The 60,948-nt window shown below is 40.0% G+C and overlaps 1 protein-coding gene across 2 annotated transcripts; it reads right to left on the reverse strand.

Moving 5' to 3' along the window:
- Positions 1-22,261: 22,261 nt before the first annotated feature.
- Positions 22,262-60,735, reverse strand: sfswap (splicing factor SWAP). 2 transcript variants are annotated; one of them, XM_061801351.1, is made up of 19 exons: positions 60,297-60,735; positions 58,990-59,153; positions 57,251-57,382; positions 56,744-56,820; positions 54,040-54,265; positions 53,845-53,945; positions 51,933-52,083; positions 49,291-49,549; positions 48,989-49,147; positions 48,751-48,844; positions 46,718-46,778; positions 45,483-45,586; positions 45,259-45,391; positions 41,762-41,958; positions 35,216-35,577; positions 33,421-33,552; positions 28,863-29,000; positions 26,788-26,860; positions 22,262-22,727 (listed from the first exon to the last, which is right to left on the reverse strand). In XM_061801351.1, exons 1-19 carry the CDS (start codon positions 60,491-60,493, stop codon positions 22,662-22,664), a joined length of 2,826 nt encoding a protein of 941 aa, XP_061657335.1. In that variant the 5' UTR covers positions 60,494-60,735; the 3' UTR covers positions 22,262-22,661. The 2 variants fall into 2 exon arrangements, with proteins under 2 accessions (XP_061657335.1, XP_061657336.1); XM_061801352.1 differs by having other exon boundaries at positions 59,481-60,439.
- Positions 60,736-60,948: the final 213 nt, after the last annotated feature.

A 60,948-nucleotide genomic window follows, 5' to 3' on the forward strand; every position in this document is an offset into this window, starting at 1 on the left:
TTGTTGTAACGTTTCTTTCAAAGCAAGGTTTGTGTGAAACTTGCAAGCAACTATCGAGCTCGTGCATGTGACGTCACAGATTTCCCGGCGCCATACTGCAGGTCAAACAGCTGCTCGACATTGTGAGAGACATTGAACTGGAGCAGAATATTCACAATGCCCGAGACTTGTTGTGCTGTTGGTCGTCACAACAGACGAGACAGATATTCAAAGACCTCCTTCTATTGAATACCAGCTGAAAAGAGGAGAAAAGATCAATGGATTTCGGCAATTAAACGTGATGGATGGTGTCCAACCAAATACACATGACTGTGTCGCGATCACTTAATTTCAGGTAGGAATTATTATCAATCTCAAATTCTCAAGAAGTATTTATAATGCCAAGTTGGCTCATTTGAGAACAATACATATTTAATAAATAAATAAATAAAGTTTTGTTTTTTAAATGCCGGTCCCAGAGAGGTTTATAGAGGTGTGTGTGCGTGTGGCTGCAATACGCTTCAGTGTACGGAGGAGACGACTCCCTGTCCTAAATTTTTTCCCCCAATCATAGTTAATGAATGTGAGTTGGTGTAAAACGTGGGGTCATTTATTTAAATATTGGTATTTGTATTGAAAAAATGAGAAGTGTATAGAGATCGTGCAGATGATAGATGGTGCCCAACGAAATACACACGCCTGTGTAGTGATCATTTCAGGGAGGAATGATTCTTTTCATTCTCCAATTATCAAGAAGAATTAGTAAGAACTAAATAATGCCAAACTGACTCGATTTGAGAACAATGCATTTAAAAAAAATAAACTGGTCACAAAGGTAAGCGTGTGGCAGCAATGCGCTTCCGTGTACGGAGGCTAAATTTTGTTCCCCCACTTTTAATTAATGCTAGTTTGTGTAAAACCAGGGGTCATTTATTTAAGTATTGGTATTTGTATTAAAAAAATCTAAGTGGGTACATCACGATGTGGGATTGATTGAGAACAGATCCAGCAACGAAGTATTTGTATGCGTCCTGACTTTAATACGCTTTCAAACTTTTCCGTGTAAATCTCGACGACTTACTCACCAGATCCATCTGTAAATCCAGTTGTCCAAGACAAGCAGAAGGGAATTAACAGTACAATTTCCTATCAGCGAAAACATCGACTTTGGCATTAAATATAGGTCCTCTATGCCAAGTGTCTCTCATTTTTCCACGTACCTTCGTTTATTATCACCTTCTAAGTGTTTAACGGTATTGGACAAAACTCTGGGTGTCGTCCTATAAGACGTATTTTCGCGTCGTCTCCAACCGACTTAGCATTGAAAAATGGTTTGCTTGACAGGCACTTCCGGCCAGTGAAGTGATTTGATGACATAGGTGCACAAGTTCTATGAAAACAACATCTCCACAAACACAAGTTACCGTTAGTCAACTGGTACAGTGCACAATACAGAATATTCTCAACTATTCAGGATGACAACCCATTTTCACATGCTGCAGGTCAATGCTTAGATGTAAAATCGAATAAAAGCAAAACTAACAAACGGTACAAAAAGGCTTTGAAACCCAATTGCAAAAATTGGTCGGCTGATTCCTTCCTAAGCTATTCCACAACGCTGCCTCGTGCTTGGGCCGTAATAAAGTGTTTGGCTCGCTGACACAACGCATGAATCCGAGCAAAGGCACCATCCCGCTTTCCTGTGAGTAAGTGCACTATCATTAATAAACGGGAGCATTTCATTTGACCTCAGCAGTAAACAGAATAAGCATCTATTCATTTCCGAAAAGGCATCGATGTGTTCGCTCCCACGAGTATTATACCCTGATCAATAAAGTCATCCTGGGTTATTGCCTCTAACGTGATCCTTTAAAAGATGACTGCAGGACACTATGAAGTAAAAGGCATCATTTCCAGCTCGGTGGGAGCTGCTTAAGTGAGCGATAGAAGAGCGGGTTGGGGGGGGGATCGGGAGATGGGGTGGGGACCAGGGCATCTGAACACGTCGTTAATTAGGGTTAAATTCAAACACAGATGGGATCAACAAAAAAAGGATTGGGCCACTCCTCCATTTCCCATGTCCGTTAGGGAGGATCTGGTCGCAGCTGACTTGCGCAGACTGCCCGCCCCCCACCCCCCTTTACAAAGAGGATAAGAACCATTGTCATACGCGCTATTAAACAGTCTCATTTGCAAGGGCATCCTAAGGACGACGCATGAAAAGAGCCACATTAAAACCAATGTAGTCATCTCTGCCCTGGGGTCCGAAAGGAAAAAAAAAAAAAAAAAATTTAATGCTCAGTTCCCTGAGCTTCCTTTTGTCATAAAACTGTTTGTCATTTCAAATGAAGCCGCAGTTAAAGCAATTCACCTTGAACACAACATTTGCAGTGTGTTCATCATGGTTTGATTGTATTTGCATTTAAAAGTGAAAACGATAACCTTTTTCCTTGCTAACGACTGAAGCCAACTTGGTGAACTTTCGATGGAAGTCATCTTGCGATCCCTGCCGATAAGATAAACATTTGGAGTTCCTGTTAGAGGAGATTAAGACGTGCAGTTCAGATAGTGGTTATTTATCATCGGTAAACTTGAAAACGTAGTTTAACCAACATTAATTCAGATTTTTACCTTAGGTTTTGGACATCAAACATTGAAACAAAATTATCACAATTTTGTGCATGGGAAACCAAACCAAAACATGGTGACCTTAGTAAAACTTTATATCCGAGCTCTGTTCAAGACTTAAACAGACTTGAAGACGACCGACAATTGTGTTGCTTTTCTTTTTTTAGGAGCATAATACTTTGAGGCAGGCGACTGTGAGGACTAACTGGGGAGTTTCTGACTTCTCATCAGTTTCAAGTGTATCATATAACCAAGATTATTGAGCCAATGCAAGCAACACCTGTTTTCTGGTTAACGACAGCTTAGGGAGTCCTGACTTCCCCCAGGAATGGACTTAAATCCCATTGTGAGTCAGATGTGAGTTTCAATCATTTCAACAAGGCTGGCAGTGACAAAGTTTGTTTTGGGCAAAACGAGGACAAAGCTCTGATAAAAAGAATCTATGATGTGTGTGATCCTTGACCTCTAAATTTAGAACCAAAATTATGTTTTATTTCTACCAAAACAGTGAATAGTGAAATCTGAGATTGGTATCTCATGACACTATACATGTTTGAAGATCATTCCTGAAAATGTGCAAAGACTGAGAATTATATTTTCACCTTTCAGTTTTTCAAGTTTTTGTTGGTTAAGACGGCACTCGGTCATGTTTTTAGTATCTGACACGAGTCACTGCTCCCCCACTAGAAAGCATTGAGCACTTTCGCTGGCATCAGAAATTCAACGCCGATGTGACATGGAGTTAGCTAGCTGGCTATGTCTACACCCTGAAAATGCATCTTCCCTTTTGGTAGTCCGCCACTATGGACAAGCATTTGGGGCTGGCGTGGCCCCTTTAGTGCGCCTCATTGTTGCACCGTGAAAAAGCCTTGCAACGACCAAGTGGGATAGATTCCAGCCACCAGAGGCTTGAGATATATTTTCATGCCTCAATATAAATGCATAAGAAATATGCTGAACAATGTAGCCAGAAGATAGAAGTCGTATTTTATTGACAGTTAACAGCAGAGTAGTAGTCATAGTTTTCGTGCTTTCTACGGACAACTCCACATTGTATCCCACAGTGTTCAATATTGGAGAGAATGGATTGATTTTTCAGTTTTGATGCTTCATTTTATGCTTTCATAGAGTCATAGCTAAAAATTTGGCATCCCAAGCGCCCCGTGACTCTCAACTGGGTATGCAGCGGATGGATGAAAGGGATTGGAGACTCAATCAATATCCTGAATTCCATGGCACTGTATTCAGAATAGTCCTACCCTTAGCTGACATCATGCTGTCCTTCAGACAGAAAAGGAGTTCCGACTGAATTAACAGCACCTCTGCTGGGTGCATCCAAGTATTGCACTTAATTTGCCCATATTGCTTCAAAACGCCATTAAGCAATGATCAATTACACACAACCGACTAAATTCAAGACAAATTCAGAACGTCTGCCGTTGCTAGAAGCACGCTAGTTGACTCTCACTTTACCCAGAACGGCTTACATAGGGCTCATTTTCCTTCGCGTAACTTTCTCTAGGTTGGTTGACTCCAACTTAGAGTGATTTTAGGCAGGTCTTTGTGATCTCAAACTTGCTTAAGAAACAAGCTCAATGAAATGTCGATCCGCGTGTGACAATGGGGTGCTATCGAGTCTTCATCCCACAAAATTATCTCAAAGAGATTGTCGTCCATTTGTATGAAATGTGCAATACAAATCAATTTGCTCTGCTTATGTTTTTCTGTGCAACTGAGCCAGTTGCAAAAGGATGGACTTTCGTCTGATGGGCACCAAATTTCAGACACTTTGATGGTTTCCTTCAAGTGTTACTGCACCTGAAGATTTCCGTCACAATCAGATGAGCTCCTACAAAAGTTACACACCGTGTTCTCGATTACAACAAAACTTTTACTCGAAAGGGACAGTGCTCCCATTTCCCCTCGGAGATATTTTGCACATCCTCTCCAATCTTATCACTTCAACTCCTGACACTTCCTCAAAAACCCTTGTACTATTTCAGTCTAATGGTTCACAGGCTCAGCCGTTCTTCGCTGGCCTCTTGTGTCAAGTTGAGACTTTCGCTGCTGACATGCATTCACAATCACAGCCGATGGAAATTTCATCCACAGACTTGTGATTGGCCACTTGTCTCTGCTCTATGGGTGATGAACTGATCAGTCAGCTTCCCTTCATACTCCTAAGCGGAGATGCCACTCGCCACTCAAATCACAGAACCTCCTCATCGTAGAGTGTAATTTGGGAATAATTGAATTTTGATACTCGTGGAAAAGACTTCCAAAAAAACCTTTATATCTTAACCTTTTAAACTATGGCTGACATATTTGCAACTGCTGCGATTGGCTGTCGACCAGTGCAGGGTGTATCCTGCCTCTTGGCCAAAGTCAGCTGGCCTAGAAGAGCGCTATAGAAAATTCATAGATTATTTTAAACTAATAGCTACTATTACTACTATTGTTCTAATGTTAATATTTTGGGTAGTCTGCCATTTGACTGATTCAAAACATCTCACAGCATTAAATGCAAATATATGATCTATGCTGTAACTTCATTGCACATTCATCATGAAAGGAAACGTTGGTAATAATAAAAACGCTAGCAAGATTTGAAAAATAAAGATAAAGAAAACAAAGTATAAAGTCATGCAGTTTTGTTAAATAGTCAAGAACATTTCAAGCTTACATTAAATTGCACCGCTAGCAACACAAAGCTAGCATTGACTTACTCGTAATAGATTGTTAAGATGATGGTAATTGTTATCTGCTTGAAGGTGTGATTTTTGGAAAGTACAATCAATTAAAAATTAAAAAAGAGGTGATAAACTTACCAATCAAGCAGAAATCATGCTAATTCCGTGTTGCTTCAGAATCCGTTCAGCAAGATGATTTCCTTTTGCTCTCCTTCTGCTCGCGAGTAGTAAGACCTAGCAGTTGGCAGACTTCTTTCACGTCATATTGACAGTTTTAACAAATATGACCAAAAAAAGTCCTGCTTCTAAAAATTCCAAAGTCCCCTTTAATGTTAAGAATATCTTTATTTGTACATGTGCATGAAAGTTTATAGTTAATTTTACTGAAACCTAGCATTTACAGTCAATCATAGTTCATAATGGTGACCGTAATTTATTACTTCAATCACATCAAACTGACATTTTGGAGAAACATTTCACTTTACTGCAGCGAGTGGTTATAAAAAGAGATTAAATAAGAGCAGGAAAAGCGGAAGAAAAAAAGTCCAAACAAATCTCGAGGAAATATTAATGTTGTAATGTTATAGGTCAGCAGAAAAATGAGTCATAATTCAATTAGGAGCAGACTAAAAAGACTCTTAAGGAACAGGAAATAAAACATCCTTGCTTATACATCCTTCAGGAGAAGCAAGAATTTATTTCCAAATGGTTTTCTTGGTTTGGTCGATTCACCTGACCGCACTGTGCGAACACGGCCTGAATAAGACGGAAATGGTTGAGTCAGGACCGAGGCCCCGTGACTCATCACACGCAATATTAGTCTTGCAGACAATGAGGTTGCGGTACAGGAGTGCCATTTAAATAATGAGCTACTCCATTTATGATTTATGGTTTTGAGTCAAACGCTTGTGCCCACTAAATGAGACACAAAAGTCAAATATTAACACAGCTCTGCATGTATTTGGTCAATTTATTCTCGCTTCACGCCACCACGACGTGACACGTTGGCGGAATAGCCAGAACCGTACCACGGACAATATATAGAAAATACACATACACACACACACACACACACACACACACACACACACAGAACATACATACACTTTGTGATGAAGTGTTCCTAATGAAAATCCCAGTAATTACATGTGCCATGCACTCCTATATTGCAGTTTTGTGTATTGTTCCAATGCTAAATCATACAGTATCTTCAGGCAGTGTTTTGGCATTTGTGATAGTTTTGTTTTTAGAGTGCATGACAATGCAGCCTGCAATGATGTAAGTTTTTCACTAACACATTAAGCAGACACGTCTCCAGGAAGCTTCACCGGCCAGCCAGGGAAACCTTCGACCCCCAGACGCGCTGTACGTATGGCCTTCGGCATGTTTAACAAGGAATACGAGACGCTTCTTTTTGGTCTGGCGCTCTAATTAAGCGCCACCATGGCGGTTCAAGTCTCAGCGGTCCTGCTTGTGTAAAAAAACTGCTCTTGCTGTGGGGCACTGATAATACCTCGCTACACTCTGAGGACGTCTTGTGACAACAATATTTGGACTGCAGACATCGTCATCTCTTTGGGGCCACAAGATGACGTATTCCAAGTACTTTCAAGCCACCTAAATGGTGGTTTCAAAAAAATATCCGTCAATGTGAAAATATAGTTGGTGTCATGCCCCAAGTACTTGAAAGTAATTTAAATTAGATTTTCCAACATTTGTTCTTTAGGAAAATATTTAGTTTCTTGACAGATTTTTTTTGTTACTTTCCACATGAAAACAGATACTGCATCTGTACATTCTAGTTCATTTTGCTTGGCGAAAATGGCCTCGCGGATGATGCCACGACATGACAATTGACATGAGAAAGGCAAAGTAGACCTCGTATGCGCTCTTACAGTAAAAAAAAAAAAAAAGTTTGGCACTTACTGTACAAGGTTGAAAAAAAAAAACCAGACAACCACCCACATGGAGACATTCTCTGAGCTGTTAAAAAAAAAAAAAAGGTGTCAACATCACAATAGAATGTCTCAGTCATCACAAAATATAACAGACAATGAAACTGAGGTCTAATCATATGTTGCCCAACATTTGCACACATGGCAGTACAATGCTACATCTCTTTACGTATGTTTCCTTTATGTCATACCGTTTTGGATATACATACAGTATATATGCGATTTTAGCATGTCCCACACAGTGTGTGTAGTAAGTGGCTAAATGCTACTAATTTTCATCATATTATGCTAGTAGTTGGATGTCACTGTTAAGCGTGACATTTCTACTCTGTTATATTGAAAAAAAAAATGGGGGTGGGAGGGTAGAGGATTTGAAATACATTTTTCAAACAGTACACAGTCAGTCAAGTGACTTATATCGGTGTGTGAAGGTCCACCAGGAGCTCGTAAAATATTAACATTATCCAAAAATGTGCCTTGGGATCATCTGGTGACCAGTTCAGGACTGATGATGTCCACCCTGTCAGCAGGTTCAGACTTTTTGTTGTTTTGCAGTTAACATCTACTTAATACAGTGAATATGAATTTCAATTAAGGAGGTGAAATTAGGAAGTCTTAAAGGCACCGTATGGTCAAAGTACATTTTTTCAACTGGTATCGTTAGCTAATTTGTTCTCATTGTTAGCAAAGCTATGGGAGCACATTCTGATCGTATCGAAGTTTAAACCATTGCTACCTAGTTCCTAAGCAATAACTCGGGAGATGTAATGGATGTTTTTCTTTTTTTCCTCAGTATAAGTGCTATGATGACAACATTTATTATTTTTTTTTAAGTGTCGTTACTCTACATCATACTTGAAATAAAAGGGAAGAAACACCTGATGCGACCCAACCTGCAAAGGGACAGCAGGTGGTGGAGAAGAGTGACAGCTATCAACAGAGAAAGAAGTTTTTAAAGTAAAAAAAAAAAAAATCATAACGCTCTTTGGGTATTGAGCACACACAGAGGGGGGTCATGTCACAGCTTTCTGTTTACTTTGCTGCCACACAGATAAGGCTGCCATTTACTCATGACACCTACAAAGGCTTTTTAAAACCCAACAGGAACGTAAAAGACACCTGTTTGAAACGAAGTACAAATGAGGCAATTTCCTTCATTTTCGGTAAACGCAAAGACGCTGGACGGCAACAGGAAACGGCGCCGGTGTGCTGAGATTTGCTTTACCTTCACTCGGAATTGTATTTTCTCCCACTGACTTCCCAGAGAGAAGCGGCGGTTCCCTTTTGACCAATCAACACTGGGTACGTGCGGCAAACCTCACGGACCGAAGCGCATCTAATGGCGATGGGCTACATTTAGGCCAGTTATATCAATTACGATGATGGAAATGCTAATTCAAAAAAACATTAACCACGTACTAAATGGACGTGAACTAAACTGTAGTACTTGTTGGCAATGATGTTATAGACGATTTGGTCACGATCACATCTTTTTAGAATCGATACTCCTATTAATTATTGATATAATCATCAAATAATAACTAACTATTAACATGCATTTTATTCTCATTTCTGAGCCGTGGCCTTCAATACTTAAACTGCATATGTTGCTACTGAGTATATAGTATAAATTATGTGTCGCAATTTATTCAAATGTATAAAATAACGCATTAAATATTAAGGCATTGTTTAAAGTCACATTTAAACAATCCTGTTTTGTAAAAATGTATATTTACAGTAAAATAGTAAAGTTGAAATGAAAAGAATTACATGTGGATTTAGTCAAAATTAAATATTTGCAATGCCCAGTGAATTAAATTAAGAAAAGCTGGTGATGTCTATTTGTTTTTTAAGGTGGAGCAGATAATTGGGATTTCATTAACGGGATCTTCATTTACCCTATTTTCCGCATTATAAGGCGCACCTTCAATGACTGGCCTATTAAAAAAAAAAATCATATACAAGGCGCACCGCATTATAAGGCGCGTAGTACAGACGCTACAGTAGAGGCTGGGGTTAAGTTATGCATCCATTATATGGGCTGTGCTAAAGGCTCAATATTGATCCATATATAAGGCGCACCAGATTACTGTCAGCTTTTGAGAAAATTAAAGGCTCTTGGTTGCGCCTCAGTGCGGAAAATCCGGTAATTGGAAAAGACTCAGGCATTGTCATGGAATTAATTAAACTCGCAAGATCAACATCTCAACAAGTCACTCGCATTCCGAGAACCGTTGCTTGTGCTCCAGATGAGCGGTTCCGTGAAAGTCAAGGTAGCCGTTAATGTTAATGCAAACCAGGCAAGACCAAAGGATTGGATGGCCACTGCGGGAAAGGACTGCTAGCGAAATAAATATCCTCGCACGACAGGAGATGTGCACAGACAATGGCAGCCTGGTCCAATCCAAAGCCTCTAGAGGAGAAGGACAATGCCAGGCTTCCAGGCTTTAGGCTCCGAGGCCCATGGTCAGCCATTCAGTCTCGCTCAATAGAGGCTTTCCCAATTACAGTGGAGACTGTTTATTTCCCAATGTCGCAGTTATTCCAGAGGCTTTTGTTTTGAGAGCTGTGTTCCAGAGTTTCGAGCAAAAGAGGATGCATATGAACGATTTCACGCTGTCGGGGAAGAATGGATGTCCTTCCCAGAGCGGCGACCAGGAGGGAGATAGGGAAGGCTGCTTGTGAGAAGAAGCCAAGAGAGGCAGGACGCAGGATGGACGTGGGCTTCAAACCACTACAGCTGTTTATCTTGCACGTGTACACTCACTTTGGCAAAAAAACAAGTGTTCCTTCTGTATTCTCCTACAGTGGCCATCTCTGGGAAAGGTGGGGGGGGGGAGAGAAGATAAGGAGAATGACAACAAAAAAATTCACAGCAGGTTGGTATCGGGCTGAGACTGTAACAAGAAACTAAGATAAAGAAACCGCCGCAGCCATAAATCACAGCAAGATGGATTGGAATGTGTCCGCTCTTGGAATACCAAAGGAGCGAGACTAAGGGAGTGAATGATGCGACGGTACAAGAAAGTCAAAGTTCCACATAGAAACAAATAATCAGAAAAGGAGAGGGGGGGGGGTGCCACCAAATAGAAAAAGGAGCCAAAAGTCAGAAGAGCTACAGCGCATGATAAGACAGAGCGGTTCATTAATAAGAGCTCCACGAACGCTGAACATAAAAGGATGGAAACTTGTTTTTGTCGCGGAAAGAAGTTCCTGCAGTGTCGTGCAACCAAATAAACCCGCTGAAGCACTTTACTTTTTGTACATTTGCGTTATTAAAAATAAATAGGCATATACTAGAACGGGACAAGCCGAAAGAAATACATACATACAATACTGTATACAGGTGCATCTCAAATTAGAACATTGTGGCATGGAAGATCTCATGTATTTCTTTAGCTTTATACAAAAGGTAAAAGTCAGGTCGAGTCGCTAAACTAAATTTTCATTTTGAAAAATTGTTTTGGCTGTAGTTTACAGTAAAAACAAAAAAACACTCACCATCAAGAAATTTGAATTTTACATACATAATCAAAATGAAGTGTGCCATGGTGGAGCAGCTGGAAAGCGTTGGCTTCACAGTTCTGAGGTCCCAGGTTCAATCCCGGACCCGTCTGTATGGAGTTTGCATGTTCTCCCGTGCCTGTGTGGGTTTCCTCCGGGCACTCCGTTTTCCTCCCACATCTGAAAAACATGCAACATTAATAGGACACTCTAAATTGTCAGTAGGTGTGATTGTGAGTGTGGCTGTTTGTCTCTATGTCCCCTGCGATTGGCTGGCAAACAGTTGAGGGTGTACCTCGCCTCCTGCCCGATGACACATGGGATTGGCTCCAGCAATTCCGGGACCCTCGTGAGGATAAGCGGTTAAGGAAATAAAATGACAAGTATACTGTGAAGGCAAAGCAGGTAAGGTTCACAAAGGCCACACAAAGATAACCAAGGTAATCCTTACCGATCAAGAACGACAATCACCAGACACTAATAATTAACCAAAAAAAAATTTGTAGAACGCTATTTATCAGTGAGGGCACAGACAAGACAGCCAAGAGTCATACTAACAATCACATCCAGGGGCAATAAAAAAATCTCAAATTAATGCATGTTTTTGGGATGTGGGAGGAAACCGGATTGCTTGGAGAAAACCAAACAGCCACTGGGACAACATGCAAACTGCACAAGGCGAGGCTGGGATCTGAACCACGGTCCTCAGAACTGTGAGGGCAATGCTCTAGCCAGTTGCTCCATCATGCTGCATGTATTTGATATTTTATAAGGAACTGACTTTTTCCATTTGAATAATGTGACTATAAGCTACTGTTCTGTACCTCCGTGGTCCTGGACTGATTGTTCTGTAGCCTCCTGCCTGAAGAGAGGACAAAAGAGATGGCTTGCAGGGTGAGTTGAGTTTTTGATGAGGAAGAGAGGCTGCTTTCGCTCATAAAGTAATAAAATGTTAATAAATGAGACACCACTGAAACACAGACACCCCCCACAGGCTAAATCAATTAAAAAAAAAAAAAAGGTGCCAGTATGCACTCAAGATTCTACGAGTGTGCTCAGTAAGCCCTGTTAAAATTCAGGTGCACTTTGGTGAATAATCGGCGAAAACTATAAAATCAGCCGGCAACCAAAAACAAAGTTACCCTGCACCTCTCCCAAAAGAAAGTGACTTTGGTGCATCACGCAAGGACACCCACATTACTAATCCGCACCTCAAGAAGTGACGTCTGCATCCTCGCAGCAGGGAGGAAGAATCCCGCTTTGGTGCCAAATAAAAGCATCGGCGGCATAGTGGATTGCTTCATGCTTCAGGTAAGCAAAGCCGCCAGCTTTCCACCTCCTTTATCTGTAAGGGGCTTTGGGGAAGTGAAAAGCTCTGTGGGAGGGAAGGACGGCAATCATTGCCTCTATGAGGATTCTTTTTCTTTTTTTTTTTACGAGTCCAGAAATCCTCGCTGAGTGGTAATGATGTCACCTCACAGGAGACGCTCCACGGGCCGGCACCTGGGCAGCGACCGCGACTTGGATTTCGCAGCTTGAGCCGTGTTTGCTTATAAGAACCTGAAGGGCCTACGTACGAGTATGTTGGTCGAAAATGGCCTCAGGAAAGTAGTTGGCTCCACAGCAAACAAAAAACACACGGGAATACATTTTTTGTACGGTCTTGTCTTTATTCTTCCTTTTGGAACCTGCAATATAAAAAAAAACCATGAAATATGGGCGATCCAAAGGAGTACAGTACACTCTGCCAGTACCACCAGTTTTCTCCAGCACAATATGCGGACCCCTCATTATTGAAACATGTAATTTTCAAAGTATATTTTAAGTCTGTATTTTTTTAGCTGTGACTGAACATTAAATATATATATATATACATATATATACATATATATATATATATACATACATATACATATATATATATAGATACATAGACACATAGAAGTGGTGAGGGGCACTACTAAGTACATAATTTTAGTCTAAGATGGATTCAAAAAAATCATAAAGAGGGCTCCGAGCACTTCAAAAGGAAGGTAAAAATGCAAGCATGTTAAATCTTAATCACAGAGTTTTTTTCTGATGGCTTTCAAAGGAAAAAAAAAAAAGAACCTTTTGCATTTTAAGGATCCATGCAGTCATATTAATAAATGCCAGTAAATAACAAAGCGGTTTGAAGTTAACTTATGGAGAGCTTGCCAATAGTGGGCTGCCATGACAGCATCGGATGCCTCCGGGCGGGTACTGAGAAGCATCTGTCAAACCCATTTAAATGGTTATTTGGCCGAAGTAAAAGCTGTTCCCGACCCGGTCCTTCCTTTTCAATTCAGCTCTCCAAAAGTCTCATTCTGTCTTCGACATTAACTAGCAACAATGCCTAAGGGGCAACCGATTTTATAAGACCGACACCGCCCGGGATATTGAGCGGCTCAGCGGAGGGACCCGAGGACAACCGTGTCGCCTGGGGGACCACAAGTGTCATTATTTCAGCCGTTGCCAGCAATGTAATATGAGGATATTTGATTTGAATCACACTTTGCTTTGGTCAGAGGAAGCAGGCTAAAAAACAAAACAGTCACATTCTCCTTATTTATCCGGAACACACCCAAAAAAATATTGTTGTTGAGCACGATCTGTGCTAGTCCGAGAGCTGCGTTTGTTGTGTCGAATCGCTGTAATTTGATTTAAATGGGAAAACAAGTACCGCACAATTTGATCATTTGAAACAGATTTCTTTTTTTTTTTAACTAGTCAGTGACAAAATCATGTGTCATTATCCGGGTCATACAGTCAATTTCAACCCAAAAAGGCAGGAGGAGGATGCTGGAGTACTAGGAAAAAACCTTCACATCTAAAATACAAATAAAATTAAAAAAACAATTAAGACAGTGCACAGTTCAAGAACTATTACTTTAAAATGGAAATACTCTTAAAATAATGAGAAAAATATATATTTTTTTTAACCTGGATTTACAAACATTCACAGTTGGGCCTGACGTCAACTTATTTCATTTGTGTGCAGCATAAAAGCTAAATGCTACTTGACATGTTTGCTTTGGCCTCTGTGGTCCATTATTTAACCCACCAAGTCTCTCGATCAATCTTTGCTATGAAATGGAGATTTGAGACTGGTCTATAGCTCGCTGTTTGTTTTGTTTTTTTTTTTTTTTTAGAAGAGGCTTAACGTCAGCTATTTTAAGAGCTTCAGGAAACTGTCCAGATTGGAGCGAGCAATTTATTATTTGGTGCAAATCAGCGAGAAGAACAAAAACTCCACACAGAAATGGCTCAACTGAATTTTGAAGGAAAAACTTCACAATTGCGAGGCAGATGTGCTAATTGATCTACTTGTTCTAAAACGTGTGCAACCCTGCTATGTAACATTTAAGTTACATTTAACCTGGCTTGTATTGCCTCAGTTCCTCACATCAGTTTTATATGATAGATCCAATGTGATGCTACATACGCAACTTAGTTTTGTCTATGTGTTCCTGTTATGACAAAGCACTTTTGTGAACACGTGTTTTTACACGTGCAATATGCCTTTTAAAACAATTACAGGTCAGGAGTTCAGCTGTTAAGTGCTTTAAAGCATGACGTACGACTTAATATGGCTGGCTGCATTTTGATCTTGTTACAAGTGAACTTTACCCTAAGCGCATGGTTGAAGGGACATTCCATCAGCATCACATTCGACTTGGAATTACATAGGAAACTAAAGGACTCCGAGTAAGAGACGACTGGGCAGACAAACCAATAAAACAGATGACCAAGTTTCATCTATCAAGTTTTCTTTCAATAGACATACACCTTAGTATAGAATTGATTTTGCTAACGATTGTGGAAACTGGGCACTCCACCCCCCCACCCAAGATGAAATGGCCTGCAATCTTCCTGTGGACTGTCGTGAAAAGGTCAAACATGCGCTGAATGTTGAAGCCAGTGTTTTCATAAAGATTACCTGCTGCTGAAGCCCAAACAAGACACTGAGCTTGCTAAAAAGCAAAAAAACTGGAACGCTTTACACACATCATGGTAGCCCATGAAAATTGTCCAAGCATGACTTGCAGCACAATTATGTATCGGTGAGCGTTTTGATGTCATTGACCGCGCTAAGGATGCTGCACAATCTACATGAACACAAGCGACTTACTGTCAGTTTTATCATTTTAAGATGGCAAAAACCTTGGCAACGACTCCCAGCTGGGGACATTTCCAGCCGACCGATGAGTCAGACAAGTGAGCTGTAAGAGTTGACACGTTTAACAATAGCTGCTAAATCCACATCCCCAACGGAGCCAAGATTAGATGTAAGGGTTTGAGACACAAGTCATCTTAAGGTAATAAATACTTTACAATCCAGTGATGAAAGCCCTCCAAATCCCTGACTCAAAGATAAGAATGAGGACTTGGCACACATTGTATTTTGCTGACTATTTTCAGACTTCCGTCCAAATAAGATCGGTTTGACCCAAGGGATTGTCACACTGCTGAGACGATTAAAATATATACCATACATGTCATCAAAACTCAGGCTTTTAAAGCACAATTTCCATTGAATTCTTCATGCTGATTTTCTCTAGCATACCGCCAAGCCCTGGACATAACTCAGATCTGCGTTTCAAATGTCGAAATTGCCTAACATGAGATGTATGACAGTGAGGTCATGAATGAGAGGATAAAGTATGCAAATAGCTGATATTGCCTGAGTCTGCGGTAGCCATGAAGCGCAAGCATCACGCCCGGGTGAAAGAAAGCAACTATTGGAGGACGATGGCGCTCAGACATTGACGGAGTGCAGCAATCAAAAGCAGCGCTTTCATGACAAAAGATGAATGTTTGCTCGTTTTGTGGTGAGATGACCAAGGATTAACAGTCCGAACCCAAATTGGTTTAGTTCGCGCTGAGGTGTTTGGTTGAAGACGACTGGTCAGCGAGGTTTGGTTGCCGTGCTGCATGGGTGGTCAGAGTAAAAGCCACTCTATACTCCCGCGGTCGAAAACGCCCGCATTGCATCACGTGACCTGCGCTTTGTCCCACGGAGTCACATGTTGTGATGCCGCACTGATCGTTCCTCCTGGCTTCCCATACTACTTAAGTCGACGATGTCGCTCTCACGTCGTATGCTGACGACATCTCGATCTACGCATCCGACAGCAACATTAAGGCGTCTGTGAGCGTGTGGACAACTAACTTGACATCGTACATCAATTCCTGGTCGAACGTGAACTCCGTCTGTCAGTCGAAAAAAGTACGGCCACTCCGTTCACCACGTTTTCAGGCAAATTTCGGACGAATCTACCAATCAAAATCAATAACCTGCCAACTGTCAACCGCCCAAAATCCTAAGCATTGTACTGGACACCATGTTCACCTTTGGTCCTCACGCTGAGTACACAGCCCAACGGATCAACCAACGAATCATCGTGCTCAAACTGGGGCCCGAGTGGTGAGACGCTCACCATGACGTACGAAGCCATCGGAAGGTCCGTCCTCAACTACGGAACACCAGTGTGGTCTCGCTCGCTCAAGCCATGGACTAAGTGGACAAAACCGAAACCGATCTCCGCGAGCCACAAGATCCAAACTGTCGCAACTCCACTCCGGACGAAGCCGCATGCTCGATGACTATACGGCTCGTATCGGCAATACAATCGTCAACATCTACCTGAAATGCGGAAATGGCCATCACGATGCACAACACATCAACTGCGCAGCGGCTCCCACTACACGGACCGTAATGGACCTGTGGAAACGCCCGAAGAAACTGGCTACGTTCCTGGAAATAGAAATCGACTGATCAATGCGATTGTCTGGCTACAACAACAACAACTAGCGCTGCATTGATCAATTTTGCGGCATAATTAAACATATCCTCCAGTCATTTACGGGCATCTTTTTCAAGCAGACCCTGTTCTACGGTCGTCATTGTCATTCCTTTGTTCCTTGTTACGGAAAGGAAAGTAAAAACTGCCACGCGTGGGGGAGTCGCGGTGACGTCAGTGTGGTCACTGCACGCATGTATAAAGAGGCCTTAAGCGTCCTTCACCGTGAGCTGAGTCACTTCCCTTTGCACGACCAATTCATCCACCCCAACTCCAATGACTTACTTGCACATGATCTCTCTCTGTACGCTTGTGCAAGTTAATGAAGTTGCAAATGTCAGGCACAATTGCATCGTGAGGCCCTTAGTGCAGATGCGATGGGATTGCTTTCATTACAAATAAAAATGTGAATGAATACTTGGCCCGCGCTTTCAGTCAATGAGCAGTATTAACAGGCAAGGTAGACAGTGACTATATCCAGGGTTTATTACTGAGGGATTATAACGTTGTAAAACGTCAGACATGCAGTAAACACACTACAGTACTGTGCCCCTGAAGTTTCTTGAAAAGGGTTGCAATTGCAAGGAAGTTTTCATTTATATATTTCAAAGAATGCAGCCCTATGGGGGGCACAAACCAGTGCAATCTGTAGGCCGGTCCCAAGCCCGGATAAATGCAGAGGGTTGCGTCAGGAAGGGCATCCGGCGTAAAAACTGTGCCAAACAAATATGAGCGTTCATCTAAAGAATCCCACACCGGATCGGTCGTGGCCCGGGTTAACAACGCCCGCCCCCGGCACTGCTAACCTGCAGGGCGTCGGTGGAAATTCAGCTACTGTGGGTCGAAGACAAAGAAGAGGAGGAAACCGGATCCAGCGTCAGAAGAAAAAGAGGAATGCACAGAGCCTACAACTGAGTGTAGGGACTTTGAATGTTGGGACTAAGACAGGAAAAGCACAGGAGTTGGTTGACATGATGATTAGGAGAAAGGTTGATATTCTGTGCATCCAAGAGAGCAGGTGGAAAGGTAGTAAGGCTAGAAGTTTGGGAGCAGGGTTTAAATTATTCTACCACGGAGTAGATGGGAAGAGAAATGGAGTAGGTTATTTTAAAGGAAGAGCTGGCTAAGAATGTCTTGGAGGTGAAAAGAGTATCAGATCGAGTGATGAGACTAAATTTGAAATTGAGGGTGTTTGTATAATGTGGTTAGCCGCTATGCCCCACAGGTAGGATGTGACCTAGAGTTGAAAGAGAAATTCTGGAAGGAACTAGATGAAGTAGTTCTGAGCATCCCAGACAGGAGAGTTGTGATTGGTGCAGATTGTAATGGACATATTGGTAAAGGAAACAGGGGCGATGAAGAAGTGATGGGTAGTACGGCATCCAGGAAAGGAACTTTGAAGGGCAGATGGTGGTGGACTTTGCAAAAAGGATGGAGATGGCTGTAGTGAACACTTATTTCCAGAAGAGGGAGGAACATATAGTGACCTACAAGAGCGAAGGTAGAACCACGCAGGTAGATTATATTTTGTGCAGACGATGTAATCTGAAGGAGGTTACTGACTGTAAAGTAGTGGTAGGGGAGAGTGTAGCTCGACAGCATAGGATGGTAGTATGTAGGATGATTCTGGTGGTGGGTAGGAAGATTAAGAAGACAAAGGTAGAGCAGAGAACCATGTGGTGGAAGCTGAGAAAGGAAGAATGTTGTGCGGCCTTCCGGAAAGAGGTGAGAAAGGCTCTCGATGGACAACCGAAGCTCCCGGAAGACTGGACGACGACAGCCAAGGTGATCAGAGAGAGAGGCAGGAGGGTACTTGGTGTGTCATCTGGTAGGAAAGGGGAGAAGGAGACTTGGTGGTGGAACCCCAAAATACAGGGAGTCATACAAGGAAAGAGATTAGCGAAGAAGAAGTGGGATACTGAGAGGACTGAGGAGAGGCGAAAGGAGTACATCGAGATGCGACGTAGGGCAAAGGTAGAGGTGGCAAAGGCTAAACAAGAGGCATATGAAGACATGTACACCAGGTTGGACACGAAAGAAGGAGAAAAGGATCTCTACAGGTTGGCCAGACAGAGGGATAGAGATGGGAAGGATGTGCAGCAGGTTAGGGTGATTAAGGATAGAGATGGAAATGTGTTGACTGGTGCCGGTAGTGTGCTAAATAGATGGAAAGAATACTTTGGGAAGTTGATGAAGAAAATGAGAGAGAAGGAAGAGTTGAAGAGGCAAGAGTGAAGGATCAGGAAGTGGAAATGATTACTAAGGGGGAAGTCAGAAAGGCACTACAAAGGACGAAAACTGGAAAGGCAGTTGGTCCTGATGACATACCGGTAGAGGTATGGAAGCAATTTGGAGAGATGGCTGTGGAGTTTTTGACCAACTTATTCAACAGAATACTAGCGGGCGAAAAGATGCCTGAAGAATGGAGGAAAAGTGTTCTAGTTCCCATTTTTAAGAACAAAGGGGATGTTCAGAGCTGTGGGAACTATAGAGGAATAAGTTGATGAGCCACACAATGAAGTTATGGGAAAGAGTAGTGGAGGCTAGACTCAGGACAGAAGTAAGTATCTGCGAGCAACAGTATGGTTTCATGCCTAGAAAGAGTACCACAGATGCATTATTTGCCTTGAGGATGCTCGTGGAAAAGTACAGAGAAGGTCAGAAGGAGCTACATTGGTGTCTTGTGGATCTAGAGAAAGCCTATGACAGAGTACCAGAGAGGAACTGTGGTACTGCATGCGTAAGTCTGGTGTGGCAGAGAAGTATGTTAAAATAGTACAGGACATGTATGATGGCAGCAGAACAATGGTGAGGTGTGCCTTAGGTGTGACAGAGGAATTTAAGGTGGAGGTGGGACTGCATCAGGGATCAGCTCTGAGCCCCTTCCAGTTTGCAGTGGTAATGGATAGCTGACAGATGAGGTTAGACTGGAATCCCCTTGGACCATGATGTTCGCAGATGATATTGTGATACGCAGTGAAAGCAGGGAGCACGCAGAGGAACAATTAGAAAGATGGAGACATGCACTGGAAAGGAGAGGAATGAAGATTAGCCGAAGTAAAACAGAATATATGTGTGTGAATGAGAAAAGTGGAGGGGGAAGAGTGAGGCTACAGGGAAGAGATAGCGAGGGTGGAGGACGACTTCAAATACTTGGGGTCAACAATACAGTGCAATGGAGAGTGTGGTCAGGAAGTGAAGAAACGGGTCCAAGCAGGTTGGAACAGCTGGCGAAAGGTGTCTGGTGTGTTATGTGACAGAAGAGTGTCTGCTAGGATGAAGGGCAAAGTTTACAAAACAGTGGTGAGGCCGGCCATGATGTACGGATTAGAGACGGTGGCACTGAAGAAACAACAGGAAGCTGAACTGGAGGTGGCAGAAATGAAGATGTTGAGGTTCTCGCTCGGAGTGACCAGGTTGGATAGGATTAGAAATGAGCTCATTAGAGGGACAGCCAAAGTTGGATGTTTTGGAGACAAGATTCGAGAGAGCAGACTTCGATGGTTTGGACATGTTCAGAGGCGAGAGTGAGTATATTGGTAGAAGGATGCTGAGGATGGAGCTCCCAGGCAAAAGAGCGAGAGGAAGACCAAAGAGAAGGTTTATGGATGTGGTGAGGGAATACATGAGGGCAGTTGGGGTTAGAGAGGAAGATGCAGGAGATAGGCTAAGATGGCAAAAGATGACACGCTGTGGCGACCCCTAACGGGACAAGCCGAAAGGAAAAGAAGAAGAATTCAAAGAATTCAGAACCATTCCCCGTGGAACCCCCAGGAGTTTCAAGCATGAACTGCCCATCTGTTGGAGTCCCAAAGTCACGTTCATGGTTTTCTAAGTTTTGAGAAAGCCATGGATTTCAATTCCTAGGAACTGCTAGTCAACCCGGCAAGCCTAGTCAGACTACAGTATATCATTACGGCTACAGACGAGATGCAACGCTTTCATCGGCGGCAAAAATGCAGTCGGCTCGTTTTCGAATCTACGAATCCTTGAGAAGATCGAACTGAAGAGGTGAACAAGTGAAAAATGGACGAGGCTCAATGTGAGCCTAATATTTTAGTTGATAGATCCTTTGCTGGCTGGTCACTGTGCAAAATCAACTCAATCTACTCTGCAGAGTTAAACAGTCAACCTTGGAGGCGTCAATGAGGATCTCTGTTGCTTACGCGCAATCATAAAGTCTGAAAATTGAGTTAAAATCTGAAAGATAACTCGGTATGTTTTTAAAATGGCTCAAGTCTTCACCTTGCCGACAAAACATGACCATGTGTAGGTCATTGCGGCTTTTACAACCGTATATAGAGAACATTTTGTCTGCACATTCATTGTTCCTAGAATGACACGAGAAGACAAGTCCAAGCATTCCCAACTTAGGTAACATTGAAAAGTACGCTTGCCTTAAATGATTCAGTTTCCAAATGTGTAATCTAGTCTTAAAAAAAATAGTAGCCATGTATTATTGAAAATGAAGCCTTTCACTGCTACTGAAGAAAAGGTTTTAATGCTGAAGACCTCTCTTACAATATAGTTGATTACTCCCCCCATACCTGTCTTTTTTTTTTTTTTTTTTTAAAGCTGACCATACTGAACCGATATGAGCTGCGGCTTTTCATTTCTCACAACAGCAATGCTTGTAATTAGGTCAAGAACGCAAACATCTCTGAAGCTTTCTGAGAAACAGCTATAAAATACAACAGGAGTATAAGTTGGCCATTACTCTAACCAAGGTGTATAAAAAAATATCTGAAAATGTTTTTGCTTCATTGTTACAGGATATTTTTCGTAGATTTTGAGATTTGTGTATGTATATTTTTAACCAAACATTCCTTTTACAATCATGACTACATTGCCGACCTTCGCGTCATTTTACCATAAAATATTTCCCGACATGCCTTTGGGAGACTTCATAATGTGGTTTGCAATGTTTAAAATTTTTTTGCTGAAGAACAGTCAATGTGAAGTTTGAGTGCAAGATTGGTCAAAGTTAATCTCATGGTTATCATTTCATTGAATGTCTATTTTAGGAGTAAAAAACAGAAAACGGCAATGTTGTTGTTGGTGGTGGAGGGACAACGTTTGTGTTCGGGTCCCTTTATGACTTGTCTGTAAAAAACATTGCTGATCATCTTATGGCTCTGTGGGGTCTTAAACAAGCTACGTTTTGGGACATTTAGTCTTTTATGAGCTTGTAGGCTGCCTGTGGTTTTCGAGGAAAGTCAAAGATTTCTGCACCCCGCTGTCACAAGTGGCATCTTAAACCAAAATGCCCCGAGGACATCAGACAATATTTGGATTGGCATATGGTGTTTTATCATCATCATAACAGTACAGTTAATTTAAATTTGGAAGGGAAAAAAAAAAAGATCTTCTATCTGATTAGCTTACATACAAATGAAGGTCAGTTCCATCCAGCCATCCATTTTCTGAGGCGCTTATCCTCACAGGAGTCGGGGGTGTGCCGGAGCCGATCCCAGCTATCATCGGGCAGGAGGCGGGGTACACCCTAAACTGGTTGCCATAAATCGCAGTGAAGTTAGTTGTCTGGACTTATTCTAGTTAAGTTAGTTGAAATAAGAACAGGAGTCAACTATTAAAGTGAGTCTGCATTTCAAACACAAGTCACAACATCATCCCAACATTTAGTTTGGGAGCAATAATGAAAACTTAGTTTGGGACAGGACAGTGAAAGATAAGCCACAGCTAGATCATTTATTAAACTTTACCAACAGTTTGGATCAGGAACAAAAATACAAGGCCACACTAGCGCTAAAGGGAAGTACAAAATTAAAATGGATGCAGAAAGGTGCATTCTGGAGGTGAACATTACAGGTGACAGATGTGAATATTGAAAATCCTTCATAGAAGGTGCATCAAAACTTTTGACAAGTTCCAACATTTGGGACTTGTATGAGCAAAAGAGCAAATGTATAAATGCATTTGTGAAAAAAATAACCATCACTTGCTAAGGGGGTAGGCAGTCAAACCAGATATTTCGAGTTTTGTGGGTGATTTAAGTTCATCTGCTGACTCAAATCAAGATGAATCAATGATCAAATATTGGCTAGCAGAAGGTCAAGATGACATCAGGAAGTGGGAGGCTGGAAAGCCTTTGATGAGGCGAGCATGGCACGTACTTTAGCCATCAGATCCTAAAGAGAATGACAGAAAGAAAACAATGTTCAATAAGGGAAAATCTTGAATAGCCATTAGCATCATTTACCATTGCAAAGTACCTGGCGTACTTAAAACACCTTAAAACTGCTCGCACCTATTGATAGTGTACGAATGTTTCAACTAACTGGGCAAGCGGGTGTCCAAGAGTGGCAAAACATTACCATTTCTCATTCAGAAATTTGTTTGCTGACAACATTGTAACATTTCAGGATACACGGCACGAAGTAACAAATATAAACTCATTATGTATACATTATCTTACCCAGTTGGCGTGACACGGTACTATTGTCTTTCACTGCTTTCATTCTGCTACTGCAAACCATTTTCTTTCCATACGTCTTTTTCACCTTGAAAAGGTCTACATCAAGAAGTAAACAAAAATGGTGTGTCTCCCTAATTTGTTAGTTTCTTTTGTACCAGTAAAGTCAATGCAATATACTTTTTTGCATTTTCAAAGGTTCCTTTTTTTAAAGAGAGAAACTATCTTCTGGACGAATGGGAAATAAGGTCAAACAACAGGTGTTATTTTAACAATAAAGGGTCCTGTAGGTACAGTATACATGACATATATAATAGCATGACCCACCCTCCCCGCCAGAAATTAACACCTTTCACAAGGCCCTCATAATTAGCGCCGCAAAGCCGACTAATAATTTATGTATGTGTTCCCCAAAGGAATCTATTTTACGATTATTCCAAACCCAACTCTAACTATTGTGGTGAGCTGCACATACAGTATGTCAACTGCTTTCTCAACAGCATAGCTTGAGTAGACCGGAAGAGATTATTACATTTTTTATAAAGTGTGAAATTGAAAACTTAATTAAAAAGACTTTTTTTTGGCACTACCTGGTAAAACTGCAACAATCAAAGACATCAAAATTATTATTGTTATTGGGATTATCCCGCTAATGCTTGGAGCTATTCCACTTTAATTCATTTAGTTCTATCCAACTCTAGTCAGTATCTCAGGGTTACCTTTTTATTTCTGGCTAATAATTTCAAAACGCTCATTAGTCATGCATGACACCAAGCAAGGTAGCCAGGAAAAGAAAATGTTGGATTTGACTTCAGACATCCTTATAACCAAATTAATAAATAATACACTACTTTTTCCTTTTGCCAGTGATCCTGACTGACCTGAGACACACCCACATGATATCTGAGTTTATACAGTTTCAACTGACCACCTGAGGCCAAGCAAAACTCTCTGGCCCATAATGAAACACTCATGTCCACACCGCTTTGGATGTTCTTGGCTGTTGTTTTCAGACATCCTTCTAGCTCTGCACAGACTCCATCAACAAAAAGCTGAGAGATGTACTTCAGCACAGAGCTTTGCGGAAGCAAACTGGGTTTTAAACAGCATGGATGGAAAGGCCAGAAGCACTCAAATTACAACCGCGTGAGGCACTTTGCACACCGAGGACAGACATGTTTTTACAGCTGCTCCATCGAAAGGCACCCTCGTCTCTTCTTTTGGAATGCTCTTCCTGCCTTGTTAGTCACACTCAAACATACAATATATCTCTGAACCCTTCTACAGATGGGTACCACATCCCCACCAGTCAAAAGAATGCCTTTCGTTTGCACTTTCATTTTCCTTCCTCCAGGGATGTGCTAGCTCACATCCTGGGAGTGATTCATTGACACATGGACAAATATCCACCCCTGAGCTCTGCTGAGAGAAAAGACAAATTAAGAGCTGTAATCACAGAGGGAGTGAAATTGTCATATCACATCACTCAAAAGGCCATTTGATTTCATTTTTGCCCCCCAGTGACTGGAAAGGCACACTAAACACTCACTTGTCAGTGATGGCTCGCATTGACACGGTGCATGCGCAGCGCCTGTAGCCACATTTTCTTCCTCCCAGTGTGAGAACGTAATGTCAAGGTGTGCAAGAGTCAAGCCACCAGGCACCGTTGATCTGGCATACAGAGCCGCTTGCAGGATTTTATATACTACATTTATTATTCTACCTTTGATTATTGTTTTACATGTGCCTGCAACTACTGCCATCCTGGCAGTCATCTTGGGACCTCCATCAAGCTACTTAGTCAGTTTCCGGAAGGTTCGATTTACCTTTCCTTGAAGGAATTGCTTAAAACCAATTGCTGTTTACTCACTTTGAGACAATAAGTGAGACCGATCAAGACTTTATTAGCATATAAGGGAACCAAAACCATTTAGAGACCAAGGAAATTGGTTCCTTAAACTTCAGCGACTCCGATGCAGAAGCATTCAATTTCTAATAAGCCAATTGCCAACAGACGATAAACACAATCAAAAAATAAGAATAAATAAAATGAAGATGTATTTTGCTGGTACTGTAATTATAAAAATTACATTTAAAAACGGCTGATATTCTAATTGTCTCTCTTTTTACTTCATCCTTAAATAAATGTGGAAAAACACCATCATCGTGATTACAACAATTCATTAACGTAAAATGTCCATTAAGTCAGTCCAGCTTTGGTGACTTCTGTCTTCTTCTTCAGTGGAACAGGCGACTGTGATGTTCCAATGCAGTGCAAAGGCAGTGTGTGACAGGCTTTATAGAAGTGAGCTTCTTTTGCCGTATCTTTGCAATATAACAACCCACTCTTACTTTGTGATAGCGATACAAAGTCGGGACACCAGCCAGTTTCATTCTCAACTCATTAAAAACCCCGCACTGCCTCAATAAACCATTTGCCTGTTTTTTCTGGGGTTAACCAGGCGAGCCCTTAAACCTAGCTATGTCAAAATAATAGTCTAAAAAGGACAAAACAAATAAAACTGATGAAGTGCAGGTTATGTATGCAATATAAAATTCTGCATGATGGATGCATAACAATGTATGTGAAAAAAACCAACAACAGCGGATGAGCAGAGAAAGCAACGACAAACATGACGGCGATGAGGCGGGATGAGTTGAATAGCAACAAGGCTATTTATTAGAAGGTGTTGAATTATTCAGGGTGTGTTTGTAAAACGTCACAGGTGGGGGCTTAAGTTTTAACAAGTACATGTGACTAGTCACTCGGCAGAGAACAGCAGGAATTGGGGAGACATGGTGTGATACAAGAAAAAGGAACGGTGAGTTGGCGAAACAAATGTGATTTGCCGCAATCAATGAGCTCCAGATGTGTGGTTTCGGAACGGTGATGAACCTGGACTGTCATCATTGGAAACTCGATTGGAGAAACACGAGTAGTGACATAAAAGTCCTACTATCGGCTTTCCCTTTTGTTCACCAAGAATTCCAATTTAAAGTTTTCTACAAATAATACAACTATTTTTTTCACCTATGAATGATTTGTGCGTGCGCATCAGATTATAGAAAGCAGCGTGATGACTGCCATATATTTGACACAGTAAAGTTAAACAGGGCAGAGCGGAGAGTGTTGACCAAGGTCACAGCATATTTAGGTGAGTGAGAGCACACGTACACTGACTAATGTGTTGGGTTTACAAAGAAGGACTACGGCGCATATTACATGCACTACACCACCAATTGAGTCGACAGTTGTAGTATTTAAAAGATGCCCAGTCTTTTGCTTTTCGTTTGGACTTCTTTGTTCAAGTGATCAAAACTGACACGTCTATCCAAGCTTTCTCCTGATGTTTTCCTGCCATGGCATTCTGTCAATTTAGCGAGTGTCATTCGTGTCACTCTTCCAAATGAGGTTCCGATAAAAGCGATGCACTGGCTTAACACATTCTATAGGTCAGTGATTCCCGACCTTTATTGAGTGAAGGAACATATCTTACGATTGAAAAATCTATCACAAACAAGTGTGGATCCTCTACAAACTATTTCACTCTCTTTCTCAACTCTCACCACACAGAAAAAATACTTAAAAAAATTTACTGAGTCGAACATGTACATTTACACAATATTCAAATTTGGTAAACTGATAATTTTACAATTTTTGAGAAGGAATGAAAATGATGTCAAGCTTTGGTTGTTTTACATCAGTGGAAGTAATTACTTGTTTAGGTTGTGTAGTTCAACAGAAGGCATGAGGATAGAAGAAAGGAGCACAATACCTGAGTAATTTTGGACTGAACAGCAGACACTATGGAAGAGGAGACAGGCTCTTCTTTCTCCTGAGAAGGTCCCCTGCAAACAGATGAGAGGACGTGCAATTCGAAAGCAAAAGCAGAGTAGGGAGGAAGAGAAAGAAAGCGATCTGGCAAACCGAAGGAGTCATACAATATGCATGATCCAAAATGTTCAAAACAAAAAGGGAATCTCAAATAGACGAAGAGAGAGTAGAAAGGTCATCAAGGAATTCATAAACCAGCATCTATATGAGCTATCACATCAAAAAAGGTCAACATTGGTCAGGATACAAAAAAATTCTTGGAATGCAAATGCGTAGTGATACATATGAGTTTGGTGGTTTTATTGTCAGTGCACATTCGCACCACTTACGTGCCCTACTGATGAAATGATTTTACATGAGTAGAATGTACACGTTAACAAGGTAGTTGGAGCAGTTTATTCAACTGCCTATAGTATGAGTATTTATTTGAAGGAAGTGTCCATTTAACAGGATGCTTTAATTTCAAATCGTTGTGAATGTCCAGTGGGGTGAACAAGAGTTTGCACTCTTCCTGATTCACATTATTGCATATGTCACTCTAGCCACACCTGGGGCATCACTTAAATAGGACCTGCCTGACAACGTGAAATAGACTAGAAGATCCTCAAAAGCTAGACATCACACAGACATCCAATTCAGAAAACAAATGAGAAATAAAGTAATTGAGATCTTATCTAAACTTATAAAAACCATTTCTAAAGGTTTGGGACTCCAGCAAACCATAATGCATGGCATTCTGCACAAACGTCGAAAAAAATAGGAGTGAACTTTCCCCAGGAGTAACCGACGAACCAAATATTTCCAAGACCGCATCAATGACTCATCCAACAGGTCACAAAAGGCCCCCAAACAACATTCAATGAACTGCAGGCCTCATTCGCCTCTGTTAAGGTCTGTGAATTGAGAAATTACTCTGTCTGATGAAACAAAAAAACTTTATGGAATGTGTGTGTCCCATTACTTTTGGTATAAAAGTAAAACGAGAACTCCAAAATACAATCATTATACCAACAGTATAATATAGTGGCAGTAGTGTAATGGTCTGGAGCTTTATTTTTTTTTGCTACTTCAGAAACTAAAACACTTGCTTTGATAATGATTGGAACCATGAATTCTGCTGTCCACTGAAAAAAAAAATCCTGAAGCAGAACGTCCGACCCTTTGTTCATGAACTCAAGCTGCAACAAACTTCGGTTCTGCAGCAGGATGATGATGATCTAAAACACACCAGCAAACAAACCTCTGAATGGCTGAAGAAAAACAAAATTAAGATTTTGGAGTGGGATAGTAAAAGTCTTGATCCGAATCCTCTTGCAGTGCTGTGGCTTAACCTTAAAAAATGTAGTTCATGCTTGAAAATGTGGCTTTGATTTTTTTCCCTCACTTAAAAAATTCAATTCGCTTAAAAATTACCTTTTGTTTACTTGTGGTGTCTATGATTAAGATTTAAATTTGTTTGGTGATGCGTATCTAAGTGTAACAAGTATGCAAAAAAACAAAACACGCAGGGTCAAACTTATTGACACTACTGTATTTGCAACTTCGTCTTTCTATTGTTACTTGTTATAACACGTCTTACTTCTTATTAAAAGCAGACAAGAGATAGCACTCCGGCAAAGTTGTCTATTTAATTTTGCTCCTCCTACCACAGTTTGAGAATAAAGGTTAAATTTACTTGAACAAAATCAAAAGATGCAGCTTACTACTTTTAGCACCGATAGTCCACTCCCTGAGAATGGTTGCCTCAGGAAGGGCACCAGGCGTAAAAATTGTGCCAAACTTATATGTGCGTTCATCTGAGATGACACGCTGTGGCGACCCCGAAAGGGACAAGCCGAAAGAAAATTACTGACTAGTCTTGTAATTGAATGTGTTCCTTGTTTTCAACAAGAATCACCAAATGGTATTATGGATGCTAATCCAATTATGTGTTGAATGATAATTGGTTAACTGGATTAGTAAAATAAAAGACTTTTTTAGGATAGTTTAAAGAGGGAAAGCAAACTAACGGCTCACCTGGACTGGGCCAAGCTGGAGGTGGGGCTTGAAGATCGGGACAAAGCTCTGTTGGGTGATTGGTAAGGGGAAACCGAGGAACCTGCCACTTTCTTGGTTCCTAAGGACATGGAGCTCTTCTTTTTTACAAGCGGGGACCTAGGTGAAATAATTGTGACAAATAGAGGGCTCTTGAACATTTTGAATATACACAGCAGTAATTCATCTGGGATGGGAGATGGGTTTTTACGTTCAGCAAAGTGCCACTGTGTAAATTAATGTCTTGTGAGGATGTCTACTAAAACACGTTGCACACTAAAATGTATAATGCACATGCACTAATAACGTTTTTTTTCTTCCCCAAATACTCCCATTGTCTCAATATAACCTTGAGAAAAACCAATATTTAACATCCGCTCCCACTCTCCAGAAAACAGGAAGATGTCTGTCACTGTGCCAAGGGGCATGTGATTTATTAATCATAAAAAGCCCGGTTATTGATTTGATATTTGTAAATACTTAAGATGTTGACATAAGCCAACTGTTCCATTTCCTGGCGCAACAGCGCTGAAGGGGTTTTACAAGTGATTTAATTCAGCCACAATTGTGATTGACAACTGTTTGAATTCACAACCTGAGCATAAAACCATTCCTTCATGAGCACAGAAGGGAACAATAATTAAAAATGAGCAGCGCATCCATCAATAACAGACTAATGGACCCCCCCGAAGACCTTACAAGATGAACTGACTTGTGAAAATGAAGGTTCAGATCTAACATATTCATCTTGTTAAGCTTTAGAGAGAGACTGACCAGAAACTATTTAAAGCAATCACTAACCCTTCCTTTTTGTACAGCACAATTTCAACTGCACAGGCAAAGTAGAATCGCACCAGTCTGATCGGAACTGGCCGTTACTTCATTAGACGATCAGAAGAGGGTTTTCTTGGTGATAAGTATTGAACTCCCGATTTGTCTCTGTTGCTACAATCTGACAACAAACCAACTAGTAGGGAGACACACACACACATAAAACGACATGACTATGCCCTCATAGTCACAGTCATAAATGATAAATATGACAGAGAAGTAGACACTAAAATTGCCTAAAAGAGGTGTGCCATGGTCATTGTTAGCGGGCCAAAACCTATGCTAATTGTGTATGTGACATCAAAAGTGTCACAGTTTTGGTATCCTAAATTGGCCATGTTTTGTCTTTCAATAAACAAGCATTTTTAATTTCCTCATTTTACTATTGTTTAAATTGACATAAACACCACTATGGCAAGTGCTAAATTTCCACTCAGCTATGCAATGTGAACAACTTGGTGTTGAACATAGCACAAAAATGTGCACACTCGTAAAGTAACGTCTGAATAAGACCATTAAAATCACTCAGTTGTAGCCAAGATTCAATGAAGGTTCCACTAAGTGGAAACAGTAATTAATGAATAGGTCATATCATAAACTACAATGATAATTCTGGGAGGTAGACAGGTCTATTGAGACCATAGTGACTCAAATACCACATTTCTTTTGCACAGTTCTGGCTCAGCTTGACTCAGCTTTAATGAGCTCTGTTTGGGGTGGTCGTTTTTCCACTTAAAAAAAAACATGCAACACGAAAGAACTAGTCTATAAAGGCATGCTAACAAAACAAGTACATCACATTCTTATTTTATAAACGGCAGGCAAGGTTACAGCCATACCTATTGTTTTCATTTGTTCCAGACATACAGTCTGGCCTAAATGTGTTTTCTATACAAATAATAAATAGACAAGGACACATTTCGATTCAGAAAATAATTGCTCACTTAGGGAAATTAAATTTCTCTATTTCTCGTTAATAATCTATGTCCCATCTACTGGTGGAAAAAGGCCTTTGCATGCGTTTGCACTCTTTTGTGGTTGTGTTGCACAGTAGTTTGTTGATCTGATTGGCCTGTAATCGGTGTGACAAATAATCTTTGTACTTTCCAAGATTCAATTGCAATTGCTTGCCTTTTACAAGGATTTTTTTTTTTTTTTTTACTGTCCCCGGCTTGGAAAGGAAAAGAACGAAAGGAAACTTAAATGCAGCTTGTCAGATGTCAGTTTAAAATACCCTTTATAAGGGCAAGATGTCTTAAGCAAGAAATTATACACCAGAGCGTCGCTCCACTGATGAAAGCCACAACACAAACTAAAGCTAATTATCAAGCTACCAGGCAGTGACAGAAGTGTATCCATGTTTGTAAATGGGACAGTACCATCACTTGAATATCATAGCAATACAGAAGACACACAGATGGAGTGCCTCCAGGTGACTATAGTTCAATTGAGGTGTTGTGCCACTGCCTAAAGCAGATACCTGGATGAGCCAAATTTTTCTTCAATCAAACCACATCAAAACAGATAATTGTTTTTGGCCATGAAGAAAAAAAATGACTGCTGTTCGTAAATACCTGGACTCACTATCTTTAAAAAGCAGAGACCAAGTTCGAAACCTTGGTGTCGTGACCTGACCTTCAACAGTCATATCAAATCAATAATTACTTATTGCATTTTACCATCTGAAGAACATATCTAGAATGAAGGCTTGCATGAGTCAAGCAGACCAAGGGAAGCCCATGTGTGTTTTTGTATCAAGTAGACTTGACTATTGCTAATAAATAAATAATAAATTGTTGTTGTTGGCTATTGAGGCTACAGGGAGAAGAGATAGCGAGGGTGGAAGACTTCAAATATTTAGGGTCAACAATCCAGAGCAATGGCGAGTGTGGTAAGGAAGTGAAGAAACGGGTTCAAGCAGGTTGGAACAGCTGGCGGAAGGTGTCTGGTGTGTTATATGACAGAAGAGTCTCTACTAGGATGAAGGGCAAAGTTTACAAAACAGTGGTGAGGCTGGCCATGATGTACGGATTAGAGACGGTGGCACTGAAGAAACAACAGGAAGCAGAACTGGAGGTGGCAGAAATGAAGATGTTGAGGTTCTCGCTCGGAGTGAGCAGGTTGGATAGGATTAGAAAGGAGCTCATTAGAGAGATACCCAAAGTTGGATGTTTTGGAGACAAGATTCGAGAGAGCAGACTTCGGTGGTTTGGACATGTTCAGAGGCGAGAGTGTGAGTATATTGGTAGAAGGATGCTGAGGATGGAGCTGCCAGGGAAAAGAGCGAGAGGAAGACCAAAGAGAAGATTTATGGATGTGGTGAGGGAAGACATGAGGGCAGTTGGGGTTAGAGAGGAAGATGCAGAAGATAGGCTAAGACGGAAAAAGATGACACGCTGTGGCGACCCCTAACGGGACAAGCCGAAAGGAAAAGAAGAAGACCTGACTATTGTAATAGTCTTCTGACTGGCCTCCCCAAAAAGAGTATTAAACAGCTGCAGCTTGGGTTCTGACCAAAACAAAGAGGTCAGTACATATAAATCCAATTCAAGTCTTTACACTGGGTTCCAGTCATTTTAAGAATAGATTTTAAAGTTCTGCTCCTCGTTTATAGATCACTAAATGGCTTAGGTAATCAATACAGGATATACATGAAAACAATGAAATACAAACCCAGGAGGGCTCTGAGACGGACTGACTCAGGTCAAACAGTGGAGTGCAGAGTCCAAAGCAAACATAGTGAAGCAGCATGAAGCTATTATGGTGCAAAAACATTGAATACTTTTCCAACAGCGGTGATGTGTGTTTTTAACTTCAGATTAAAAACCTGACATGCGTTTTAGAGTACATCCATTTTTCAGTGTTATTTCTTGCAGTAAAACCCGTTTATTGTACTTTTAATTTCAAATGTGTTTGTTTATTTTTGTATTTGAATGCTTTTAATCATGTTAAAGGCATTGTTATCTTGTGTATGAAATATCCTATACAAATAAATTTCCTTAGCTTACCTAAGGGTACAATTGTTTTGATTGATTATTTCTATCGATTCATTGTTGATTTTAGCATAAAGTTAAATTCCCCTTTCAATAAATTTATGTGACTGTTGCAAAGGTAAGGGATACATCAGGGCAGACCATGACGTGTAACTTACTCTTTAGGTGTCGAACAAATTCAGTTTCTCAAACCAAGGCCCCCTTGAGAATACATGAAGTGAAGTTGCTAAAAGCGTTTCTATCATCCACAATGTAAATACATATTACATAACTGAATCATCTAAAATGAAAAATGAATAAAAATATACAAAATGGAAATTGTGAACAACCATTTCCTTACTGAAGAAAAACTTCAAAATCAATATTAAGGTTTTCCTCCATCTTACAGCAGTGGCAAAATATGTTCGCATACTAATTTATAGTACCTACAGACTGAGTCTGAGACTTATCACATTAAAAGAGACGGTGTTATGAAACAAAGCTGTTTTGCGAAAGAGGGAGAAAAACCAAGGTATGTTTTAATCTAGTGTTTGATGACCATATGTTTGCTCCTTCTAGCAAATTAGTCTTACAGACTTTTGCTCTGAAAAAGAATCAGCACTTTTCAAACCATTAAAGCACAACTTTAAAATTCCAGAACTGGGTATAGTATAAAGGGCCGTATGTAATTGCGAAGGAAGTGCAATGCAGGTGTGAACTTGAGCTAGTAGCTTCACCTGGATGTAGAAAGTTCCCTGGGCAGGCTAGAGCTACTGCTCTGATGATGGTACTCACGATCCTTGACATCATGCCTTCGTGCTGATGACGGGCCCTGGCGGCCCCTTCTACTTGGAGAGCGTGAGCGGGATCTAGTCAAACAGACAAAGACAGATTAAAATAGAGCTCAAGAGACGCACCCAGGACTGACCTCTTTCCCCAGAAGCTGTGATTAGGTAGTAAGAAAGAGTTTACCACCCAGAAGGAAACCAAATAACAGATTTACAAAAAGTTAGTCATTTGTTTTGAGAATCTTATGGCAAATAAAGAGAACATTCCGACAGTGAAAATGAACTATGTAATAAAATATACCATTATCCCTTAAATTGTGGCCATCCCTCTAATAGATACTGTGCCCATATTAGCTGCTATGTGTGTCATTAATACAAATTATTCACTCGGCCCCGGCCCCCCAAAGAGAGTGGTAACAATTACCTCAGTTTGACCTCAGTTCGAAGTAGCTATTTTTCACACACAACAGAATTCAAGCGTCAACTGCAGAGGCCATTTGAACTTTTTTTTTTTTTAACAAATTAAAACCACAGCACCTGCCAATGTAAGATGACTTCACATTATGTCTCAATGGCATCTTCTCCAATAATTAGCATTCCTCTTGATGTGAGCAGTCTGCATTGTTTAGGGCATGTATATTGAAGTTCTGCAGTCAGCTATTCTTGCAGTTTTTCTGCATTTCCACAAAAATGGCATTCTAATTTGTTGTAAAGGGGACACCATGAAAAAAATTAATTGCTTGTATACAAATAGTTGGGTCCCTAGGGTGCCTAACCACCCATCAATTATGAAATTACAGAGTCAAGTACTGTAATGGTCTTCTGACTGGACTCCCCCAAAAGAGCATAAAACAGCTGCAGCTCATTCCGAATGGTGCAGCTTGGATTCTGACCAGAAAAAAGAGGTCAGAACAGATAACTCCAATTCTAAAGTCCTTACAATGGCTTCCAGTCAGCTTTAGAATATATTTTAAAGTTCTGCTATTGGTCTATAAATCACTAAATGGTCTAGGTCCTTGAATATATGAAAGAAATGCTTACGGAAAACAAACCCAATAGGGCTCTGAAATCGACAGACTCAGGTCAAAGTGGTTCGCAGAGTCCAAGGCAAACATGGTGAAGCAGCATTTAGCGATTATGCTACACACAAATGGAATAAGTTTTGCGGTTCACTTTAGTGATTTGAGTCAACGGGAGGATGATGAATAAAAACGAATTTTTCTGTTATGTAACACCGCAGTTTTACTGCGGTGTTACAGTCTCTGTTTGGAAACAAGGTACGTAAATAAAGATACAAAGTCTCTCTGTATGATTAATTTCACAACGTATTGTATATACCTGCGGCGTATGGTCAGGCACGCTTAGTGAAAGAAAAAAAAAGTAGACGTGGCATATCCGGTGTGCACCGTCGTCTGGAAAATATGTAACTTTTAATATGATATGGCTCAGAAGCACCCAACAAAATGTGATCCTGCCTAGCAAGCTGGTGCTACCACAAACTGTTGTATGTAAACATCCCGCCGTTATGTCAAATAATGCTCTTAAGTTTTGGTAGATGTGAAGTAATTTAATTACTTTAAATTAGTAGCTATTTCTGTCATGATTGTTATAACCTGCGTGCTCAGAATACATGATCTGACAATATTTTTGAAGAGGTGGGGGGCAGCAAATGCAGTATCCTTTACTTTCCATGAACTATGGTTGATAAATAAAATACAAACATGACTGAATTTATGACTCTTACCGTGACCTGTGCGACCTCCTATAAGAACTGGAAAGGGAGTGTTTGCTCCTTTGCTTCGATGTGGACCTTGACCGTGACCTCCTCTTGTGTTTTTTCTTCTTTTTGTCTTTTTCTCTTTCCTTGTCTCTATTTCTGTCTTCTCGATCTCGCCGTCTCTCCCGATCACTGTCTCTGTATCTGGCTTTTTTTGAGTTTCTGTCTGTGCCTCGAGATGTAGAGTAGTGCGATGAGGACGGCGCCTCCCTGCTGCGACGGCTTCCTCGGCTCGCCGTGTGAGACCTTTCATTCTGAAGATACGCAGGTGTTGCAGAGGACGTTTGCGACAGCGGTAGATCAGACAGAACAGAGAGCGCCTCTTGCATCTATAAGCAGAATGAGAGCATAGAATATCAGTCAGGGAATCATCTTTTTTGAGTCACAATTATATTGAGGTCTTTCAGTATTTATACCAAAAGACAAAAGAAATATTAATTAATTGAATTCGACAATCGCTTTGTAAATTTGATGTGAAGGAGATCAATGAAATTCCCAAATGCCTTATTTCTCAGAATACAATCAATAACAGGGCCATGAGCAAGGTAAAAGAGACTAAACGGCAGGCTGGGTAGAAAACGTGTATGTGCCATGTACATCGTCCCTTGGCATGATGGTACACTTGTTTTTCTTGTTCAGTGTAACATACACCAGCAGTAAAGTCTGTATAAGTGGGATAGTCAGGATAACAGGGCAGCTCAGTGTAGTGCTATTAGTGGATTATTTGAAGTCAGATGCATGTCTTGGTTATGGCTTTACAAATCCTATTCAAATAAAACACATGCCACACAGACTTTTAATGGGGATGCCATTTTGGGACTTTTAATTATTTACATCATTCTTTATACAGACTGGAATGACTATAGAACACAAATAAGAACTGGGTCAAAGGTTTGAATGTATTTTGTTTTTTTTTTCCCCCCAACAGGGTCTACATTATACACACAGGCTTTAATATATACATGGAGTCACCTAAATATTTTAATAAGGAGACCTGGAAGTGTCTCGAATCTCTTAACTTGGCAGGGCAAAGCCCTTTAAACTTTAGTGATCATGCTTGACTGGAGAACAATTTTAAACTCATTTCAAGTCATTTGGAGCCATTTGCAAACAACGGCACATTCTGAATTTATCGGTTATTATAACGCTCATGCCCATTACGAGTGTACGTCAACTTTTCACCACAACTGTATCAGCACACTGGAAGAATGGCTATTGTTTTCATTTCATCTGTGACAACCAAAGACTGAGCACTTTGAGAAAATAAGCGGTCTTAATAGAGCGTGGACATCAAATGACCTAGTTAAACCAGGAAAAACCCCTCTCTCGGTAATTTCCCACTCAAGGTATTGTCTTCTGTAAAGATTTTATTCTTCTGAATGACAGGCACACCCATGTCCACGGGGAGCCGTGGCCCAGTGGTTAAGATCATCGCCTGCCACCGAGGGGGACCAAGCCCCTGACGAGACCATCCACAGGACTCAAGGCTTTTGAGTCCTTGAACAAAACATTGGTACCATGAAATGCTCCCTGGGCGCTTCATCTGGTCTATGCCCCAGTGGATCATGCTCCCAGGGCGCTTCATCTGGTCTATGCCCCAGTGTGATCCACTAACAAGTGTGTGTGTAGTCACTGTGATGGGTAAATGCTGAGAACAAATTTTATGTGGATGCATGCATGTTCATGAAAATAATGATGATTCCTCGTAAAAAACAACATTGTTTTCAAAACAATATAATGTAGTTTCCTGGCAAGTCTGCAGAGTGCCTCTGTTCGAGTGCCGCTCCATCTGTGAACAACAGTGTGGAGTGCTGGAGGTGGATGCTGAAAAGATGGTTGCCATCCATCAGTGGATTAAACGTGACCCTAAATCTTCCAAGGTCAAATTTGAGCTTTCAGAATTAAAGCTGGAGTTGCTATTGGGGCTATCCCATTTCAGAAGTGCAAGCCGTGGGGCACTAATAGTTTACAAGTTCAATTAAATTTCATGATGACGTTAACATTTGCACATATTAAGTACATTGATGCTTAAGAGTGTACGAGAATTTGTGGAAACTAAATATCTGGGCAAAAAGCTCAATCTTTGCTCGGATTCTTGTGCAGGCCATAACCGCCATTTCATCAACTGAAAAGCAAAGTTCCATGCACACACAGTTGGTTTTACTACTTTGAAAAAGCCAGCAGAGGATCAACTATTTTTCTGCTTTGACATGCTGCTATACAAAATGAAAAATGGAAAGAGACCAGGTGAAAATTAATGAGTCTATAACTTCAAATATGTATGGGTTATTACTGGGTATAGTTTCACAAACATTGTCCTCTCTTTAACCCTTCCTTACACCATTTCCAATCTGGTAAAATATTGTGGGCATGGGCTCAACGTTAAGCAATGGCAAGGGAGGTATGTAGAAAAAAAAAAGAAAGGATAAAGAAAGCAGACAAAACCAGGAGGCAAATGAGATAAAGTGGCTACGTCCGCAAAGTGGAGTGCTGGGTGCATAGGACAATCAATAGCTATTTAAAAACAGACAAGAAAGTCGGGAGAGAAATATTTATCACACCTTATTGTTGCCACGCTATCGGGAGTCGGTGCTCAGGCAGAGATAATGAAATGACATGAAACAAGGTTTGTTTAAAATTAGCTCTGACTTATGCGGAGCTCATCCAAACACCAGGTTGGAAAAATGTCATGTCTCACCTGCTGGATATCGTTTAGTCAAAATACTAGCAACAGGAGTAATAAATGTTGATGGTAGGTACATTATTAAAGATTACAAGTTGAAGAGTGATTCTCATCTAAAATGCCCATTAGTTAGTTATATATAAGATACTGGTATAAATAAGAGATAAGATCATAGCCTAACTATAAAGTGTTGGCATACTGAAGATACTCAGACAAGAACATGTCACATTTATGTAAAATGTGACGTCAAAATACAAATGGATTCACAAAGCCTCAATGGCAGTCTTAACATTTTTTTTTTTTTTTAGATTCAAGTTTAACTGTTATTGGTGGAATTTAATTCATTTATTCGATTTCATTGCAGGTGGCATTTAGCTCACTTTCAAGTGTCCTTTGAGAATAAATCACATTCAAATGTTTGCTTAAAGGGCAAAACAGGCTAGAGTTCACCAAAAAAAATGACAACCACATGGTCTTGAAATAAAAACTAGTTTGCAGATTCCCAAAACGAGCAGGTCACTATCATTAAAATTTTATAATGCACGGTATGCCACTGGGGAAACTAGAGACTCAAAATAAATCTAAAGCCAAAAAATATGACAGAGATATTGGGTTCAAACCTAACTGCTGCTCTTTCAAAAGTAGCGAGCTAAGTAGTCATAGGAAAGCCGAAAGTAAGATGAAAATACTTTAGGACATCACAGTCAACCAAAATCGCGAGAACTTGTTCGGTGTGCTTTGAAGAATGTTTCCCGTTGGTAACATGATATTTTCTTTCAAGATGAATAGCACCAAGCTTTCAATAGATGTATTTCTGGAGGGTTTGGCAGGGACAGACCACAATAACTATTGTACTCATTGAAAAGTATGTCTAACAATATCTAGTAGTTAACATCTTGTTAAGCCTACGACCTTACCGTAGGAACCAAACAAATTTCAGGATGATAGGATGAATGATTTTCTAAATAGATTAATGAGTCTAGGCTCTGTCTGTGATGGTTACAAGCAAACTTAGGCGTTGACAAGTTGTGGTTAAAATAAAGGATGTCAAATTACTGTGTGGTCTGGATTGTAATCTCTTGCATATTGCACTCCAAAGTCATCAAATGAGATTTTCTTTGTGCAACAAAAAGCCTTCCTCAAACCGATCTCACCAATTTGGAAACATTGGGACTACTCCAACACGTCGCTATGCAGACAAAATATGGTTCGAATGGTGGCTACTCTGGCAGATTTTTTACATTGATTTTTAAAATACTGTACCATTAATGGTAGCTAAGAACTCATACATAAATAAAATTGCAGACAGAGATTGTTTCTACACTCTTTGATGGCCGCAGCAGAAATCACTGAATGAACATTTACAGAGGTGAAGAAAATGTCACCATAGTGACAGGTGTCCACATGCGCACGCACACGCGAGCACACGGACTCACACGCATATGCACACGCCTGTTTTACAAGGCACCAAGCCAGTATTACACAAATCAATGTGCCCGCACCAGGATTTGTCATCCATCAAATAATAATCTGCACATCAAAAGACTCCCACAAAGTTGTATTTACAGGGGAGGATTTTCAAATTAAAAATTCTTTTAAATTTCATAACCACTGACGTAGTCCTATGAAATTTACTATCAAGAACAGATCAGTCAATTAACTCCTCACACATCATGTTTTGACCAAAACATTAAAAAAAAAAAAGAAAAAAATGTGGGATAGTTAATTGACACGGGGTTAGGAGACTCCAACAAAATCTTGAGCAAGGTATTATTAACACAGAGCCCCAAACTGTCACCCCGGCTGTTTGCTTCAAGTCAAAAGTAGTAGCATGTACTACGTATGCCTGTCACCATTATATGATTGGTGAAGTTTGCAGATCCAAACGTTCTGATTGAAGCAAACCATCACACCCTAGCTGAAGTTTTTATAATGTGACTAAAACCCAGTACTGCCTCAACTCTTGAACAGGCAGAGCTTTCGATCTTAAATCTGTCATTAATGGAAAACTCTTTGGGAAACCACATCACTTGGACCACAAACCGGGGTTATGTGCGGAGTCAGTTTCCAGATACACGAATGCCTGTACCAGCCTCTCAACAACTTCTGTTGATCTCACTAATCTCAAATATGGCTGACACTTTAACCATATATATAAAAAAAAAAAGATTGCAATAAGACCAAAATATTAATTAATATTGTTTAACTCATTTTTCTCCACTTGCTTGGGGGCACAAACGCACAAAAATTAATATCGCAGGAAATCACATACCCAATAAATGGGCACCTCATATTATTATCCTCTGCGCGCAGGTGGAGCCATAAACACGAGGACTAAGTGACTTCTCGTCTTCCTGCTGTTTGGCCTGCTGTTGTACAGTGCTGTTTGGCATTTAGGTCTATCACCATTGTGTGATGAGTGCCAACTTCTAATGTCCAGTCCAGATGTGTCTCAAATCAAAGACAAGTGAACCACTTTCCATGCAATCACATCAGACCATTAAAATTTGGTTTGCCTTATGTGAATATTTCTTCAGAAATGGGCTTTGTCAGCACCATATATAAATGATTCATGTGTGTCAATGCCTGATGAAATAATTTTTCTGTGATGTTTGACTATCGACAATGATCTATTCAGTCTCTTACTGTTCTTTGTGCACATTCTGTAGGGTACAGTCTTGTGAATGTTTTTGAGAAAACCTGCATGTCTTTGCAGGTTGACTCAAAGAAAAACTTTCAACAGTTAAAAAGAGTACAAGTCTACAGTTTGAACTAAGATTTTTTGCTTTGATGTGTGAGCAAAAATCTGAGATGGGAGTACTGCATTGTTGTTTGGCAGACAGTGTACAATTCTTCAAGGGGAGTTGAGGTTTATTGCCACTCCCATTTAATTTTAACTGTCAAACTTCACACAATAAAACAGTTCTGAGGACCGGGGTTCAAATCCTGGCTCCGCCAGTGTGGAGTTTGTTTTCCTGTACTTGCGTGGGTTTTCTCTGGGCACTCTGGTTTCCTACCACATCCCAAAAACATGCATTAATCGGATACTCTAAATAGCCCTAGGGTGTGATTGTGAGTGTGAATAGTCATTTTTTTTTCTATGTGCCCTGCAATTGGCTGAAGATAGCTGGGATAGGTTTTAGTATTCCTCTGACCCTTGTGAGGAAAAGAGTCTGAGCTAATGGATGGATAAGTCATTTTCATAAAGTAAAAAAATATATATAATACTATTTTGCTTAAGAAAAATCTTTTGTTGGTAATTTTTTTAGGGAAGCTAGAACAGATTAATTGCATTCCCATTCGTTTCAATGAGGAACTGTGATTTGTGTTTATAATCACACGCAATGTCATGGAACACCTCAAACCACCACTATTTGATTTGCAGTTTTCACACAAAGAGGGAGAGATCTTCTAATCTGTAAATTCAGCATTTTTGGGGGCATTCTTTACATTTTATTAAAATTAAGCCCGCAAATTTGCGGATTCCTTAAACTCCCCATCCTGTATTGGTACCTGAAGCAGAGGACAGTGAGATCGGGAAGAAACTGTGGCACTGACAAATTTCACATGGTAAAGAAATGTATGGTGGCACGATGTGCAACAGTATTTTGTTTTCCATGTGCTCATCTCTGTGAGAAGATAGAGGCCTTATGTGAGAAGATAGACAAGCACAGGCTCATTCAGGTGCCAACAATCTGTTATTAAAAAAAAATTCTTAGCTATGATTTCAGCAAAGGTGAATGGGTTAATGGTTAAAGGTCCAATTAATGTATGTATGAACATGAACCCAATGACAATTACAAGAAGTCCTTTATCAAACATTTAGGTACCTCAAGCTGTGTGGATAAGTCTAGTTCAGCTTTCTTGGCCTCTGGCTCCCCTGTTAATGGGTTGCGGAGAGTTTGGAGGAATAGTGCTGCCTTCCTCTTCCTCTCCGCCTGGAGCTGTTTTTCTTTGGACTCTTTGGATGCCTGCGCCAGCTTCTCTCTCGCTGCAGCTGCGAGACGATCCTCAAGTTTCTGTTTGGCTAAGATGAAAAGGGGAACACAACAAAACGTCACATTTTCACTTTTTTTTTTTCTTTACACACAAATACATTTCTGTAAGATGTTGGTGAGGGAGCAAAAAAATAATTGAAATTATTTAATTCTACCTTTCACAACGAAGGATGAATAATGGGCAATGCGAGGATTGTTAGTTGCTTTGACTAAGTAGGTAGCCAGTAGGACCACAATTAAATTGAAAGCAAAAAAAACACCAAGATGTATTTTCCAGACCCAAATAAAGGTAGTTCAGTCTGATCTTTCTTACTCTTATTTATTGAAACTCCATGTTGGTGGCAGATAATCTGAACCAGTTTGCAATGGCATAAAAAATAAATAAATAAAAAATGAAAAAAAAAAAAACACCGGAGGTAGGCATGTGAGAAGAGGCAGAGAAATCTGCATGAGAAAGGGGGGGGGGGATAAATTCACAGCCGGGAGAGATGAAAAAAGGAGACATAGTGACAGAAACGGGTGCAAAAGTATGTGAACAAGCTCACAGAACAGTGAAAATGAGACAAGACAGCAAGGGACAAACTAAGCCTGCGTGGAAAAACAAGCTCGAGTTATAACATTTAGGTAAACTTGAAAAAAGAAGCAAATGGGGAAGTGCATTCAAAACTTGGAAAGACATACAGTTGACATACAGTTGATCTTGGCTATTTGTAATAATGGCTATATGACATCACTGTCAGCCAAATGGAAATTGAAGAAAAAAATGTCTGTTTCAAAGGTCCAGCTTGTTGTTTTACATAAGAAATGAGACAATGTAGATTTAATCCCATCCAGGCATCAAGCTATCATTAAATATCAAATAACTCAGGTCAGATTATAAATTGTTCTACTCTCAATGCATTTGATATCCAAAGGTAGACAGACTATTGACAGACGGAACCAATACAGAGCTATTAACAACACTTAATCATTTAACAGGAAAATATATCCGCATGTACAGAATGTTAAAATGTGCCGTTATTGTAATTTCTGTTGTACCGTCAAACAGCAAAACATGGTACTCTCTGGGAAATATTTGAAGCCTAAGGAATTGAAGTACTTATCACTAGAAAACAATTTAGGGATGTGGCTGTTTTCCAGCACATCGATACAGATGAGCATTCAGCTGTTTGCCACTGATTCTCCTGTTATCTGATCAAATTGGGCCCGCTGATTGACGGCCATTTTGCCATATAGCCATGCAAATGACAATCAGCAATTTATGACGCTTTTTGAGCCCCTTTCTCTGGTTTGGTAAACCAGGGGTTGTGGGTTCGTATCCCACTGGCGCCTCCACTCCCTGGGAAGGGTTGCGTCAGGAAGGGCATCCGACGTAAAAAATTGTGCCAAACATATGTGCGTTCATCTGAGATGACACGCTGTGGCGACCCCGAAAGGGACAAGCCGAAAGAAACTCTCTCTCTGGATGTATGTCAGCTCAAAAAAGTAACATTGAGTCTCATCCACAGAACCTTAAGCGAACCTGTCAGCTGCTGAAAAATAGCACATTTGTCTGAACGTCCTGTCTTTCTCTTTCCAGGCTACAGTTATCAAGTTTTTTGCTCTAGGGCAAGTTGTTATTCTCTTGTCCTGGCCCTTGTTATCTAATAAATCCTAAAAACAGCCTGTTTAAATATGTACACGCTCTTTATCGACACTCAAATCATTCTATTATGGCAAGCAATGTATTCCAAGAAATAATTTTATAGCGCACTGCTGGTAAAAGCATAGCAACATGCATTAAAACCAAGACTTTAAAGGCCAATGTACTGTACATGTCTGTACTTCCATTCTATGTAACTTTTGCTAGTCAGAGCCATTACAAGTATAAAAACTGCTATGGCTATTAGAAATGACAACAGCTACGCAAGCAATCTATAACCTGAGAAGAGAGTTGTGAAATAAAAAACAAATAGTTTTATATAGGTAGATTATATAGGAACATATGACTGATGGCTGTTTCTAGTTGTTCAGGAATTGCCCGTTAAGATACGTTCCTGAAACATAATACTTGATTTTGGCTTTCACCTGTGAAAACCGCATTTGGTGTATAACAAACAAGCAGACTGAAGCGCTGTCTATAGGAGAAAACCAAACCATTTTGAAGCTGAGAGCACAGCAAGAATCGATCAGAGCTTTTTTTTTTTTAAAAAACATTGCACATAACCACCACAACAATTGAGAATGTCGTGGAAAAAAAAATACTGCTGTACTAAGCAATGTACAAAGAGGTCAGCCTAGGGTACAGTGGGGCCAAAAACTAATTTAGTGAATTTTGCTCAAATTGTTCTCCAACATAAAAAGATGAGAGAAGACTGTCATTTGCAAAATAGGTATACCTCACCTAGGAGAGACAAAATTCAGTAAATCACATTGTCTGACTTTGAAAGAATTTTATATGTATTAGCTGCCGTAATTTTTCAGACTCATGGGAATAAGCGGTAAAGAAATTGGAAAGATGGTGAGATGTGACCCCTTAATCTCACAGTGCTGAATAATGATGAAAGTAGCATGACAAAAAAAAAAACCTGGACGTTTATATTTTAGGCACAAGGTGACAATCACTTCTTTCCACCAGTTCTTCTTACCCTGATGTATGATGGGCCTGACTGCAAAATACAACAGCAAATAACTAAATACAAACTCAAATTAAAAACCACAGTAAATAACCACACTGAATAGAAAACTAATCACAACAAAATATAACAAAACCTGCAAATAAAAAAAAAAGAAAAATTAAAAAGAACAGCATGTCAAAAAACAGCAAACAGGTAACGTCGGTATTGGTCAGGAATAAGACCACTGATTGGACCAACCTCCTGGAAGAGGTACGGAAGAGTAGGAGATAAAACTCATCACTGATTGGATGACAAGGACTATTTGATTGAATGATGCATTTTATGCATCTGCAAAAATTCCAACAATTCAAATTTTCTGTCAATATGGGGTGCTGTGTGTAGATAAATAAGGAAAAACTTGAACTTATATGATTTTATGAGTTGATTTCATACCAGTGCCGCACCGACTGCTAAAGAAAAACTGTTTTTACATACTTGGCCAATAAAGCTGATTCTGATTTTAAGCAAAAGGCTGCAATATAACAGTGAAAACTGTAATGGGGTCTGAATACTTTCTGTACCTGCTGTATTTAAATTTCACACGAGAAAAACATTTTTCTCCACATAAGAAATTTAATTTTTCCCATTGGAGCGAGAAATTAATTTCATTCTTTACTTCATTGAGAATTAAAGAGTACAAAAAATAAATATATTTGAAATGATCTATTTTACCTTGTTTTGCCTCCAGTTCTTGCAAACTGAGACACGGTCTCTTTTCCTCTGGTGCACTCACTGGCAGAGGCTCATTTTCAACCAGTTCAGGACCATCAGGTACCATTGCTTGCAGCCTCTCACCTTCAAGCAACTGTAAACACAATAATTTGTTAAATTACATTACAGTATTTCACAACACACGGGATGAAGAGTCCGACTTCTATCCAATGTAGAACAAAAACCTTGTCCTCGTCCGAGTCATCATCCAACCTAACTCTGTTTTTCTCCAGTGGCAGCATTTCATTTTCCTTTGGCTTGATGGCAAAACAAATTGGTGCAAAAGAAGCTGTAAAAGCAAAGCATACGACAAAAAAAGATGAACATAATTCACAAAAAACATGTCCTGCGTGGCTGTGCCAACCAAATGTGAGGCATTCAAATGTTAGATGGTAAACAAACTTTTGCAGCTGATGATTAGTGGTTTTGTTAAATGTTTGGCCAGGTCAGACAATTTATAAATGCACACAGATGCGCACACGCACGCACACATGCACACACACACACACACACACCACACACACACACACACAGTCCCTAAAATTTGAATAATGAAGAAACGTAGCTCATTTTGAGTTTTACAATTTATGAATACATTTAACAAAAAATAAATAAAATTACCAAAATTGTATATTATTCTACAGTATTAAATACCTCCGACACAACATCTAATATGACAAATGAAAACACTTTTTGTTTTACCTAACCAATTTCAGGAAAAGCAGATGCTCCCCCCCAAAAAAAGTTTAGTGAATTTTAATTTAATAAATGATTCCAGCTCATTTTAAATAAAATTATTCAAATTCCTTGAGCATTTTTGACAAATGTTAAATGTAGACTTCAATGAACCAGTGTTGGGAAAATTCATTCATGCATGCATCACATTCTACAGGGCTGAAGATCATGTAAATGCTTGGTCGAAGATGATATTGCTCGAACATGGTCCTGTGTGTTCTGTGGGCTTTAGTTTACTAACTCCTGGGTTAAGTGCTGTGACTGTCGGGAAAACAAGGAGAAGAATAATGCCAAAATGCAGTCATATTGATTTTGGTTTTCAAGAGAGGATGCAAAGCAGCATATATGACTGACAAACGATGGAAACTTCGAAAAAAAAAACACCGAGGGTTCCTGTGGAGAGTTGGCCATTGTCTTTGTATTATTACCTCTCTATGTATTATTACCAGCACTCGTGCAATTCATTTTTGCAGGCCTAGTGCGTGGCCTGTTGCTTGTTGATAGCCTTTGTGAAACACTGTTTTCATTTGGAAACGTGCTGAATTTTGGGCGACTCCAGAAATTTTCAGCTTGATACTACTAACAGAATTAACGTCTATACACAGACTAAATTACAGAAATACAAAACCAGTCGGCACAATCTTATTGACCCAAGAAGACAAGCTGAAAGGGAAATGAGAAATACCTTTATTTGATTTAGAGTCACTGCCTGAGTCATCCAAATGGACTTTTCCACCTTCACCCATCTAAATGAGGGACATTAGACATAAGGCACAGTTACATATTTGTTTAAAAAAAAATACATTCAATTGTTAGAGGAGCTCAAAGGTTTAATCTGCACTGCGTCATCTTTAGTAGTGGCTTGGGTAAAAATGACCCCCCGCAAAAAAGTGACATATGGTCCTGATCAAAGTGGATACAGTGTTCCATTCCAACCAAATGATCAAACCAGAGGCACAATCTAAATGGAATGAGATTATATTATAATCTTTAAAAAGGGTCATTTAACAGCTGCCTGGTAAATCAGATGTTATTTATTTTTTATTTTTAACTGATATAAATCTCTCTTACAAGGTTTCCACCCGCATTTTAGGTTCTAGATATGGACCTACACAGGACCTGATATCCTTAAGTATAAATGCTAGATGAACTACTGTACTACACACACGCACAAGCACACAACTTTTTGAAAAGTTAGTTTTCCCTAAAGTAGGGCAAGATGTTTTTTAGGTTTACTGCCAAATCAGAACAGATTTTAAGGTATTCCGTATCGTATCGTCATAAGAACATGGACTACACACTTGAATAAGCAGGAGTGCAACATACATTTCAAGCAAATTCTATATTTTTTCCTTAAATCAGCAGGAGTGGAAGATACATTTTAAGCTAATTCTATATTTGTTCCTATAAATGTACTTAAAAGCGGCTGCCCGGGTGTAGTGATATCTGCAGCCAATTACTCAAAATGCACACCACTCAATCTTGTTTCCTGACAGAATAACAAAGCAGCTGAATCCTGAATTTGTTATAATGGGTCACACTTCTTTCCACTCTTGACAAGCTAATGAATGAGGTTCACCAAAACCAAATGGCTCCATAGAAAACTGATTCATAATTCTCTCTCTTCACTACCGGAAGATTACCGTACCAAGTGCATAATTAACACTGCAATATATGTGCTCTCAACGAGAAATATAAAATAAACAGCAGGGGTTGGAGGATGTGTAGGTCGTTTAGCTTGAAGGGATGAACTCATCTTGATTGAGGGGTGAAACTTTTGTCTCCAACCAACTACTTGTAAATGTTAAGTGGAAGTCTGTTCCAGTAATTTCCAACAGTCCTAGTTGGAATTAAATATTTTAAGTTATTCTCAAGAATGTAATACAGTTTGGTATGATTCTGCTACATGGTTGAATTAGTACATTTCATTTTGCTCATCTCATGGAAATCTCAAAATTTTAAGTCAATTGATGGATCATTGCGGGTTCAAGAACTAGGAAATACCTTCCTTAGTTCTAAAATATATTCTTTGAAAGCAATCTTACTTACCTAATATCTTAATATTCTTTTACAGTGGCTATTGTCTTTATTAGAGTGGCTCAAACTACGAGAGCGTGATTTCCATTTAAATACAATCCACACCACAAAGCCGTGAGGTACTGTTTTTGATTGTTGGTTGGCTTTTGCTGGAATGGAACAACAAATTTGTTTGGGTTTTGAGATACTATGGTATGAATGGAACTATCCACAGGCAAAAGAAAAATAGAATACCTCCCCTCCTTCAATGTTCTCATTTGCAAACAAAAAGATGGACAAATACATTGTTCTGTACTGGTTTTTTTTTTTTTTAAATACTTGTGAATAGTCAGAACTTGGAGGCCTTCACTTTTGTGCCACTGTTCTTTTCTTTGGATACAATTTTAGTTATTTTAGCAATATTGGGCCTGTGCTTGTTTGATTGAACGGCAATAACCCATTTCCCCCTATACTTCATTTTAACTTTAACCAGTAGTTACCACAACAATATCAATAATGACTTGAGACAGCAATGAGAATTAGAGGGGGAACTTTTGTGACACACAATGAGTTGTGTGTCACGTGGTTAGCTGTGAGGGCAGGATTGTTCAGTCGTTTGACAAAAGGATAAAGGTGAAAAGGGGCTTCCTTGTGCTTAAACACCCAAATGATAAGCAGTCATTCCCATAAAGCTTGTAATACCTGTGGCAAGCCTTTTCCTTCTTTCTGGATGAAGTAATTTTTCTTATAGACATAGTAAGTGTTGTACTGATGCCAAGGCTGTAGAAAGTCAAACCTGCAGTAGACAAAAGGAAGAACCCACACTTGTAGGACAATCAAACAGTCTTGAAAATGAGCCAGAGCCAGATCAAGTGGTTTTATATTATCAAAAGGTAAAAAAGGCAAAACAATAATGCTTACTTGTGGTAAGCACACTCACCGTGGATCATTCTTGGCACGGACACTGGCTTCGAATTTGAGCCCGTTCCTGACGACGTACTCAGCCAGCTTGTCTATGACTGCCTGGATGTCCACTGGTGGGGGGATTATAGCTGTTGCTGCTGCTGCCGTTCCGACTGGCACTTCAGCTTTGAAATTGCTTTTAGTACAAGTGAAAGATAAACCCGTTACCGACATACCTCTCTTGCTGGTTGTCCATGTCCATAAACAAAATTTTGTCATTTATTTATTTATTGCACCATACCGATTGTTACGTTCTAAATGCAATGTAACATGTTCTACCTGATTCCTGCAATGGTGACAGGAGCAACAGAGGCGGTGACCTGAGAAGGGTCAGCACCCGGTGATGCCATAACAATGTTTTCAGACACTGCGGATGTTGCTGAATGTAGAAATGCTCCAGAAGCAGTTGTGGGAGTCATCACAGATGGGGTTACATTGCTGTAGTAGGAGCTGGCATCCACACCCGGTGGTGGTGGGGCTACACAGTACGTTCCATCCGGAAGCATGTAATAGCCATAGTACATGGCAGATGCATTTTCTGTAAGGAAATGTAAACAAAGGAAGAAATGTGGGGAAAAAATACTTAATGCACAGGACTTTGTGCAAGTGTTGGAATGTGCTGTAAACCCACAGAAATTAATTCCCAAAACAATTTGGCTGAATTTCCATATTTTTAAAATTGTTGACAATATTACCGCTCGACACATTGCAGTATAACATTACATTCAACTTTAATTTCTCTATAATCACAATCACTAAAATTGTAGTTTCAAAATATGTGTGTATATATGGGGTGTCCCAAAAAATGTATACACACTTTAAATAATATTTGTAAGTTCTTTGACATGTTAAAAATTACTTGAATTATAAAAAGTTTACATTATTTCAAGTGTGAATATATTTCTTGGGACAACCTATACATACATACACCCCCCCACCCACACAAGTTTGCTCTGATTAGATCGTCTGGGAAAGAACAGAAAAAGAAATGTGTATATGCAGTGGAATCTGGTCCGAGACCGGCACAACCGATGAACTTTTCAAATTTTCTAAATAGTTTCACTTAAAAAAAATAATATACACAATCTATTCCACAGTCAAAGAAACATTACTTTTTACAGGAGCCAAGAACTTGAATCAAACTGCAACATGATCTTAAGATTTTACAGTGTTTGGTAGACAGCAGAGAGCATGTAAACGGTGCCGAGCGTAAACGAGTCGAGGCAATCGTGTGAGCAGCTGCATTGAAATTGGTCTCCTAAGAAAAACACATCAGTACGCAGCTTCTTCACCCCTCAAGAGTAAAGCAAAGGAGAGGTGTTCATAATGAGGGTGTGATATTTTCATTGTTGCAGAAGCTTCCTTTGTGGGCTGCACTTTATTGCAGTCATGTTTTTCAGCGGTTAGTCAATAACATGTCAGTTGCAAGAATTAATTTATATATATAAAAACGTACGGTACTAACTGAAGAAAATGTGCCTCATCACACTTTTTACTGAAGGAAGCGGCAAGGAGGATTACAGAAACAAATGAACAGTCAGTGTCAATGAGGGCATGGTGATAAAACCTTGGTCATTGAACTAGTTAACTTTAACAACAAATCGAATTTTCTCCAATCAAAATTGGGAAAAGCAACACGACAAGACATTAAGAAAGCGTGTGTTATTGGTAAGATGGAGTTTTGCATTTTGTGGAGAACAAAATGGCCAAGAAGAACTGATGATTACCTGGTCAATAGATATGGTACACCAGAACAAACATTTAGCTCCCAGCGTGGTGAATTAATACACAACTCGAAATCGCATATGAATGCTTATCAATGCTGTCACCACAGCAATCAGTGGCAGAAGGAGTAACCCGGTTAATAATGCAAGCAGCTTCTACCCGAAAGGAATTCTGTCATCGTCATTTGGACAAACATTGGCTACAATAAGGATGATGTTGATCAAAAAGTAGTTAAGTGTAAACACGGCAGAGAATGTTTTTTGTGTCCAATGAAAACAGTGAACAGTTCTCTTGTGTGCCATGCACTATTTGCATGGCACACAAGAGAGACTACTTACAAGGACTCTGACAACAAGTGCTACCATTACCAGTGAGCAGTAAGCAGATGGACACCAATAAATAAAAAAATGATTATAAATAATTTTAAAAAAATCATGAATGTCATTTAATTTTAAGGCCATATTAGCCAGGCCTAAAGTGGAGTTGTATTAGGAAGACTAATTTAATTTCACAGTAACAAAATGTAATTCAAACATGGTAATCCAAGAAAAGTCACATGCAACTACACAATTAACGCAAACAAAAACAATGCGAGGGATCTGTTGTTGTTGAAAGTCGGCATACTTTGAAACCTGGATGGCAAATGCACATCAGTGGCATTAAGTCGCCATTCTATTACATCAACAGCTCTAAGTGGAGCAAAGAGCAGGTCACGGATTGCTTCCATAACCGTGTTATGGATGAGTAAATGGCATTAATGTACAAATTCACACACTATAGAGTCAGGCTGGGTCAGTGGTCATATGAGAAGCACTCACATAACCCAATTTTGACATATTCTTTAAATTAAACGCTGTAATCTAATGGATGAGCATGAAAAGATTTGAGTCATGATTTGTGAGGATAAGCGGCTAAGAAAATGGATGGATGGATGGATGGATGGATGGATGATAGGATATGGTTGCCCTATTATTTTCATCCATTATTCTAAATATTAAAACTGTCATGAGTGTGACGAATGTTTTCAAATCATAAAAAAATAACGGATTTCAAATATGATTAAATTTTGAATGAATGGCATCTATCAGAAGCAAATAATGCAAGTACGGTAGCTCAATACAGCAGCTAGTAGTTGTTACATTAACGACAAATGTGTAGTTGTATAGCTTCAGAAGATTCAAGTTAATAAAACTCACGGTCAGCTGTGTACTGTGTCATTGTAGTGGAAACTGCAGGATTTGTCACTTCTTCAGCACCAGTTTCTACTGGAGCCAAACCATTTCTTTCCTCCTTGGCTTTCCGTACCAATGCTGCAAGGGGATGGTCTGGGTCCATGACTTGAAGTGGCTGTTGGAAGAGTTAAATAGTCAAACAAGACAAACATTTGAATCTTCCATCAATACCATAACAAAAGCTTTGCGTATGCGTATATCTCATTGATCCAGGTCACTATTCTTGACATTGACTCGTGCATAATTGGGCTTGATATCAAACATCTTTTGAAGACCACTACAACAGTCTAGTTGCAATTGATTCAATGCCCTTACATGACAGTTGTTATGCAGCATGCAATTCAGCTTGTGTACTCTGTCTGCCAGTGAAAAAGTTTTTTTGTCAGTTCACTTTTGATAATTGGTAGTGGATACATATACAAAATTGTTAAGACCTTCTGTCAGTGACAAAAACCACACAATGATTACTAAAACAACTTAAAAGTGACTATACACGAGGATCCTGCTTGTGGACTTCAGAGATCAGCATTCAACACCATCATCCCCGAACTCCTCTCCACCAAGCTTCTCCACCTCAGAATCTCACCTGCTGTCTGACAGTGGATTTAGAACTTTCTAACAGGCAGGACACTGCAGGTGAGCCTGGGGACACCACCACATCCCGATGCACCGTCAGCACTGGGGCACCTTAAGGTTGCATTTTCTCCTAGCTGCTCTTCTCTCTCTACACAAACGACTGCACCTCAAACTGTCAAATTCCTGAAGTTGGCAGATGACAACAGACATTGGCCTTGTAAAAGACTATAGCATCAACTCCATCCTCAAGAGAGGAGAGGACTTACTTCCTGTGGCTGCTAGGGAAGCACGGCCTGCCACGAGAGGTGCTGAGACAATTTTACATAGCAGTAATCATATTAATTCTGTGGACCTCCATCACAATCTGGTTGGGTGAAGCCACTAAAAACGACAAACTCTAACCGCAACAGACAATCAAAGTCGCAGAAAGGACTGTCTGTACTCCTCTTCCCACCCGAGGGGACTTGCATGCTACTCGACGAAGGACAAGTCCAAACAAAATCCTCCCAGACCCTCCACAAACTGAACACGAACTCCTTCCCTCAGGTAGGCACTACCAAGCAACAGAAACGAAAACTAGCAGGCATTCCAAGAGCTTCTTCCCCCTCGCAATTAACTTCTTAAACAGTCACCTTAAAATTCAACTGCAGCAGCCTTCCAATTTTTTTGTCTTGAGTTTGTTGTCACATTTTACCAGGACAATTACTATTATATATCATACGTTATTCGTCCACCAACTGTGTCTCACCACGCTGTACCATCTGCAAATCTGTTGTTGACCAATAGTAACTTCTCGTACCTTCTGTTCCACTTCCACAATTAATTGAGGAATATCTGCAACACTTGCATCATGGACATTATTCCAGATCACTGCACAACTAGCCACTTTAAAATGCATACAATTGACATTTTGACGCCCTTTGCACAATGGTTATTGCACTGGACTCTTGCTCTATTAGGGACTCTAACTGCTCTAAAAGCTAGAGGACTCTGCATCCTTTGCATAATTGTCAAAGAGTTCCATCATTGCCAGATTATTAGCAGTCCTTATTGCCCCATATCTGTTACTGCCATGTCTTTCTGTCTCAAGTGACTGTTGTCGTCATGTATGTTGTACGAGAGCGGCCCGACTACTGGAGAAAAATTCCTTGTATAATTCTGGCATATTTGGCCAATAAAGATGATTCTGATTCATTCTTCAATCACCTTGGTGTCCATCTACTGTAGAAGAGGGTCTTAAAGGTACTAAGAAACTACTTCAGTCAAATAAAACATTGCACTTGGTTACCAAATTATTTACCTTCATCAGTTCCTCCAGGCGAGAGGATCTTTTAGGTGCAAACAAACTGGGATGGAGGTAGTTGCCATCCCCATCATCATCTGAATCATCAGAATTGGATTCTGCAGCAAAACAGTGATGAGAAGAAAATTCACATCAGTTTGCTCAAAAGTTAAGCTCACAGTGGGTGTTCTAATAAAACAGAGTACGTCTCACCTTCTGGCTGCTCCTGTTTGCTGGCGGAGGCCACATTGTACCGACCTTCTTTCATAGCCCTCAGGATGTGTTTGTAGTAAGGGTTCAAGTAATGGTCAAAACGGAGAAAGTCAAACTGGGAGTTACCAGCCTGCTTTGCTTTCAGCACAATCTCAAACTGAGCGCCCTGCTGAGATACAAAGGTGGCTGTCCTCTCTATTATGTTATGAGTCTTGATGGTTGCCGGCTAAAACAAAATGTGAAAAACAAAGTTCTATGAAGTTTTGAAGAGAACAACACATTTTGAAATTTCTGCAAACCTTGATAGACAATTATAATTATCCCTAGTTGTTGTCTAATCAAAACCATGTACCACCACATTGAAAGACAATTTAGACTAAAATGACTTCTCTGGGTCTGTGGCATTTAGAGTTAAATATTTTAGATTTAATTTCATAACGTATTACAATGCCATATTTTGAGTACTTACATACAGCAACAGATCGCTCCTTCAAAAGGTACATTGTGTGCATGTTTTTGATTCCAACCATAACAACATTCATTTGTATTGTATGTTTTTTTTTTAATAATGTCACTTTAAATGTTTTTGTTCTTCCTTTTGTTGTATGTTGATTGAATCAAAAAGCAACACTATATCAGAGTACACAGGACCTCCTTAGATACATTCAATCTACTAAATCACCTGAGATAGTTGGTGAGCTTTATTTTTGATGAGAAATGTCTTGGTTGTAATTTATCACAACACCAAGGGCAATGTAATTACGGGATTTTCTTCTCTTGGCTCAATAAAGAATTGGATTGGCCTTTTGAATTTGTCATTATTTGACTAATTTGACATACCATCTCCTGCATAAATCTGCTGCGAATAACTTATCTAAACAATGGCAACTGATACCAGGGCTGGTTCATAGTAGGGTCTTCTCAAAATGGACAAAACATTGGACAGATGATTGATCGATTGAGCTTAAAAGGTGCACTTAAAAGTCTTCAATTTTCCCCAAAATCGGTGGGGCGCCTTATATGTGCACCAATGTCCAAAATCTGCAAGTGACTGGGTGCATTATTTCTTTGCTCATCGTTTATGTCACTTTGTCGTCTGCTGGTTGAGCTGTTTACTGTAGTGCAATGATCTTGGTTTGGTGTGACACCATGGGTGAGGATGGCATGTTGACTGGTGACTTGCTTACACTAGTCGTCATAAAAAACAAAACAATAAGCTTGTTCTACTTACAAAAATAAAGGTACAATTGTGCCTTACTGTACTGAAATTGCACCCACAGCTAGGACTGCGCCTTAGGGTCGCAAGAATAGGATAATTGGAGGAGTAAGTCCAAGACCACTAAACAGTAAAAGATTTATGTGCATTTTGGGGCTGTACATGTGGGTTTAGTGATATCAAATATTGGTCATGTGAAAATAGAACGTCATAAAATTACATATGCAACATAACTGAATTATGCATTTAGATTTACAGTGATAATTCCAGCCTTCGTTGAGGTCACCATGTGAATCAAACACGTCAAGGACACAAGCCACTTTATTTATCTCAGGCATTTCCATGGAAAGTACTCCAATGTTCATTTTGATCACATAAATTCTCAACACATGGGGTGGAAATCAGTGGAACAAGAAATGGTCTATCATTAATTCATTATTGTTCCCCTAGTGTGCTTTCAATGATTAATCTTTGTCATTGCTTAGAGAGCACGTAGACGTGAAGAAATCACCAACCAGACATATCTCATTGTGAGGAAAGTCATAATACAGTCTTGTGAGCAAAAATTGGGCACCCTTCTCAAAGGTGTGCGCGTGTGCGGGGGGGCACGCTGACACACAACCAGGGAACGGCAAGACTATGCCCTCTCTCACATTCATAACAACTTGGGACATTTTCTACCGCTACAGCATGCAGGCGGCCATCGACCTATAACAACCACCCCCAAAAAAATCTTCCCAACGTGATGTGTCATTTGGGATACCGTGCATCTACTCTGGGTCACCACACACTGTTCTAGGATCAACACTGGCACGAACCCAATGGTTTGCAGACACATGCCAGCATATAAGCAGATGGTTAGTCGCAGCTTACAGTCTTTTGTTTATATTGCATGGCATTCTACATGACAAAATGGTGTTAGAAATGTCAGCCATTGATTGTGAAGTACATTAGGCAATGCACTTATATATTGTGGAAAAAAATTGACACCAATGAGTGACTAGCAAAGTTACATTTTAGATAGAAAACTATAATTCATAATAATTTAACCTTGAGGTGAGTTTAATCATCAAATCTTAAACATTGTGCAAGTACTCACTGACAAACTGATAAAAACATTACTTTTCAAAGTGGGTGTACTCATTTAGCTTGAGCACTGAGACAAATTCCATGTGTGTTCTGCACATATCTGGCAAATAAAGATAATTCTGATTAATTTACATTCTAGTACAGTCTATGGTAGGACAGTATACACATTGTTTTGATGCTTTCTCAATGATCATCTAATAATTACTGATATGCTAAAGAACATTTAGCCAACTGGTCTCAGTGCACTTTCAGGTCAATGAATAGTTTGGTATTTTACAGGTTTTTGAACTTGTAATTACTTTGAAGTGCACATTTTAAAAAAGGTAGCAATACCTCTACACCACTGCTCATTGTAAATGCAGAAATATAAGCGTAAAGCATGAGTTACTTAAAACTCACCAGCTCTACATCTGGGGGGATCTCAAGTCCTGGTGGGGCAACAAATGGTTCTTCACTCTCTTCAGGCTCTTGCTGTTCTATTTAGTTGAAAAATGTACAAAATTTGATTAGTTCTTGAACATGTCACACAGCTCATCTGAGGAAATGTATCCCCTAGAATGGCCACCATCTGTTTTGGTGGCCAAGAATCTAACAGCCCTTCATAGTAACAAAGACAGGCAGTCCCAGTGCAGTGACTAATGTGGAGCATAAATGGCAGAGAATTGGGAAGGCAAACAACCAACATATGACAAGCATACTGATGATTTTAATGATACTGTGATTAACCTTCATTCTCCAATTTACCTTTAATTACTGGTGATAAAAATTTAATGTATGTCATTATTAAAAGTGTATGCGAAAAACAACATCCCCCAAGTTGTGTCAGTTTCTACTTTTTTTTGGCAAACATTTGCTGAGAGGTCAGAACACACTTCAAACAGCTTGGGTGACTGTGACACTTCTCACCCGCGCGCTTGTTAGCATCCTCTTCCTCTGTGGGTTGGGAGGGGTCATAGTAGTCCGCGGTGTACTTAAAGGCCACCGCATTGTAGGTGCCTTCATCTGCGAGTGCCTCACTCAGACGTTTGTACTCCTCCTCTGCGGAACACAATTTCCATGTCTCACTTTATGTTAAATTATACTACACAATTTAGTTGTTTTCACAAAACCCTTAGAGGTCAAAATGGTCCAGAATAGAAAGTCCAAAACTCCTACAAAAAGAAAAAGTCAAAGCATCTTACATAAATCACCTCACCTTCAAGTCTATCTTTTTCCCCCCACTATCGTATGTAGGGGTAACCAATTCATGAGATAAAATCAAAAGAAAACAGTAGAATAGACAAAGCTAGAGCAGGTGTGTCCAAAGTCCATCCTACTTACTGTTAATGTCTGCACCATATTCGAATGATTAAAAAAAAAAGAAACAAGGTCCACATCACAAACTTGTGTAGGAGGATTAAGGCTTCACGCTAATACTACTATTTCCCATAGCACAGTGGTTAGAGCATTGATTTGGTAAACCAGGGGTCGAGAGTTCGTTTCTCACTGGGGCCCCCACTCCCCAAGAGGGGTTGTGCTACAGGTCTTGCGTCAGGAAGAGCATCCGGCGTAAAAACTATACCAAACAAATATGAGCGTTCATCTGAGATGGCACGCTGTGGCGACCCCAATGGGACAAGCTGAAAGAAATTTCCAAATTTGCCATTTCCTTTGGCATCTATAATAGAAAACTGAGATATCAAAGGTGGCAGACCCCACCTCTTTATAGTAAAAAAATGTATGGGTGTAAACGTGTGACTTAATTTAGCTATTTCTTAGTTAAGAAAAATGAGTAAGTCACAAAGTGAACTATTATGGCTAGTTTCACGAGAATATTTCCTCTTGAAATTCATACCTATAACGTCATTAAAGACAAGGACAAAATTCCCACTAAAACCATCAATATTACTAATGGTCCCACATGGTCTCTTTAGTGGCCAGATGAGTAATATCTTCAATGAATGGGAGTCAGACTCCCAAATTCAAGGGCGATCCAGTCTTATGGGATGAACTATCTATAGGAATGTGTGACATAAATCATTGGCAAAGTCATTCTGTCCTGTCAGTTTGGGCATAAGAACACACATTGCGCTCAAAATGGTGGCTTATTAATTTAATTAAGCGACTCAGTGTGTCTTTCAGCAGGGTGTTCTGTCATCAAAATTCTCCCTTTCATTAGAATATCAAATGAATCAGGTGCAAGAATTCCAGCCCAGTCAAAAGTGATTCCCGTAGTAAAGGCTCAGGAGAGAAGTGACAAAGGCGATCACTTATTTTGGAGAAGCAAACCAAAGAATTTGGTAAATTCTTAAGAAAAAAAAGTCCTTCTAAAACTAATGTTTTGAAAGACTTTGTGTAGCCCTGGCATTGTTGCCAATTTAGCAATGTCGTGACATTTAATTTTTTCAACTGCTTGAGCGAGTATTTTCTTTTTTGAAGTAACTAGTGAGTTTCAATCTTGCGAAGAAACAGATGAGCATCATTTTCACACTGCTGTCTACATGTCACATCAGGAGCCCAGTGGAACGCAATCATGGAATCAAAGAAGCAACGTGTTTTCAGTATTGGAACCAAAACTCAGGTCCAAAAATAAAAATATAAATGTGATTCCCTTATCACTAATATTACTACAGTTACCGTATTGCATATGTGGTTTCCATGCCTACCCTGTCTCGCCTCTTCTTGTAGAAGGTCTGTGTGAAAGGCCAGATATCTTTCTTCGTCGCAGAGTGCCTCGATTCTGGCCTCTTCCTCAGACAGCTGGTAGGATGTGTTCCACGACCCACTGTCATACTCTGAAAGGTCGTGTAAGTGACCACGCCCGTCATATCTGTAGAATGAAAGTAAGCATTAGCGAGATGGAAGTCGACAAAAACTTTTATCTACATAAAAGGCCTACTTACCAGGGGCGGGTGGTCTACAACACCCCTAGCGGTTATATAAAATATTCTGGTAGGCTGCTTAAAGTGTGTGGGGTTGTAAAAAGCTATAATGTTCTCCGACAGTTAACAATAGAATTAAAACCAAGAAACCTAGATTGAAATAAAAGCAATTAAAGCAACTCCCCTTACCTTACAGGGTTCACCCTGTAACACTCATCAATACTTTTACATCTGCAAAGAGAATTACATTCACACAAACCCGGGTACATAAATACCTATCCATAAGAACGCAAACGGAGGACATTTTCCTGGATTCATCCCTCTACTCCATCTCTCAGTTGCAGTCTCTTCAGGAAGACAAAGAAATGGGGTGCTGAAGCTGGCATTCAGGGGTTGCCAGGACCCTTTTAGCCTACCTTGCTGGGGAAAGAACTGGGTTATGTGATAAAGACACACATTCAAAGGCTGTACAGATGAAACAACATGAGCCACTGGAGGTCAAGGTGGTTCAAAAGAAATGTTAGTTTGTGTTGTGCAAGCCTTGTATGCACGACGTGCTCAGTGACAGGTATTTTAGGGAGAATTTAATTCGGTAAAAAGGCAAACAAAAAGAAACATTTACAGTTTTTACTCCAACATACTCAGCTGAAAAATATGCCAGAAGTAAACATTTCCAGAGGAATTCCAACATGGCAAATGTGAGGCCCAAATAACAGTCAAACATTAGGAATTGGTCATCAAAAGTGTCTTCGTTTGAGTGACAGAAAGAAAATAACATGTAGTAGGTACTAACATTTGAAAACAATGAAATATTTATTGTCTAGCATCATGGGGGGGGGGCAGCAAATTATGTGTGGGACTTTCGTTACTCTGGAAATGTCGTTTTACTTATTTGTAACGAGCTGTAGAACGTCCAAAAAACAACAAAAAAAAAAAAAAGATGACTACACATGGAGTAAACATTCTCGACAGTTTCAAGCATCCCTCGGACTTCTGAAAAACGAACTCCAATCAGTTCCCTCAACTTTGAAACAGGCTAACAGACAAAAGAGAAGGTTAGCATAGTGTTTCGGTTAAAGTGTTCAACCGACCTATCAATCATGATGCTCTTGTCCCCCATCCATGGGATAAGATGCTTTCCACGTTCGTGGTAAAGAGCCCTTTCGTCGTCTCGGAACAGTTTACAGGCGTAGCCGAACACCAAAAGGTCGGCGTATTTGTCACTGTCACTCGCATCCGTCGCCGGTTTGTTGTTTGGGTCCTTCTTTGCCGTCCCGCGTCCATACATCTCCAAATAAATGATACAAATACTTCAATGTGTGTAAAGAAATAACGCTTAACGGTGAACCAAAAAGTCTTGCGAGGGGACTAATTCTCAAGCTAATTAGCGTTTCAAAACGCAGCCACAAACTGCTAACTGCCGTCTGTCGCCATGTTGAAAATAAGTAAATGTGGCTTTGTGCCGCGATATTTACTTTCGTCATATTGGTGAATGTCAAGAAACGCTACATTAATTACAATATTTTTATACAATTAGATGACTTATATAGTATAACTTGTAAGAAATCATGATTAAACGTGTCATTTTTCAAATTTTTGTTTTCACGTGTAGCGAAACTGTTACACAGAAATAGATGTCGGAACAGTCCGTCGCCTTTGAGAGAGTGCAGTCCCGTTTATTTAACTAACTTAATTTATCAAATTGATGTAGAGTTCATCATTGCATTGACGGAGATATTTTGC

This window comes from Syngnathoides biaculeatus, chromosome 17 (genome assembly GCF_019802595.1).
Source record: "Syngnathoides biaculeatus isolate LvHL_M chromosome 17, ASM1980259v1, whole genome shotgun sequence".
Taxonomy (NCBI): domain Eukaryota; kingdom Metazoa; phylum Chordata; class Actinopteri; order Syngnathiformes; family Syngnathidae; genus Syngnathoides; species Syngnathoides biaculeatus.

Coding starts and splice junctions, on each gene's coding strand:
- sfswap (XM_061801351.1), bottom strand. CDS start 60,493: ATGTATGGACGCGGGACGGCAAAGAAGGACCCAAACAACAAACCGGCG. Junction 57,383..58,989: donor ACAAGAAGAGGCGAGACAGG/GTAGGCATGGAA, acceptor TGTGTTCCGCAG/AGGAGGAGTACAAACGTCTG. Junction 52,084..53,844: donor GCCTGGAGGAACTGATGAAG/GTAAATAATTTG, acceptor CTCTTCCAACAG/CCACTTCAAGTCATGGACCC.